The sequence below is a fragment of the Oreochromis aureus genome, unplaced genomic scaffold (genome assembly GCF_013358895.1).
Source record: "Oreochromis aureus strain Israel breed Guangdong unplaced genomic scaffold, ZZ_aureus HiC_scaffold_381, whole genome shotgun sequence".
Classification (NCBI taxonomy): Eukaryota; Metazoa; Chordata; class Actinopteri; order Cichliformes; family Cichlidae; genus Oreochromis; species Oreochromis aureus.
Genome location: NW_024108929.1, coordinates 1 through 65000, shown reverse-complemented (window position 1 = coordinate 65000; position 65000 = coordinate 1). Strand labels below are relative to the sequence as shown.

General features: G+C 39.0%; 3 protein-coding genes, 1 long non-coding RNA gene and 1 pseudogene across 5 annotated transcripts; 1 reads left to right on the top strand and 4 right to left on the bottom strand.

The window, feature by feature from the left end:
* Nucleotides 1–7473: 7473 nt before the first annotated feature.
* LOC116324127 lies at nucleotides 7474–14078 on the bottom strand (annotated as a pseudogene).
* Nucleotides 14079–16535: 2457 nt separating this feature from the next.
* LOC116330660 lies at nucleotides 16536–24886 on the bottom strand. The gene is made up of 8 exons (XM_039607778.1): nucleotides 24824–24886; nucleotides 24645–24680; nucleotides 24215–24559; nucleotides 22367–22642; nucleotides 21966–22259; nucleotides 21146–21469; nucleotides 17904–18029; nucleotides 16536–17810 (listed from the first exon to the last, which is right to left on the bottom strand). Exons 1-8 carry the CDS (start codon nucleotides 24864–24866, stop codon nucleotides 17542–17544), a joined length of 1713 nt encoding a protein of 570 aa, XP_039463712.1. The 5' UTR covers nucleotides 24867–24886; the 3' UTR covers nucleotides 16536–17541.
* A 4027-nt stretch (nucleotides 24887–28913) lies between these two features.
* On the bottom strand, nucleotides 28914–37170 carry LOC116330662 (deleted in malignant brain tumors 1 protein-like). Of its 2 annotated transcripts, XM_039607777.1 has the most exons (7): nucleotides 37139–37170; nucleotides 36960–36995; nucleotides 36530–36874; nucleotides 35433–35702; nucleotides 34161–34484; nucleotides 29823–29948; nucleotides 28914–29721 (listed from the first exon to the last, which is right to left on the bottom strand). In XM_039607777.1, the coding sequence occupies exons 3-7, from the start codon at nucleotides 36642–36644 to the stop codon at nucleotides 29663–29665; spliced, it is 894 nt and encodes a 297-aa protein (XP_039463711.1). In that variant the 5' UTR covers nucleotides 36645–36874; nucleotides 36960–36995; nucleotides 37139–37170; the 3' UTR covers nucleotides 28914–29662. The 2 variants fall into 2 exon arrangements, with proteins under 2 accessions (XP_039463711.1, XP_039463710.1); XM_039607776.1 differs by having other exon boundaries at nucleotides 28914–29948.
* Nucleotides 37171–54496: 17326 nt separating this feature from the next.
* On the top strand, nucleotides 54497–56119 carry LOC120437057. Its single transcript, XR_005610789.1, has 3 exons — nucleotides 54497–55053; nucleotides 55144–55207; nucleotides 55893–56119. It is a non-coding gene; the product is annotated as an uncharacterized LOC120437057 (long non-coding RNA).
* Nucleotides 56120–57649: 1530 nt separating this feature from the next.
* Nucleotides 57650–59612, bottom strand: LOC120437054 (transcription factor 7-like 1). The gene is made up of 7 exons (XM_039607775.1): nucleotides 59495–59612; nucleotides 59108–59166; nucleotides 58941–59003; nucleotides 58581–58737; nucleotides 58338–58445; nucleotides 58185–58218; nucleotides 57650–58071 (listed from the first exon to the last, which is right to left on the bottom strand). The coding sequence occupies exons 1-7, from the start codon at nucleotides 59558–59560 to the stop codon at nucleotides 57650–57652; spliced, it is 909 nt and encodes a 302-aa protein (XP_039463709.1). The 5' UTR covers nucleotides 59561–59612.
* Between the last annotated feature and the right edge of the window lie 5388 nt (nucleotides 59613–65000).

Genomic DNA, 65000 nt, shown 5'->3' with positions numbered 1-65000 from the left:
AAACCTTCTTCTTTGTCCAGATGAGCATTTGCAAAGGCCAAATGAGCTTTTGCATGCCTTAGAAGTGCCTGGAGAAGTGGCGTTTTCCTTGGTCTGCATCCGTGGAACCCAACAGTGTCCGTTGGACTGTCTGCCTTGAGACATTGCCACCAGCAGAGCCCAGATTCACCAGAATGGCCTTGGTGGTGATCCTTGGATTCTTTTCACCTCTCTCACTATTCTCCTGGCCAGCACAGGTGTCACTTTTGGCTTCCGACAACGTCCTCTGAGATTTTCCACAGTGCGGAACATCTTGTATTTTTTAATAATACTTTGCACTGTAGCCACTGGAACTTGAAAACATTTGGATATGGCCTTGTAGCCCATTCCTCACTTGTGAGCAGCCAGAATGCACAGCTGCAGGTCCTCACTGAGTTCCTTTGTCTTAGCCATGAATGTCCACAGACCACCTGCAGAGAGCTGCTGTTTTTCACCTGTTGAGTTGATCAAAACAGCTATTTCCAATTAATCAGGGTAATTAGGATGCTTTAGAACAGCTTTGACTATTTGGAATGGATGGAACTTTGGATTTTCCCAGAGACTGTGACAGTTTGTGAAGGGTATGAATAATTCTGGACATGATACTTTTTGCTCAAATGTAAATAAAAGCTGAGAAATATTTTTTCCACAATGATGCGTCTTGTACATCATCTTATTATCTTTTGTGAGACGCCTGTGTCATTTCCAGTCAAAAAATAACTTGCTAGTTGAATAAAAGTAACTTTAAGTCAAAATTTGCCAGGGGTATGAATAATTATGGGCTTAACTGTATATATATATATATATATATATATATGTATAGAGAGAGAGAGAGGGAGTGTCCGCCCAGGGCACGAAACAGGCTAGGACCGCCACTGTGTCTTCATGTGTGGTGTCTCTGTCCACGCCAAATTATAACAGAGGTGGTTCAGGCATCTAATCAATGCCTTCTGTACACCTCGCTAAAACGTAGTTCTATTCGATTACTCTGGAACCGGAACTGGATGTACATCCCAAAAAACTGAACTTAGGAACTGAAACTGAATGGTGAGAAGTGAAACTGAAATTATTCAAGAGCTACATTTTTAAAGGATAAAATAAAGTTTTAAAGCAAATGAATTCATTTTCAAAATATAAAATTCAATTTCACTTTAGTGACGATAATTTTCAAACCAATACATTGAACTTCAAATTAGGCTAATTCAAATTCAGTTCTAAAAAGCATTTATTCAAGTTACAATTCAGATTCAATCTGAACAATTCAAATTTGAATTTAACTTATACAAATTCAGTTTCTGACAGCACAAAGTTCTGCCCATAATCATTATTACTGGGACAGACTATCAATTTTCCTATTTAAATAAGAGTTGCCTGATTTGCATTCTGTTTTATTTAGATTTCACAAAGCATTGACACTTTTTTTTTCAAATGAGTTTGTAAATATTTGTAATTGGGAAGGTAGGAAATATAGTTAAAAAAAATCACTTCTTGAAATCAATTTAAGAGTAATCACGTATCATATAATATCGTAAGACATCATCTTCTCAGCAGACGTGTCCATAAATGGATGGATGGATTATCCTTTTGTCCAATTTTGACTTTTTGTGTTAGACATGCATAACCACTCAGTTATGTCATCTAAAAAGGGAGAATGCTCGTGACCTCTCTGGAGCGCTTGAAAACTGAAAAAGTGAAACACTCCTGACGTGCGACTTTGGAGCATTGTGTAGATCACTCTTAATGTATTTACTAATATGCTTCTTACTCTTCAGTATCACTAACAGCAGCTGACTGCCCATTACATTGTGCAACAGAGCAAGCTTAATTAAGATTTTTCTTCTTTTTGTCTACTGTCAAACAAACAGACACATAATGTAATATTTAGATTAACAATCCAAACATTTAAAACTTTATTGTACTGTATGCACTACAATTTAGTGGTGTTCAGTCAGAGCAAGGCAGGCAGGCAGTCCTTGAAATCTGAAAATCCAAAGCAATCTATCGCCTTTCATCTCAAACAGTGTTTTATCACAAAGCTTCACTCATGCCTGTTTAGATTCATCCTTTACAATCAGACCCAACCAAAATACACCCCACACAATAAAATTATGACTTATCTTGCATAAATAGGCTGTTGACTTTCTTCACTCGTTTCAGGTATTACCTGCAAAATAGTTGCATGTTTAATCATCTGGGAATTTACCCTGATTTATTTATTTATTTAGAAAGAGATCTTGACCCCCCCAATGTTTAGAGCTTAGTAAGCAGACAAGCACTCTCATTTATCAGTGTAACAGATAAGTTGTCTCTTAGTAACCTCCTCGACTAACCTGTGATGTAAGAAACTTTTAGTATGTTAATAATGAAAGTTTTAATGATGGAGAGGGGAAATCCTGCCATGTCCACTGTAATTAAACAGGCTAACTGAACAGCTGGAAACTCCACAAACACTTCTTCTGAAAAATCATTTAGTGGCTCAAATACAAATTGCAAAGTTTAACGAGCTGTTTTGTAATGACAAATTCTTAATTTTTAATTGATTTGCAATCCTCCTGATGATACATACGGTTAACTATGTAACACATCACAACTGACAATTTTGTAATGCAGAAAACCCAACTGTTCCTCTCCCTCTTGAGAAACTAGCTGACTGAAACATCAGTTGTTGCTCTCATGGATACACTTGTTCCTAAATAATATACACTCATAACTAAAACAAGATGTTTAATTCTTGAATAGTTATTTAGTTTTTCCTTTTGCCTCTGTATATTTGCCATGCCAAAATTACCAAAGAATCTTTTTTTGGTTTCCACAGGTAGTTCACAGGCATGAGGTGGTTTGTCTCACAGTGTAACTACTTGAGTATGCATATGAGGGCGCAAGTACATTGATGTAATTGTACTATCAGTTGCCAATGACATCAAAGCTTTACTCAGAGCTCACAAATGATATTAGAGAATGACTATGACAATGTCTGGCACTTCATGTACTGTAGTTTACAGTACAGTTTCAGAGTGTGAGAGTGAGACAAAGATAGAGTGAGAGAGAAACTAACATGACTGACTACACAAAGGGAACACAGGGGAGGACACACAGAGGAGACCTAGACAACCAGAACATGAAAGAGAACCAGCTAAATTAAACAAGTAACTAAAAATAATAAATGTAAATGATTAACCTAGAAAGTACAGGGGGAAAGGACAAAGGACAAGCTGGAGAAGAAATCAGAATAATCAGATATAAATCCAGCAAATCAAGAACCGTTTCCTCATACCTGAAGTCTCACAACATGCTCTATCATTATGTTCTGAGAATCTATCTATCATAGAGATAATTACTTATTTTTTTTCCATTTGAAGGAGGCAGGCCAGTGATGAATGAGAGTAAAATGCGAACAAAGTCTATAAGGAAGAAAGCAGTAATAAAAGACCAGAAGGTAGCTGAGAGCTGGTTTTACTACAGGCACAGATATAGTGCAGTCTGAAATATATTCTCAGGTTTCTTTTTCTAAAGATGTCAAATAAAAACAAAGCTCTAGGTTAGTTATTGTCCTGCTCACCTCAGGGTGGGCCTATTGAATGACTGACAGGTGAGGAGGGGACATTTATGCTGTTGGGGGGCTGTTTCCAGTGTCTGGCTCTGTCTCCAGCGCTTGTAGGATAGTGTTTTATCTCCCAGGAGAGGGCGCCAGCGGGAGGATGTTTTCAGGATCAATTGCCGCATCTTCGGAGGCAACCTGGCAGGACAGAGAATCTGACTGATCCTACTTTTTACAAACAAAATACAATACTTACTACAGTATTTTACAATTACTGATATCATATTGATAGAGTGATCAGAAGAAAAGTGTTTATAAGTTGTTTTTTTTTTTTGTACGTGTCTTTGTTTGTTTGTGTTTGTGTTTATGTTTGTGTGTGTGTGACAACTAGAACAGTCCAAAAAGGGGATCTAGCGGATTACTTGCGAGTAGAGCTGGCAAATGAGCAGCATAAAGACCTAAACTGATGAGGAATGTAGGACATTTGAAAAGAGTTGTGTCGTAACAGACCACAAGATAAACTGTCAAGAGAATGGAGCAGGCTGCATGTGCAGAATGACCTTCACCACAGAACGACTCCAGGTGGAAAGCAAGTTTTTCTCCCTGCCATTTGTAGTACAAACAAACTGTCCTCTCACACCTGCACAAGTATATGGGACATGTTGGGTGGAGAGAGTTCTTAGCCTAGTTAGAGAACATTTATACAGACCTTTTATGAAGAGAGAGGTTGAGGAGTAAATCAGCAGATGTTGGCTATTTCTACTGCATAAAGAAAAAAAAAAGTCAGCATCACATGACAGAGAACCTATAGAAAGTATTATATTGAGCTGACAAGCTGTATCCGTTAACAATGCTGATACACCAGAAAGCTTTTTAAGATGTATAACAAATCAGCCAGATATCAGAATTCAATCAGCCCGTTTTACAATAAATCTTTCAGTCAGACAGACATAAAAACAGACATAAGAGTGCTGGTAAGTCAAGAATATTTATCAGAAGAAAAATTAGAATAATTAAAAGTCATTCTGAATTTTTGAGAACCTCACTGCATTTTTTCCAGTAATGTCAGCTTGTTTTTATTTTGATGTTTTCCTTTAAAGAAAGAAATTTCCAACTACAAATCGGTCTTTTAAACAATGTAGGAAATAAAATGTTTGATGGTCAGGATTTATTGGGGAAGGATACACAGGAAACTGCCAATGTCCAAGAGCTAATCCAATATTTACCTCATGAGAGTCATACCTGGTGCAAACGTCGCTGATCAGGCATGTTTGTGACAAACACTAAACAGTAAAGGAGATTTTTGTGAGTTTAAAGAATGATGATTGGACTAAAAACTAGACTAATAAATTCACTAAATTAGTGAAATCCAGTGATGGCAAACAAAAAGCGAAGCAGTTTGTGACTCTGAGGCTGTAACTGTTGTTGGTATTACTGCTTATTAAAGAGCTGAGACCTGAACTTGGGCTTGGATTTTCCTCATAATGCCCCATTCGCCTCTTTACACTTGTCTTCTCTTTGTGGAGGAGCTGAAGCCTGACGTTGATGGAGAATCTTATTCTAACCTCTGAGACAGTAAAGATGGACGTTTATTGGACAGAGGTTTCACGCCAACCTCATGAACATTTCTGCTAAACTCTTCCATGCGTAATAATGGCCTAGTCATCCTCATCAACGGAATCCATTGAGAGGGTAGGAACAAATAAGTGAATACTTCTGCCTACTCCTTTTCAAACAAATAATGGAATGATATTTTGTAATGATTGTGAAGGCACACGTTTGAAATAAAAATGAACTGAACTGAATCCAGTTAACCCAGTCATTTTCTTCATCACTCTCTGCAATGACGTGCAAATGTCATAAACCCACATTTTCTTCACAATAGAACATAGAAATAAATGAGTTGTTAAAATGAGAAAATGGACCGTTTAAGAAAAAAATAATTTAATTAATAACAAGTATGTTTGAATACAGAGAGGTCTGTTAACACATAGTGAGTGAGAAAGGTGACTGAAGAAGAAATTCTAAATACATCATGGGAATCCCCCCCCCGCAGCCTACATGTACTGCAGCATAACTAAGGGAGGATTCAGGGTCACCTGATCCAGCCCTAATTACAGTGGCTTGCAAAAGTATTCGGCCCCCTTGAACTTTTCCACATTTTGTCACATTACAGCCACAAACATGAATCAAATTTATTGGAATTCCAGGTGAAAGACCAATACAAAGTGGTGTACACGTGAGAAGTGGAATGAAAATCATACATGATTCCAAACATTTTTTACAAATAAATAACTGCAAAGTGGGGTGTGCGTAATTATTCAGCCCCCTGAGTCAATACTTTGTAGAACCACCTTTTGCTGCAATTACAGCTGCCAGTCTTTTAGGGTATGTCTCTACCAGCTTTGCACATCTACAGACTGAAATCCTTGCCCATTCTTCTTTGCAAAACAGCTCCAGCTCAGTCAGATTAGATGGACAGCGTTTGTGAACAGCAGTTTTCAGATCTTGCCACAGATTCTCGATTGGATTTAGATCTGGACTTTGACTGGGCCATGCTAACACATGGATATGTTTTGTTTTAAACCAGAGTCACCATTGTTGCCCTGGCTTTATGTTTAGGATCGTTGTCCTGCTGGAAGGTGAACCTCCGCCCCAGTCTCAAGTCTTTTGCAGACTGCAAGAGGTTTTCTTCCAAGATTGTCCTGTATTTGGCTCCATCCATCTTCCCATCAACTCTGACCAGCTTCCCTGTCCCTGCTGAAGAGAAGCACCCCCAGAGCATGATGCTGCCACCACCATATTTGACAGTGGGGATGGTGTGTTCAGAGTGATGTGCAGTGTTAGTTTTCCGCCACACATAGCGTTTTGCATTTTGGCCAAAAGTTCGATTTTGGTCTCATCTGACCAGAGCACCTTCTTCCACATGTTTATGTGTCCCCACATGGCTTGTGGCAAACTGCAAACGGGACTTCTTATGGTTTTCTGTTAACAATGGCTTTCTTCTTGCAACTCTTCCATAAAGGCCAACTTTGTGCAGTGCACGACTAATAGTTGTCCTATGGACAGATTCCCCCACCTGAGCTGTAGATCTCTGCAGCTCGTCCAGAGTCACCATGGGCCTCTTGGCTGCATTTCTGATCAGTGCTCTCCTTGTTCGGCCTGTGAGTTTAGGTGGACGGCCTTGTCTTGGTAGGTTTACAGTTGTGCCATACTCCTTCCATTTCTGAATGATGGCTTGAACAGTGCTCCGTGGGATGTTCAAGGCTTGGGAAATCTTTTTGTAGCCTAAGGCTGCTTTAAATTTCTCAATAACTTTATCCCTGACCTGTCTGGTGTGTTCTTTGGACTTCATGGTGTTGTTGCTCCCAATATTCTCTTAGACAACTTCTGAGACCGTCACAGGGCAGTTGTGGAGCTGTTTTGCAAAGAAGAATGGGCAAGAATTTCAGTCTCTAGATGTGCAAAGCTGGTAGAGACATACCCTAAAAGACTGGCAGCTGTAATTGCAGCAAAAGGTGATTCTACAAAGTATTGACTCAGGGGGCTGAATAATTACGCACACCCCACTTTTCAGTTATTTATTTGTAAAAAATGTTTGGAATCATCTATGATTTTCGTTCCACTTCTCACGTGTACACCACTTTGTATTGGTCTTTCACCTGGAATTCCAATAAAATTGATTCATGTTTGTGGCTGTAATGTGACAAAATGTGGGAAAGTTCAAGGGGGCCGAATACTTTTGCAAGCCACTGTATATGCTTTAGCAAAAAGGAAAGTTCTAAGCCTAAAAACTGTACAAAGGAAGCAAGGAAGAGACAAGGAGAGAGTTTAACGTGACACATTATTTATTCAGAGCTGGTATTCTAAAGCCATGTCAATATCAGACATGACACAGCTTCATCGTGATCTCAGTTATTTGTGTTCATGACTTCTATATACTGAGGCCTAATTACTGTATACTGAAATTCACAACCTGCCACAATGAGATAAGAATATACAGATACCATCTCCTGGTCACCATCTAGTGCAGAACTGAGCATTGTATGTGCTGATTGTCCCGAACCGGCCAGTGTGGGGTCAATGAAAAAGATCAAACGTAAATTATACATCATGCAGTTTGTCTCATTTCAGCCACTAAACAGTCTTTGATAAATTTCTGATCAGAAGATGGGACATTTGACGAGTATGACATAATATGAACATATAACATTAAAGATGAGAACGTTTTGAAAATAGAAAATACAAAACAAAATATAACAAACAAACAAAAGACAAAAATTATAGTAGAGAGCTGTATATTAATATGAATACAGCGCTGTTGTGCAGTGATTTTTGAAAGGTTCTCCAACTAAACACTAAAGACTTCTGGTACTGAGCTGCTCTAAAGGACACAGAGCTCACACAGGGCAGCAGAACCGACCAGCAAACAGGATGTTCATGGTGGGGTTATGTCTGATGAAGAAGAGGAAGGGGTGGTCTGCGATGAAGGATTTTAAATGAAAATTGCCCCGCCTTATTTTGGCCGACTGAAGCTCAAGCCAACCCATTGTTTTAAAAGTAGCCTCAGTTGCCTTCTCGTGGACCTTCACAAAAGCCTTGTGGATGACTTTTGAAAGTACCAGATCTTTGTGCCCAGACATGCCTGTGAGAGAGAAGTGAAAGGAGAACATTTTAAATGAACATAATGCTGCATTTTCATTTTTTATCTGAAAGAATTTTTTCGAAATTAAAATCTGATAAGGCTAGGTGGTGATATAGATCACCTGGTTGAGCTGACAACCAAAATACCAAAGGTGCTGCAGGAGCCTGGGTTTGACTGTTTCCAGACCATTTCCTGCATGCCATTCAACTCATCCTCTGCCTTTCTTCCTCTCAACTATTCTGTCAAAGTGTAATATCTCCAAATTAACCATGAAAAAAAGGCCCCTTCATAATGTCACTTTAACAGCCTGTCATTAGTGATTAGTATCAGAGAGTACAGCTGGTTTAGGCAGGATGAACCAGAACACCTCCCTGACTGTCTGTCAGTATTATAGTATTAAAAGTATCAGGACTGTCATGTAAAAGTCCACCAGTCCATTCAAAACCCAGCATCAAAGCTTAGATCCTGCTTTCAAAATCTCACAACACACACCAACCCCTGAGTCCCCGTGTTTTTAACTCGGCGGGTGTGATTAGGGATGCCCTGCAGGTGTGTCCGCCCGCCCTGCATGGCACCGCAGACCACGCCCCACCACAAAGACAAACAATCTGCTGAAATAAGCAGCTCCATGGTCTTTTGGAGAACTCTTCACTGCTGGAGCATTGTTGCTCTACACTCTGTTCATAAACACCAACAAACTGCAAACGTATGTCTCACCAGAGAAGTCACACTTCGTGTGATCAAAGACGTCCACCATGCTCATGCTGCTCAGGACTGTGTTCAGGTCATACGTCTCCTCCAGTGTAAATCGAGGCAGCCTCACATCAAGACAACATGTACTCATCTGGCCTGGATGAGTCCAAGCTACAAATTTCTCATAGGTCAGCTCCTTCTCCAGCTGGGATGGAAACAATATCACTTATTAGAGATTGTGTGTGTGTGTGTGTGTTGTTTATGTGTATTGGTGGATGTGCACAACTAGTCAAGTAATCATTGCTATTGTCACTAGTTAGTATCAGATGTACTAGTAATTTAATCAGTTTTACTGTTTACATTTTATTGATAAAGTAAATTTACCAATAAATTGTACATTTTTGTGTCCTAAATGTTATGCAGCCATCTGCCGCCAAATAGAGCACTGTTGTTGAGAAATGCCATAAGTTCGTTATTCTTGGCCTGATCTTTTTGTTAACATTATTTTATTTAATTACCTATTATTGGTACTTAAAGATGAAAAAAATAGGACCTGCAACCGACGGAAAATCGCTTTCTCTAAAAGGAGTTCAGTTATTCAAAAAAGGCTCAGAGTAGAGCTGCTACTCTTTGAAAGGAGACAGCTGAGGGGGCACCTCCAGGGTAAGGTGTTCCCACCAGGCATACACTGTGACCTGCTGGAGAGAATATATCTACTGGCCGGACTGGGAACACCTTAACATTTCCCCAGATAAGATGAAAGAGAGAGAGAGGTTTGGGCTTCTCTGCTGTCTGTAATACCACACTTCAGATAAGCACAAGAAAATGGATGGATGATTTATTGTTTTGTTATTTTAAATTTAAACTTTTATTGAAGTGATTGTCATGAATTCTCAAACGACATCCGTCATACATAATGCATGGCACAATGTGCCACACTTTTCAGCCGCAGTTTATTCATTTTTCAGTTGTTACTTTTTCATATTTCAGTAATGAATGAGCATCTTTAGTAGAAACATGTTTTCATATCATAGTTAATATATTTGAAGTGTTTTTGTCTTTTGTCGTCCGTTTGAAGGATAACGTGTAGTGTAAATGTGCGATGCGAGATCCTGCACAGTTAAGCAGCATGATTCATTCAAGAATGTCATTAAAAGTTTCAAATCACTTTGTTTACACAGTTTTTGACGTCAAGCAGTTTTCAGATTTCACTTAATATCTGGGTGTTTGTCAGTTTTAGACTATTCGGTTAGTCTGAGTTTTTTTTCTTTATGTAGTTGACTAAGAAGTGAGTCACCAGGAACATCCCGAGTGTGTAAGTGTTCTATCTTCTCCAGTCCTGTTGTATCATCCTCGATCTCTGCAGGTAAAAAGATGAGCATGCTCACTTCCTCCCCGCTGTAAGGCATCTCTAGAATCTGTCCAGCAGAGGGTTTGAAACATTACTGCACATAAATCTACTGATACACATACATTACAATCACTCAGTCTCTCAGTGAAATCTGATTATTCCAGTGATTTATATAAATATAATAAATATAATGGTTACCTTGCAGTTTGCTTCTTCAATGAAGGTACACACAAAGTTTTCTTCCTGTTTCATCATCTTCACAGCCTTTGAGTCATTCTGAAGACAAACAAGAAATTACATTTGACCTAAAATAACATTTTTTATTCACTGAAATATGTTTTGTGGATTAAAGAGAATTAAATGACTCTCGAAACGAAAGGGATAAAATTTGGCTTTGAAGCTGTGTGTCATGAATACTCATTCCCAGTCACAGATGTATTCTCATGACTTTTATTAAAGTAGTTTTTATCTCACACTGGGCCTTAATGCCGTCTCACATTAATCATTTTAACTCCTCACCTTTAAAGCTCCCTCCTCTTGAGGCCATTTTGATTGGCTGTCCCTGTTTAACAAAAGAGGAGGGGCCAATTTCTGACATATCACGCAGAGGTAAGAGCAGAAAAACCGAAACGGATCCTTTAGAGAAGTCTGAAATCTGAGCTTTGGCTCACAGATATTACTTGTATATTTGCTCATGATTTGAAACTGTCCATGTTTAATATGACCAACCACAACTGCAATAGTATATAGACTTTACAAGGTTATAGTTTCATAGTCAGTGTTCTGTTTTTATGAGCACTTTTACCTTCTTGAGCCAAAATTGAGCATCATAAGTTTCAGACCACGAGAAATCTTTAATCCAGCTGCCTCTGAAGTGGGTGGCAGTGAACAACACCAGCCTGGTCAGTTCATTCAAATCATCTTCATCCACCACCTCTGTGATGTTACCTGGTGACCAAAGTAAAACCAAATGTAAACATTGAGAAGTAAAGCCTCAAAGGCTGCAGCAAAGTTTTCATCCACAAATCTATGAAAACATGATGGACCCCACACTCTTTCAGCCTTTGTTGGCCAGAGAAACATGATGAGTTTTACAAATGCTGTTTAATTGAAGTATATTCTCTGACTATTGGTGAAACCTGAAGATATTATTCATCAGCACAACATGTGAATATTTAGAACAAGTAAGGATGCACAGCCATTCTGGCTAATCACTACAGGACACGTGTAACAACTCATTATTGAGGTACTTAAGTTTTCTACCTGAGATAAGATGAATGAGGTAAGCAGGTAAAGTTACATTCATGTGCTGTTCCACAAGATGGCGATCCTCTCTATAAATTTCTTCATGCATACCCTCAATGCTCTGCATATACTTGAGCTTAGCTTTCAGTCAAGGTCAACACATCTGTATCTGGATGTAAACAAAGTATTCTGGTGCCTGGCAGCCACCTTGGAAGTGAATGAGACTGCCATTAATGCTATGCCAGCCCAAACAGGCAGGGAGCCAAAAACGCTTTTCATAGAAGGAAAGAGTTAATATTGAAATCTGATGGTATTTTAAGCTGTGCTGTAGTCTAACTTTCACAGAACTCATTAAACTCAACTGCCTGAACTCATATTGACCTAAGACATTGGGACAGGACGACTTTGAGATAAAATATCAAATGAAGATACATAAACAAGAAGATTAAAAATATATGAGAAGCAGCAGTGAGTGGGTTTGGCTGAAAAGAAACAAGTGAACAGAGGACTGTACAGACACTGAGGAAGGTGGTTCTGGGATCCAGAGATCACTGCTGAAACAGCTTGACCCACTGTGGGTTAAATCAGGAATAACGGTGGAAGGCAGCCCTTTGACAAACCCTGGTCATAGGTCTGTAAAGCTTCTTCACTCTTTAAAACTATCTTAAGTACATCTACCATCACTTCTGAGCACCAGAAGGGAAAAAAAACATGTATTCAGTATTTTCATGGTATCCTTACAGGTGCACACTCCTCACCTTAGAGGGACTTAGCAGGAGCAGTGAGTCCTGCTTATGAAAAACATGTGAACTTGAACTGGACATTAGATGAAGTGATTGTGTGTACATGTGTAAATGTGATCCACCTGGTGTTTGTTGCTGCACCCAGTTGTTGACATCAATCCTGACCTCTTCAGACCTGGTCTTGAAGTCCACAGACTCCAGCTCTGTGCTGTAATGTTTCTTGCTTTGTATTAAGAATTCCTGAAACCACAGACGACACATTTGTAAATTCACTCCAGCAAAGTCTCTGACATCACTGATTCTGATTTACTTCAGGCTGACATATTAAGAAAACACAGTTATATCCACATGATCACACATACCTCATATCATAAATACACTTACAGATTCTGATCAGTCATTCTGAGCAGCCAGAGGAGTACATGGAGAGTTTCTACTTTACTTGCTTATATGTTGACCTGCTGCTCTCATCATCCTTCTCTACAGAACTCACAGCATTTCTCTCTCTGCCTCTCATTTACTCCAAAACACACGAGCATATGAAGAATCACACTCTACATAAGAAGAAGAAACAGACCCGAGTAAAGGGGCAGGACTTCTCTCTGTACAGTCTGTTAGCAACACTGAAGGTAAATGGAGCATCTGGCCTGTTGAGTTCAGTGAGAAGTTTGGGAAAGCTGCTGTGAACATCACCCCAACAATCCTCGGTTTGCAAGCACTGTGGACAAAACACATTAGTGGATTCAAAGAAGGACACAGAAGAAAATAATGGAGTGGATCTAACAACAAAGAAAGAAAATCAAACTAACTGTTGATTTTCTTTCTTTGTTGTTAGATCATTTGTTAGCGTTTGTTTCCCCTGAGTGCCCAACTTGACACTTGTATGTCAAACTGATCCCTGCAGTATGAAGCTTCTTCAACATACCCAGGGAAACCTTATGTCGTCTGGATTCATTTAGCCTAACACTGGCAATAAGTGTTCACATGAACCCTGCGTTTCACAAAAAAAGGGTGTGTTGGCATCATCTAACCAAAAAGCGGTGTTTCATGGATCATATGATTTGTCTTCCACAAAAAATTAGTCCCTGTGAGTGAGTTTTCTTGGTGTGTGTTTCACTCTCCTAACCTCTGTGTAGTAACAGTACGTAACTGTAACTTTCTTTTAAAACTTTCTGAGTGTGTGAAAATAAAAAACAACTAACTGTAAGCTGCATTCAAGCTCACTTTGTGTCTTCATTATCAGGCTGGTCCCTACATGACTGTGGTAACTGAGCTTCCTACAGATGAACAGACAAAGACTGTATCCACACAATGGAGCTGTTATTATTTTGTGTATTTCTCAAAGCTAGTAGGAAGACTGTTTGTGCAGCATTGATCCCGTTGGAAAGATTTTTACTTTCGTTCAATAAATCTCAGAAAACTGCTTTGGTTTCAAACCTCATGTCTAACCAGCTCAGTCGCTCACATTAGGTTTCAGACTATAATAATATCACACTGATACACTGGAGACATGTCAGGGTCATTTATACAGTTATAATGGTCACAGTGGTTTCCAGCAGCTGCTCAGATTAACACCAGAGCATCCTGCAGTGTGTTAAATGAGTACCATTACAATAACTATTCTGCACTATAGTTTTAGTGTTTGTGTGTGAGCATGTGTACTTTACCTCTGACATCTGTGTGGCTGTGTTGCCTCTGGCCCCCAGCATCACCATAGCCAGGGCTGAAGAGATGCTGAACAGGGGAGAAAAAGATGTTTCCCGTCTTGTTGTTACTGCTCAGCTGTTTGAGCAAAGCCAGAGAGAAGGCACTGTTGGCCTCTGACAGAGAGATTGCAGATCCCATTGTTTCTGGTACAAAGAAAGGGGGGCAGAGAGTTGTTTAAAGCACCAAACAAGATTAGTTAAATCTACCTGAGGTTCACTTTACGTAAAAATTACAAAACAACAAAAACCACGGCAGCTGTTATTCAGGGTTTTGTTTAAAATGATATCCTTCATGGTGTGTATGCAGATTTAGTCACAAAGCTCCCAGAGAAGTCAGTGAGTTATAAACAGCTGAAAGGGTTAGCATTACTCTTTGAGTGCACATGGGAAAAAAATCTGCAACAGGATTACAGTTATACACACAAGATATAAACACCGTGTAGGGGTAATTTCTGAGTAGTAACCACGTAGACGTGATTTGTAAAAACTGAATAAAGTTACATGACTTACTGACACTCACTTCAGACGGTCAGGATTCTTTCTGGCTTCTGCTTGAAGCGTTTTTTGTTTGTTTGGGTTTCGCGTTGACCATAACCTCCCCGGCGCTGATTATGTTCTGGATTAGAGAAGTAACGGGAATGAACTCGTCACCTACTGACCAATCAGTTAACTGGAAAACAGCGTCACCATGCCCTCGGATCTCTCTGCCTGAGGAGTAGGAGGATAAAGTTTCTCGATAGTGTCGGACGTTTCCCAAATGATTAATAGGAAATTCTTAGATTTCTTAAACTTGATAACGGAACATTTTTGCACAGGTGTTTTATCCCTCTGAATAAGCACGAGGATAACGCATTAAAGGGGCATTTTTACTGTGCGCACACGAGGACACATGCTATAAATACACACAGAGGGAAACGAGGAAACAGCACACAGGGGGGAGATACAGCTGAACCTAATGAATCTGAGGAGACAAGGAGGACACAAGCTGAATACACTGACATCAGGAACGGACCTTCAAAGTAAAACAGGAAATACACAGAGACACGGTACAGACAGAGAACAGAGGGAGCACAGAACCAAAACCCAAAGAACTAAAAAAGTCTAAACCCAAATACATACACAGAGTAAACGGGAACATAAGATCATAATAATAAACACAAAACGCTGGGTCAAATGACCCAGGACCATGGCACTAAGCAGGGTTTAAACAGTAACTAATTTAATTCGTTTACCTCAGTTCTTCATCTATTTAAAGGGTGAACAAAAACGTTGTCATCTCTCCTAAATGTCTTTGGGAAGCATGTTAATTGTATATTCAATTATTTATTTACGCAGGTGTAAATTATATCTGTGAGGATGTCATAGGCATTGTGTAAATCTGGAAGTAATATTATTTGTGAATGTACCATTTATCCTCCTCTTCATGTTCAACAGGTGAGCGTGGTTTGTATTGAAGCATGCTGCTACAAGCCCAAAAGAGCATTTTGCACTCACTAAAAACTTACCTACAGACTTTTCATGTTTCTTTACAGCCACACAGACAAAATAATAATAATAATAATAATAATAATAATAATAATAATAATAATAATAATAATGATAATAAACTAATAAATAAATAAATAAATAAATAAATTAATTAATTAATTAATGCTCTACATGGTCAGTGTGCGATATCTCATCTTTGTGTTTTTACGAATGACAAATTTTAAAGCTCCAAAGCCACCTGTTCCACTTCTCTTTAAACGAGAAAAAAGATTAAAACCAACACCTGTTCCTACACACACGTTACACACTGATTACTAAAATAAGTATGATTTTTAAGAATTACAGCAAGTTAACTTTATTTATGTCTTCATATTTTTTTTGGGTAGGGGAGCTTCCACAAAGCTTTCCGCAGCAGGTTCACAGGTAAGAGGCGGTTAGTTGCTAAAAGTTTCACAGTGTATATCGCAATCATATGTGGCTGCATGCGTGAATATTTGTATGTATATCTAATGAAATATGAGCAAGCTGAATTTCTGTTGATTACAGATAGATACAGATATGTGTTGTGCATTCATACTTACAAACATTCATATCACAGTGATACATTAGTCTCCTAGTGCATGTATGTAACAGTCAAATTTCTCATTAATGCACCCTGAATAATAAAACAAACACAATTTTTAATTAAAGGGTTTTACATTTTATTTTTCTCTTATATAAAATGTAAAATAAAAAAGCAGCAGTTTGGGTTTCCACAGATGATTCACAGACAAATCTTGATCTGATTCCAGGAAATGAGAAGCTACTGCTTAAAAGGCTTCATAATGCAATTGCACAAGTCATCATGTGTGAATAGTTCTGTGTATATCTGTTGAAATATGTGGTTAATACTGAGTAAGAGCTCATGCTGAATAAGCTAAAGATACATTCTACAAAATGGTATAGGGAGACTGAGACTGCTAATGCATGTATGTATGTAACAGTCAGACAGGTCAGTGGCTTAAATAATTAATATAAGTGTGCGCTGTAGGTCACTGTTTTGGAGATAGTGGCAGTTATATTGTGTAATTAATTTCCAAACACTCCAAGAACAAGTTGTTTTTGTTTTTATTGCAAATTTATTTGCATTATATCATTTAAATAATCATCAGAAAGACAAAGATTAGCTAGGCTTCACGATAAAAAACTTGCCTAATGTATTCTCTTACTTTATACTTAAAAAGAATATATAAAATATACATACACCGCATCAATGGGGCTGCACTGAGTTTTAGCAAAACAGCCTTATACAACTAAAATAAATCGAATGAGCAGGAAATGAAATATTAACTTTACATTTTTCTTGACATTCAGCTCAATTTAGAGTAAAATCAGATGCAACCTTTAATTGATGTGATTCTGTGAGAAAATTCAACACATCACATTGGACAGGAAAACATGTTATTCCCTGTTGCTGGTATTTCAGGAAGGACACTTGTACATATTTGAATTGTACCTGAAACACTGTTTTACATTTCTACACACAACAAAATTAATAAGCTGCTTCAAAGATCTCCAAAGTGAAATTTCTATGATTTCAGAAACATCTTTTTTAAATGTTCACAGTCTTCAGTGCAAACAACAGCATAAACACACAGGTGCACCTCTACACCAGCTCCAAACTAATAAACTAACAACCAGTGTCCAGCACAAAAGTTATCGCTAAGCCATTTCATTTTGTACAAATCCAACTTTTCTGAGTTTGTGTCTGACCAGATGCAGCTTTCTGAACCATCTTTTCAACGTCCTTATACTTATCACCACACTGTGTTAATGTGCTTAAAAAGAAATTATTTTTAACTAAAACCAATTCTGAACTATAATTTCACCAACTCATCTACACGGACATTTTATAGAGGGTATTATTAAAAGACAGAAATTCAAAATGTGTAATCTGTGATAAACTAGTCGTCCCCCCCCCACACACACACACTCTCAATAATAACACTGATGACGAGCCAGAAAAGCTGCAATGTTCTGATCAATGATGGACCCTCTAGCTTCCAGTCTTAAAATGTATTATATATTATTCTGACTGTGTTAATCTGGATGGATCGATGTTAATCCTTATAAATCTAAAGGTTTTGATAAATATCCTCTTGTTCTCCATAAAGGTCGACAGTTTGTTCAGCAAACATCTGTGTTACGTATACATGATCATTTTCATCACCACTGCTTTGTTCTTCGTCTGCTTCCATTTTTCTGTCTTTCTCATATGTTTCCTCTTTCTTCGCTCTTCCTGTTTGCTTGGTAAAATTCCTGTAGGTGTTCAGTGTCTCAACATTCATATAGATCCTCTCCTCGTCACTGACGTCATCTTCTTCATTACAGTTTCTTAGAGTCACTGAAACACAGCAGAGCAGATTTTTCTGGACGTCATGATAAAAACAAAGCTGCTGTTTCATGTAATACATTGTTTGTTTTGGTGAACACTGACCTGTGGTGTGGATGTGGGCCTGCTGTGTTTGTCTCCTTCTCCTGAGCACCAGTAAGACCACCAACGAGACCAGCAGGAGCAGCAGGACCACAGGAACTACAGACGAGACCAGCAGCATCCAAGGAACTAAGAGAGAAAAGGTTTTTGTCAAATATGAACGATAGAAAGTGGTTCTGTATTATTTATTGACACTTCCTATTTCCATTGTAATCATGGTTTTACATAGTAAGGAGGCTCTTCTTTGGCAAATGTGTTCATCAAAAATGAGTTCAAGACACACTGCAGACAGGTCATTAGATGAATCTACAGTCGTATGGAGTCTTTTATTTATTGTTTAGAATGACATTTGTATCTAACATGCATGTTTGGACTGTTAGAGGGAGCTGGAGCACCCACAGAAAATGATACACAGGCACAAGGTGCTAAATGCAAACACAGTTAGCTCAGGTAACCAAAACACTCAAACCCCAAACCTTCTGTGAGACAACAGTGTTTATCATATCACCTGCCAGCATTTAATATGATCTTCATCAGTCTAATACTGCATTGGATTCATCTTGTAAGACTCCGATATTGAAATCAAATAAATAATTTTTAAAGCATTTATGAAGTCAGGTTTAATACTTTTACTTCAATATTCAAGATTCTTTATCTGTCACGTGCGTAGTTATACAAGTACAACACACAGTGAAATGTGACCTGATACGCTCCTCGACTGTGCAAAAAAGAGAGAGAACTTTATCTACAGTGAATGAGTACAGGGAGTGCAGAATTATTAGGCAAGTTGTATTTTTGAGGAATAATTTTATTATTGAACAACAACCATGTTCTCAATGAACCCAAAAACTCATTAATATCAAAGCTGAATGTTTTGGAAGTAGTTTTAGTTTGTTTTTAGTTTTAGCTATTTTAGGGGGATATCTGTGTGTGCAGGTGACTATTACTGTGCATAATTATTAGGCAACTTAACAAAAACAAATATATACCCATTTCAATTATTTATTTTTACCAGTGAAACCAATATAACATCTCCACATTCACAAATATACATTTCTGACATTCAAAAACAAAACAAAAAACAAATCAGCGACCAATATAGCCACCTTTCTTTGCAAGGACACTCAAAAGCCTGCCATCCATGGATTCTGTCAGTGTTTTGATCTGTTCACCATCAACATTGCGTGCAGCAGCAACCACAGCCTCCCAGACACTGTTCAGAGAGGTGTACTGTTTTCCCTCCTTGTAAATCTCACATTTGATGATGGACCACAGGTTCTCAATGGGGTTCAGATCAGGTGAACAAGGAGGCCATGTCATTAGTTTTTCTTCTTTTATACCCTTTCTCGCCAGCCACGCTGTGGAGTACTTGGACGCTGTGTGATGGAGCATTGTCCTGCATGAAAATCATGTTTTTCTTGAAGGATGCAGACTTCTTCCTGTACCACTGCTTGAAGAAGGTGTCTTCCAGAAACTGGCAGTAGGACTGGGAGTTGAGCTTGACTCCATCCTCAACCCGAAAAGGCCCCACAAGCTCATCTTTGATGATACCAGCCCAAACCAGTACTCCACCTCCACCTTGCTGGCGTCTGAGTGGGACTGGAGCTCTCTGCCCTTTACCAATCCAGCCACGGGCCCATCCATCTGGCCCATCAAGACTCACTCTCATTTCATCAGTCCATAAAACCTTAGAAAAATCAGTCTTGAGATATTTCTTGGCCCAGTCTTGACGTTTCAGCTTGTGTGTCTTGTTCAGTGGTGGTCGTCTTTCAGCCTTTCTTACCTTGGCCATGTCTCTGAGTATTGCACACCCTTGTGCTTTTGGGCACTCCAGTGATGTTGCAGCTCTGAAATATGGCCAAACTGGTGGCAAGTGGCATCTTGGCAGCTGCACGCTTGACTTTTCTCAGTTCATGGGCAGTTATTTTGCGCCTTGGTTTTTCCACACGCTTCTTGCGACCCTGTTGACTATTTTGAATGAAACGCTTGATTGTTCGATGATCACGCTTCAGAAGCTTTGCAATTTTAAGACTGCTGCATCCCTCTGCAAGATATCTCACTATTTTGACTTTTCTGAGCCTGTCAAGTCCTTCTTTTGACCCATTTTGCCAAAGGAAAGGAAGTTGCCTAATAATTATGCACACCTGATATAGGGTGTTGATGTCATTAGACTACACCCCTTCTCATTACAGAGATGCACATCACCTAATATGCTTAATTGGTAGTAGGCTTTCGAGCCTATACAGCTTGGAGTAAGACAACATGCATGAAGAGGATGATGTGGACAAAATGCTCATTTGCCTAATAATTCTGCACTCCCTGTATATAAAAAGAGGACATTATGTCCAAGTGGGTGAGTTATATACATTGTATAAATATAGATAAAATAGAAGAATCTGGAAATTTACAGCTAGTGTACATTGCGTGGTTAGGGTGTTAAAGTGTCTTGTGCTGTAGTCAAGCCAGAGGGATCAGGATGATATGAGAATGTGGTAATGAGATTTAAGCATGAACCTTTGCCGTAATGCAAAAGCAGTAAGGGATGAATGTGTCAAAAAGCCAGAAAAACATACAATGATCCTCAAAAATCTCTTCACAAGACTGGAAAGATATTTTGGTGTCCATCTACAATCCCTAATCTCCTCAGTGTGTTCAGCTGTTGCTAATTGGCCACACCGAAGCATACCGGCAGCATACTGGAGGCAGGCTTTCCGGAAGCTCACTAGTCTTTGTCTTGGTGGCACAAGCCATTTAAGCCAACCTGCTATGCCATTTTAAGATAGAACCTCCTCTCACTAACACTCTGGTATTCATCTCCTTTGTTATAATGCGTCTGGTGAGCCGGGTCGTAACACTTACTTACTATATATACTTTATTACTTTATTGATCCCCATGGGGAAATTATTCTCTGCATTTAACCCATTCAGTCAGTGAAGCAGTGGGCAGCCACCAGTCTAGCGCCCGGGGAGCAGGGTGTAGGGTCGGTACCTTGCTTCGGATCATGGGGCGACCACTCTACCTACTGAGCTATCCCTGCCACTTGCATAGTTATACAAGTATAACACGCAGTGAAATGTATCCGTATGTATGTGACTCACTTTTTTGTTGGGACAATAAAAATAGATACACTGTCACTAACTCGTTACACAGGTTAATTGTGTGCTGTGCACACTGTGGCCACTATATGCTGTGTGGGATATAAGTTGTTCTGCTTGTTAATACATAAATTTAATACTATACTTACATTTAATGATGACAGTAATGGGTGCTGTTGCAGTAGAACTGAATGTCTGTGTGGACACTGTGACTTCATACACACAGCTGTAGTTGCCTTGGTGTTCATACTCAGCTACAGGGAAACTAAAGGAGGCTGAGTTGTTGACTGCTGGCTTGCTGTCTGTGATGTTGGAGTCAGAGAAGATGAGGAAGAAACGTCCACTGGAAAAACTGGAGTTAATGGAGCAGGTGAAGACAAAACTGTAACCCCTGGTGATCTCTGCACCTTCAGGACCCCAGACCAGACCTGCACCAGGAGAGGTCAGGGAGATGTTGGGTGTCTGCAGTCTCACTGGGGAATAAAAGGTACCAGGATTAAGAAGGCAGCAGAATCAAACACAACACTTAGTTTCTTGTTTACACATTCAGCAGTTATGGTGCAGCATTAACATATTATTGTTGTTCTTCTTGTGATTTGATGAATGAATATTTACTCTTTTAGATCTTTGCAAACTCTAAATTTGATTCTTTGCTAAACGCTCCACAGTTTCCAATAACTAACCTCTAATACTGTCTGATTGCTCCTTGCTACAGTGGGCTTTGAGAGCACTTTTGATAATGGCCAAAAATAAAGAAAGCAGTAAAAATATTAGATAAATAAAGTGACTAAAATCTATACAGAATAACAGATTGTGTCTTTAATACATTGTTTTTCTATACAACAACAATTAACTAAGTTTAAAGCTACAGTTGAAAAACTCTTTCAGTAACTTTGTTATAGTTTATAAAAACCAAAGGATCTTGTTTTGTTCCAAGAGTTAGTCCATACTTGTTTTTGTTTTTCTTACCAGCAACAGAGAGTCTGATCGAATCACTTAATGGGGAGCTGAATTCACGACGTGAGCCTCTTTTCTTATACTGACACTGGTACAATCCCTCGTTATCAAAGTCCACGTTAGGAATATTAAAGGTAGCAGAGTTTGTGTTGGAGGTTTGGCTCCTCGTGAATGAACCCTGAATTTGACTCAGAGTGAACGATCCACCTAAAACCTGAGTTGAGACTGAACATGTGATTTCAACAGTCTGACCCCAGGTCACCTCACCAACAGGGCAAATGGAGATACGGGGTTTCGGAAAACTCACTGAAAACATATCAACATATGAAAGTATTATCTCACCAGGTTACTGAGTCTATTATTGAAAGAAGAGAATGAAACAAAGAACTTGGCAAAGTGGATTTTTTTCTTACCAGTAACAGAGAGTCTGACAGGGGAAGAGTTGAACCTTTGACTTGTTTTCATGTACTGACACTGGTACAGTCCATCATGATCAAAGTTCACATTGTGAAGATTGAATATAACAGAGCTCGTAGAGGATGGTTTAGTCTGACTGAATGAGCCCGAAGTCTTCTGGAGGATAAAAGTTCCACCTGAGAACTTGTATGAAACTGAGCAAGTGATTCTGATGCCCTGACCCCAGGTGACCTCATTACTGTACAAGGAGATAGTGGGCTGTGGGAGGGTTTCTAAAAAAAAAAAAAGAAAAAAAGAAAGATGTGGTATTAGATAAGACAGGACACAGTAAAGTTCACATCAGATCATATTAGTGCCTGTCTTATTGGCTGATGGCTTAGTTGATATCATTGCATGTATGGAAATGAAAAACTTCAGTAACTTCAGGGGCTTAGGTGGAAACTTCTTTTTGAGCCTGCAGCTCTTGAACAAAATAGTTTTAAGTTATTGCTGCTTTAAATGAAAGAGTTCACTTTTTTGGACAAGCACTGAAAATGCTGCCCTGCACATATTGTAATGCTGCCTATAAAGAAAAATGACTTTTTCGAAACATTGCATGAATTAAGAAATACTGTCAACAGTTACATTTTTAGGATCTTTACGATGACACGCTTTTTCAAGATGAAAAGTCTGTAAATTAGGCTTTAAGTGACATCTGAGCTCAAAGTTCTTCACAAGCCTTCAAAATAAATGTGGGAACATCTGAAAGTTTGGTGTCTAATTGCTGCTGAAGTGGAAATTTCTGTCTCTCGGTATCCTAATTAGATAAAAACCACCGTTAAAGATATGTATTTACATTTTTTATTGGAAAACACTGCTCAAATATTTTGTTTTAGTGAGAAACGGGTTAACATGGTATGTTTAAACTATGCAAATTAGTTGTCTCATTAAACATGCATTAAACTGCAGACATGTTCAACAGACAGATTGAGTGTAATGAAACAAACGTGTGTTTTAGACATTTGAACATCTTCTCTGGGAAAGTAAAATATGATGCAATGGGAACTAACTAGAATCTAAGTATTGACAAGTACATGAAAAAAACAGTTATTATAAAGCGATAAGACCATAAACATTATAGAAAACTTTTCCTACCTGAACAGACGACGCCAGCATCCCGACCATGGTGACAGTAATATCTAATAGGGCTGCTGTACCTACAATTATCTAGAGAAGTTTCACTTCCTGAACAGTCCACATTACTGCGCAAGATATTTCCTGTACCTTGACCAAAGTAAGCAGACCTACGGGCCTGCAGTGCTATCCCACAGCCCAGCTCTCTACAGACCACCTCAGCATCTTGTAAGTCCCAGCCGTAATCACAGACTGTTCCCAGGAATAGTAAGGGTAAGGGTTATAGATTTCAACTGTTCCAGAGCACCGAGTGAGATAAACACTCACTGAAACTGATCATGAGCTATAACAGTCTAGAGCAGGCTGGTAATGGTTTAAACTTCTCTGATTAGTTACTGGCACTAATTTTACAGACTTTAACTGCTCTTTTCATTCTCTCCTTTCATATGTCCTTTTTCTCACACTATCTCGAGGGGGTTAGGTAGAAACGTTTTTGACCTTGCTTCTATCTTATGAATGTTTCAGGTTATTGCTGCTAAAGGAGGTTTTTAAATTAGAGTTCATTTCAAGCAAATGTTGCAGTGCAAACATTGTAATGATGCTTGTAAAAAAAAAAAGTAAGATAAGCAAAATATGATGAAGTGAAAACAAAGTAGAATCTAAGTATTAACTAATACATGAAAAAACCCCAGTTGTGACACCACCACAGACTTTTGGAACAGTTTTCTTACCTGAACAGACCACACCAGCGTCTTCACTATGGCTACAGTCGTGTGTCCTAAGTCCTCTGTGACGACAATCATTTAGAGAAGTTTCACTTCCTGAACAGTCCACATCATCAAGCATGATAGTCTCTGTACCTTGACCAAAGTAAGCAGACCCAAGAGCCTCCAGTGCTATCCCACAGTTCAGCTCTCTACAGACCACCTCAGCATCTTTTAAGTCCCAGCCATCATCACACACTGTTCCCCAGGAGGAGTAACGGTAAGAGTAAGAGTTATAGTTATAGTAAGACTTATAGATTTCAACTCTTCCAGAGCACCGAGTGGATCCAGATCCAGCTAATCTGAGCAGACCTATCAGGAAAAAGACAATATGAACTATATTGCAAAAATGGCTTTAAATTGAAAATGTAAGTATGACAGGTTAGAACAGACTGACCTGCAGAAGGTGATGGTGAGACCACGAGATAAGCAACTATGGGAAAATTAAAACATGGCATATTATAAGGATATAAAGTTATTCAGGTGAAAAATAATGTAAGAAAAGTTGTTGTAAAGTTATCCAGACTGTCTCTGTGATAAATAAAAGTTTTGAATATTATGGAAAATCTGTTTTACCGAGGATCAAAAAGTGAAGCGCTCTCTTCTCTCTGCCCTCCATGACTGAGAAGAAAGGCTGCTGCTTCATGTCATTTATGAGAACAGACGACAGAAACCTGAACTAAAGCCTGTGGTGTACAAAAACACTTCACACTGGTCATCCTTCTGAAACACTTCTCCTTTTGATTTCTTTCTTTCTTTTTTTCTTACATGAAGTAACAGAGCACGAATACTGAACAACTCTGAACTTTAGAGCACCAAAAACCAACTGCAGCACTCAAACAACACATTTGTGTTGTCCAAGTCATGGACTTGAAAATACATCCAAACCTTTCCCTTTATATGGACCTGAATTTTTGTTATGTACATCAGTGTGAATGCATGTGCATCAAAACTTCTGAGGTATTATGTCTAAGAAAATTGAATGTTGGCATTACTATCTCTGCCTGAAAAAAAAGAAAAAAAGAAAATAAAAACATTACAAAAAAGACACAGTAACAGAGCTCTAATCTAAGGTACAATTAATCAATAGTTTCTAAAAACTAATAAGAACATTTTATCCTGGTGTTTTCTAGCAATTTTTGACCATTTTACTTCATTTTATTTTTCTATCCTCCACCAGCCTCCCAGGTCTGAGCTTTACATATTACAGCTGGTAATTTTGTAAAGTTGAAACCCAACTGTTCCTCTTCTCTTTAATAAACTAAGTGACCGAAAACAACACGTTTCCATATAATAAACACTCATAACTAAAACATGATCTTTAATTCATTAAAGGGTTAGATAACATTTTTGCTTCTGTATATTCAGGAAAATGGCAAAGAAGTAAAGACGATCAGTGTTGGTTTTTCACAGAAAGTTTCCAGACAGCAGGTGGTTTAGTGCCAAGAAAGGAGAAGCTAGTGGTTAAAGTTTCACAGTGCAGCTACTTTAGTGTGCACGTGTGTATATGAATGCGTATATACATTTATGTATGTGGCTAACGATGTTGCAAGATGACCAACTGAATTTCTGTTGACCATAGATGGACACATACATATCTGTACTCTAAGACACATTTATAGTAAATATGATGACACTTTACAAAAGTAAAGAAACAGTTCCTGAAATACAAGTCGACAACACGAGTTCCTCCATAGGGTAGCTGGGCAAAGCCCGGTGATGAACTCAGTTGAGCCAGCTCAGGTTGTCATGTCATGGGTCTTAGAAACAGAGTTTTGAGTTTTGTGGAATTATGGATTATTATTTTTTACTGTTATTGTAGTTTTATGATTTGTGCTTCTGGTTCCTCTTTATGAGTATTTAGCCTGTATTTGTCACGATCCTGCATCGTTTGACCCAGAGCTTTGAGTTTTCATATATTTTGAGGCTTTATGGTTCATGTTTAAGTTCATTTAGTTATCTTAAGCTCCTACATTGCCCAGTTATAGTTCATTGTTTATTAGATTCCCCTCGTGTGTTCACCCCCTGTGTTTAAGTCTCCCTCACTCTTCATCTGTTTCAGTGATGTCTTTGTCCCCTGTCCCCTCCTCTTGTTTACATGTTTCCCCTGTGACCTGTTCCATCTGTCATGTGTGTTTCCCCCCAAACATTACGTTCTGTTTGTGCTTAGTTATGTCCTTGTCTCATCTCCAGTCCCTTTTCCCCTCTGTGTGTAGTTACAGTGTGCGTGTTCCTCGTCGGTTCGTCATGTTAAGTCCTTGTGTTTTAGTCTGTCATGTGCTTCATGTCTGCGTTTCCTATGCTGTCAAGCTCATGTTGTCATGTCTGCTTCCCATTGTGTTTCCATGTTCAGTGTGTGTTTAATTTCACTTCCCCTGTGGCGTCACTATGTTCATTCGTATCAGCTGTTTCCTCATGTGTTTCCACTTCCCCTGATCACCTCCTGTGTGTATTTATCCTCTGTGTTTTCATTCATTCCATGTCCGAGTGTGTGCTACGTCATGATATGTTTCCAGGACTTCATGTATGCATGCCCAGTTGTCATGTTTAGGGTTTTTCGTGTTTAGGATATTTCATGTTTTCCTTCTTATTTTCCCAATTTTAGATTATTGAATTGAACTTTGAATTGATTTCACGCTTTTGTTTTGGACCTGACTTTAATAAACTGCTCGCTTTCTGTTAACATTAAATTTTGTTCTGCCCTTGGGTCCTACTCCTCACTCCACACAGTCAGCTTCCATTAACTGTGACAGTATTGTCCATATTTCTCTTTGTTTGTTGTTTAATATGACTCCCCTGTGTCCTCTGTATATGTTTAGTCTATCTTTTGGGTTTAGTATTACAGGCTGTCTCTTGGTTTGGGTTTTTAATTTTTCTTTAGTTAGTTCCTTAGTTAAGTACCTTGTGTTTTTTGAGGTTTAGATGTCTTTATTTTCTTTCTTCTTTAATTGTTTTTTTGTTTGTTTGTTTTACTGAGTTTGTTCTCTTTTGTATTCCTTGAAATACTGAGTCTTCAATTTTTTGTTGGTTTCAGTTATTGATGACTTGTAAAGTTGTGTTAGTTAGTTCCCTCTGTGTTCACTTTCTCCCTCTTTCACTGTTTTCTTGTCTCTGTCTTTATGTGTGGTGTCTCTGTGCACTCCACATCAGTGCCTCCTGTACACCTCCCTATAAGTTTGCTGAAATGGGAGGAGACCATTGGACTGACTTGAATCACTCCATTATACTCATTTCCATGTTACACAGCCCAATAACATTTTGTCTTACTTTACTCCAGTTCACAGGTGTTAATCTCCAGTCCTCGAGGGCCAGTGTCCAGAAACGTTTCCATGTGTCCCCCTTGCAACACACCTGAATACAATTAGTATGTCATTAGCAAGACTCTATAGAACTTGGCTGCATGCTGAGGTGGCATTTCAGCCATTTGAATAATGTTACAGCAGCTCATGAGTGAATGAACATGGTGCAATAAAAGTAGATTTAGAAGTACTTCTTTTTTTTTGTAAACTTACACTTTTATTTAAATTTAGTTGAGTAGGGTTAGGGGTTGCCACCTTGGCATCCAGTAAAGTTTTGCTAATGACCTACAGATTTTATGCAGGTGTGTTGCAGCAGGGACACATGGAAAGGTTTCAGGACAGCGGCCCTCGAGGACTGGAGTTAGAGACCCATGCTCTAGTTCACAGGCGTCGAACTGCGGTCCTCGAGGGCCGGTGTCCTGCAGGTTTTAGATGTGTCCTTGATCCAACACAGCTGATTTAAATGACTAAATGACCTCCTCAACATGTCTTGAAGTTCTCCTGAGGCCTAGTAATGAACTGAATGATTCAGGTGTGTTGACCCAGGGTGAGATTTAAAACCTGCAGCACACCGGCCCTCGAGTTCAAGACCCCTGCTCTCGTTAGACAGCTGTCATTGCACGTTAACTTTCATTGTTTAGGAATGCAAAATTTTAAATAGGTTTCGTTAACACTGTAAACAGAACAAACTTTTTTTTTATTAACTCACTATTACTGGGACAGACTATCAATTTTCACTACATTTCACAAAGCATTGACACTTTTTTTTCAAAATTAGTTTGGAAATATTAGAAATAGGTCAGGTAGGAAAATAGTTTAAAAAAATACTTATTAAATCAATCTAAGAGTAACACATATATAATATCGTTAGACATCATCTTCTCAGCAGAGCTGCCCATGATTGGATGAATGGCTTGTCTTTTTGTCCATATTGAATTTTTGTGTTACAATTACAAACCCACTCAGTTATATAATCTAAAAAACGAGAATGCTTGTGACCTCTCTGGAGCGCTTGAAGACTGAACAAGTGAAACACTCCTGACACATGACTTTGGAGTTAGATCACACTTAATGTATTTATCACTAGCAGGGTTCAGTTTCTTTAGCCACACCCAGGACTGATTACTGCCACATCTGCTCTCAATCAAGAAATCACTTAAATAGGACCTGCCTGACAAAGTGGAGCAGACATCATTCCATGATCCAAGGAAATTCAGGAACAAATGAGAAATAAAGTAATTGAGATCTCACAGTCTGGAGTCCAGCGAGCCACTGTGGTTTTGTTTTTTGTTTTTTTCTAGTTTCTAAACAGAAGTCTTTCCAACTCAGGATGACTTGGCCTGAAAAAAAAAACGGTGTGCCGTCACTCAGTTTGGGAGAGCAATCTTTATTATGAGATTTGAAGATTGTTGTTGTCACTTGTTACTTGCTCAAAAGGGCTGTAGACAGAATAATTTCCAAATCCATTTTATTGGATGTGATGTGATTCTTCTTCACCATGTGACTCTTTATGAATTTGACACACCTGGTTAAAAGTATCATACAAATTGCTAATAATCGCATTTCACTGTCATTGTACGCAAAAGTCAATCACAAAACATACGATATTGGATGACTGAGGCTTATAATGCAGTATTATTATAAAACAGAAACAGAATTTATAATCTGTCTAATAGGTTAGAACATAATTGTGTTTTTTTTGTTTTTATAACTGGTTAAAAGTGTAACAGAAATGACAATTTATGACAATAATACGGTAAGCCAAGAAAAGTAGAAAAGCTTAAATGATCAGTTAATGGACACTGTAGCTACTAATCTTAACCTATATGAAATATTTGACCACGTGGTAGTCTCATTGTAGAAAGATACGAGAGTTTTAGTTTCTTCTGGCTGATATTCTGTGTTAAACTGAATGGATCAATGTTAATCAATATTAACCTAAAGATTTTGATAAACATCTTTTTGTTCTCTACAAAGGTCCACAGTTTGTTCACCAAATGACCGAGTTGCAAATACATGATCATTTTCATCACTACTGCTTTGATCTTCATCTGCTTTTCTTCTCTTTCTCTGCTCTTCCTGTTTGTTCAGTGTGATTTCTTTGGTGTTCAGTCTCTCAGAATCCATATCTTTTTTCACTGACGTCATCATCTTCATCACAGATTGTTAGAGTCACTGAAAGACAACAGAGCAGATTTCTGTCATGTGGACATCATATTCAAAACAAAGCTGTTGTTTTTTCATGTAATATATTGTTTGTTCTGGTGAGCACAGACTTCTGGTGTGGCTGTAGCCCAGCTGTGTTTGTCTCCTTCTCCTGAGCACCAGGAAGACCACCAAAAAGACCAGCAGGAGCAACAGGACCACAGCAACTACAGACGAGACCAGCAGCATCCGAGGAACTAAGAGAGAAAAGGTTTTTGTCAAATATGCAAGAGAGAAAGTGGTTCTGCATGAGTTATTGTTGTCCCTGCATCTTTGACCCAGGGTTTTGAGTTTTGGGGATGTTTTGGTTTTCTTTACTTTTGTATTTTTGATTATCTTTGAATCATGCTTATTGATGTATGTATGTATGCTGTACTCCTGTTTAGAGTAGTCATCTGTTCTTTCCTAGTGTTTTGGGGTCTTTATTTCCCTAAACCTGATCCAGGATTAGGGTTACGGTTTACATTCAAGCTCCATTACCTTCTATTTATGGTATTATGTTTACTTTCCCTGTGCTTATGAATTTCTTGTTATCTGTGCCTTAAGTTCCCCATTTTAGGTAATGCTTTAGTTTATTAACCCCTGTTTACGTTCCTGTTCTGGTCCTTCTATCTTGTCTTCTAATGTTATAATCTTTGTTTTAGCTATTTTTCCAATTCAGTAAAAGGACTAGATGTTACAATCTCTGATAATGCATTGCTTTAAATGAAGAGAATCTTGAGGGATGGCTGTTATGAGGAAAGGCAGCCCAGGAACTGCGATGCTGCAATGATGCAGCGTTTGTGCAATTTGCAACAAATTGTGTGATGCAGACTTTTTAATTCACATTTGTGCAATTCATTTAAATCTTCTGCTCCTGAAAGTGAAACTCTTACAACTACATATCCCTTTAGCTAACCCACCAAGAAAAAAAGCAATGGAAAGTTTTTTTGTTTGCATTTCTTTTTTGTTTGTTTGTTTGGTTTTTTGCCTGTCCTGTTTGGTTTTGTTTGTCTGAAGGCCAACAAAGATACCCAACGGATTTACTTTAGTGGATCATCATGGCTTTGCCATATTGGTCCATTTGGTCGACTTTTGTTGTTATTGTTATTTATTTTATTTTATTTTTATTTTCAGTTGTTACAGATGGGACAGACGTGGCTGGGGGATAGGAAAAGGAGAAAGAAAGATGAAGGAAAAGAAAAACAGAGGGGAAGAGGGACAGTGAGAACACTGAGGACACTTAAAAAAAAAAAAAATCTCCCGGATCACCTGTTGAGAGAAAAATAAGAGAAAACAAGCAAAAAAACAGAGAGCAGCATAGTAAACACAACACCATCTCATTAATCCAGCTAAGTGTAAATAACAGTAAATACTAAATAATGAGTGTTGTTGTGCATCACGCAGGACCAACAGCGCACAATGTGCTTTGAGGTAGCAGCCAAGGAAGATGTGGTTTGTGTCTATGAACAGTTAACACCCGTGTGTACACCTGTGTGCACACCCTATAGTTTTTAAAATATTGATCTCTACCAAATAGTTGAGATGTCACTTAATGGTTTACCTATGAAATGTAATGTTAATACAAGTACAGTAGAAAATACAGTTGAAAAAAGTCAATTCTGTCCATATGCTACTTATTTGCAGGGATGAGTGATGAGCATGGAATGGTGAACTTTGCGTTGGACTCTTTGCTACATCCTTAGACAGATGAAAGAGGCATGAACCCACAGGCATTGCTTAGAAGGCTGACATATTTGTTGTCAAACCTTTTTACTGCAATCAGACCTTCATCAGACCTCCATGGCCCTTCTTCATTAGGTCTTTGCCTGCCATCAGGGGAGCTCCACCCAGTGCAGTTTGGTCATAGAGTACCAATGCACCTGACACCCAAGGAGGAGTGCAACTTCTGGACCAAGCTGAAACTTGTGAAGAGCTAAGGTTCTTTTATGGGTTTGCACAGTGTTTTTTACAACTTTGGCTTCTAGAGGTAGCTTCTGTTCCTCTACACTGAGGGGAGCATTGAAGAGTGTGGATCTGCCTTACAGTAGCAAGTTATCGATAATCCAGATGAACTTGGCAGAACAATTTAAAACCCCACTCAACCAGTTTGTTGGCAATATATTGGCGGAGAGTGCCAGCCCTTGTGGCTTCATGTGAGACCATGACCTCAAACACACTGTGCTTGAAAGTGGATGGTATCAGGAGACACCACTCACGAATCCACCACAGGAGCATGTGGTTATGAGCCATTCAACTGCTCAGCGCCCATCTAGTACTTGTAAAGTATGAAATGATAATTTTGACAACTTAGTAATATTAATTTACCAGCTAGTGTAATTTAGTTAAAAGGTAATTAGTTGTGATATTTGTAATTTTCACATGTTACTCTTGATTTTTACCATATTATTCTTTTTAATTTTTGTAACTTTCTGAGTTTTCTATATTAACTCAGAAAGTTACAAAAATTACTTACCGTGGAAATTCTTTCAGCATATTCTTGCTATGCTAACACTTAATGTGATTTATCAACAGCAATGGATAAACAAAATGGGTCCAGTGGGTTTATTTTATGGCAAATAATACATTTAATAACATTTAGGTTAATGTTGGCATTAGCACCATAAAGTGACATCAACCGTTTGAGCACAAAAAATGATTACACATTTAAATTTCTTTTTATGTTATCAAGCCACATAAATCTGTTCAGTAAGTCCTCTAACACTATCACATATCAAAAACTTATACCTTCCTACCTTAGTTTAATCAAAAACACTCAAAATATGTTAGGTGGTTTTTTGGTTTCTCACTTCCTGGTTGGGAGAGGGATAAGAAGAACCAACCATTCACCATTCACAGTGACATCTGGTGGATTATTTCAGCACTGCATACCTTAACTAAGTAGTAGAGATGGCTCAGTTAGTTGGAGTGAAGTTAGGCACTCTTCTTATTTAAAATATAAATGTGCTCGACCATTTGGTTGAGCAGGTTGTTAAAGTGATGTGCCATAAAGCCAGCTGCAAAAATACTCCTGTTCACAATTTTCAGTTACAAAACACTGAGCCTCTTTAGTAAGTCCACCAGCTTATTAGGCTTTGCGCTGCTGCAGACATTAATAAATCTGACCCCAAATGTTCCTTCTTCTTTAAATGTAATGAAGGGATATTTTTCACGGGCTGTTCTCATTTATATGACCTTGATAAAACAACAGGGATAGAACACATTGTGTAGTCATTTTATGTATTCATTTTGTAGTCCGTCTTCTGGTATTTGTAGATTCAATACAGGGACATCGTCACATTGTTAAGGACAGACTGGTGTAAAATTGTTCCAATTCTCAGCGCTCTTCTCTTTTCCCATGTTGTGCGATCTACTTAGCCAGAGATTGTTTGGTTTCCCTGATGTATAACTCATGGAACTCCTCCTAGCACTTAATGCGATACACAATATTACTTTTTTGTGTCTGTTGTTATAGTTCACTTAAACTAAATAATAAAACTTGATGTGAAAAATGAAAATTTCATTTCAAAAGACTACCTGACAGAAGCCTTGATAAGAGCTGTACCATCTAATTGCAATGTAATGCAGGTAAATAAAACTTTTTTGTTTTTTTTTACTTATTGTTATTGTTTCTTCAAAAAGCTCTATAGTTGACAGTTATTGTATAGATTAATAACTACGTTTTTGAATTGTCTGCTACAGGTTTTTGACTGAGCTTCTTGGAAAGTAAAAGAGAGCTGCCTTCAGCTCTGAAAATGTGAACAGGCTAGTTTGTAACTGGCTGAAAGAGATGGACAGTAAATGAGCATGGCGGTACTGTGAGTCCAGAGGATTTGTTATTTTTGCACTAAAATGTTCGATGATCACACTATTTTAGCCTAATGTACAAAATAATTTTGGCTAAGGTTACTCAGAGTTTAAAGGTGAAGCTGGTCAAATAACCTTTTATGTTTCTGCCTTATTTTTTTAAGAGGAAAAACTGCACCTTATGTTAAAACTTCATTATTATTATTATTATTATTATTATTATTATTATTTAAAGACAATACCATTTTGAAAATGTACTTAAAGGACTTTATTTTTAGGTCTGCCCAATTCTGGCCAGAGATTTTTTTTCTTTTCTTTTTTTCTGTGATTTGAATTGAAATGCAGTTTAAAGACTTTTTTCAGGAATTAAAAGAGCTCGAGTTTACAATGTTCATGTCCATGTCTATTATTTAATTCTGTCTCCCACTATTAAAAATAAAAGACTAAGCTCTTGAAATAAATCAAAAATAACTGAAATTAAAAGACCCGATTTTTTTTTTTGGTATTGTTTGTTTGGTATACTTTCAAACAGAGAAAATCCATAAGGGAAAAATAGGGAATAGAGTGGCCAGTGTGCACAGTATGTTCTAATTTTTAATACATAAATTCAATAGTATACTTACATTTAATGATGACAGTAATGGGTGCTGTTGCAGTAGAACTGAATGTCCGTGTGGACACTGTGACTTCATACACACAGCTGTAGTTGCCTTGGTGTTCATACTCAGCTACAGGGAAACTAAAGGAGGCTGAGTTGTTGACTGCTGGCTTGCTGTCTGTGATGTTGGACTCAGAGAAGATGAGAAAGAAACGTCCACTGGAAAATCTGGAGTTAACGGAGCAGGTGAAGACAAAACCGTAACCCCTGGTGATCTCTGCACCTTCAGGACCCCAGACCAGACCTGCACTAGGAGAGGTCAGGGAGATGCTGGGTGTCTGCAGTCTCACTGGGGAATAAAAGGTACCAGGATTAAGTAAGGAGCAGAATCAAACACAACACTTAGTTTCTTGTTTACACATTCAGCAGTTATGGTGCAGCATTAACATTTTTTGTTATGGTTCTTGTGATTTGATGAATGAATATTCACTCTTATAGATCTTTGCAAACTCTAGATTTGATTCTTTCGTTGCTAAACGCTCCACAGTCTCCAATAACTAACCTCTAATACTGTCTGATTGCTCCTTGCTACAGTGGGCTTTGAGAGCATTTTTGATAATGGCCAAAAATAAAGAAAGCAGTAAAAATATCGGATAAATAAAATGACTAAAAACTATAAAGAAAAACATTTTTGTTTTTAATACATTTTTCTATACAACAATTAACTAAGTTTAAAGCTATGATTGAAAAACTCTTTCAGTAACTTTGTTACATTTTTAAAACAATCAAAGGACCAATGATAAAAATGAAAATGCAGTAATCTCTTATTTTACGTCACTATTATTCGTGTCCGCTTTGTTCCAAGAGTTAGTCCATACTTGTATTTGTTATTTTTAACCAGCAACAGAGTCTGACCGAATCACTTAATGGGGAGCTAAATTCACGACTTGAGCCTCTTTTCTTATACTGACACTGGTACAATCCCTCGTTATCAAAGTCCACGTTAGGAATACTGAAGGTAGCAGAGTTTGTGTTGGAGGTTTGGCTCCTTCTGAATGAACCCTGAATTTGACTCAGAGTGAACGATCCACCTAAAACCTGAGTTGAGACTGAACATGTGTTTTCAACAGTCTGACCCCAGGTCACCTCACCAACAGGGCAAATGGAGATACGGGGTTTCGGAAAACTCACTGAAAAAATATCAACATATGAAAGCATTATCTCACCAGGTTACTGATTCTATTATTGAAAGAAGAGAATGAAACAAAGAACTTGGCAAAGTGGATTTTTTTCTTACCAGTGAGTCTGACAGAGGAAGAGCTGAACCTTCGACTTATTTTCATATACTGACACTGGTACAGTCCATCATGATCAAAGTTCACATTGCGAAGATTGAATATAACAGAGCTCGTAGAGGATGGTTTAGTCTGACTGAATGAGCTTGAAGTCTTCTGGAGGATAAAAGTTCCACCTGAGAACTTTTCTGAGACTGAGCAATTGATTTTGACGCCCTGACCCCAGGTGACCTCATTACTGTACAAGGAGAGGGTGGGCTCTGGGAGGATTTCTAAAAAATAAAAAAAAAGATACAGTATTAGATAAAACAGGACACAGTCAAGTTCAGATCAGATAATATTAGTGGCTATGATATTGGCTGATGGCTTAGCTGATACCGTTTTGTGTCTGCAAATGACAAATCTCTGCAGCTGACTACCAGCTCACTTTTTTTTCATGCTGTATCTGATTTATCATCTGCTGGCAGTTATGTGCAGCACTGTTACTGCTGGTTACACTATCTCCAGCCTCTCGTATACACACAGAAAAATGAGGCAGGTGTGCTCTCCCCTGAATACCACAATAATTTGTACTGCCTCCTTCTCTTCTCCAATACACTGCTACTTCTTGGTTTCTCTCCCTGGACATCTGGGACATATGATCAATGACCATTAAGTCAAATTATGAAGAAAAAACATCAGATAAACACTCACTGAAACTGATCATGAGCTATAACAGTGTAGAGCAGGCTGGTAATGGTTTAAACTTCTCTGATTAGTTACTGGCACTAATTTTACAGACTTTAACTGCTCTTTTCATTCTCTCATCTCATATTTCCTTTTTCTCACACTATCTCGAGGGGGTTAGGCAGAAACTTTTTTTGACCTTGCTTCTATCTTATGAATGTTTCAGGTTATTGCTGCTAAAGGAGGTTTTTAAATTAGAGTTCATTTCAAGCAAATGTTGCAGTGCACACATTGTAATGATGCTTGTAAAAAAAAAAAAGTAAGATAAGCAAAATATGATGGAGTGAAAACAAACTAGAATCTAAGTATTAACTAATACATGAAAAAAACCCAGTTGTGACACCACCACAGACTTTTGGAACAGTTTTCTTACCTGAACAGACCACACCAGCGTCTTCACTATGGCCACAGTTGTGTGTCCTAAGTCCTCTGTGACGACAATCATTTAGAGAAGTTTCACTTCCTGAACAGTCCACATCATCAAGCATGATAGTCCCTGTACCTTGACCAAAGTATGCAGACCCAAGAGCCTCCAGTGCTATCCCACAGTTCAGCTCTCTACAGACCACCTCAGCATCTTTTAAGTCCCAGCCATCATCACACACTGTTCCCCAGGAGGCGTAACGGTAAGAGTAAGAGTTATAGTCATAGTAAGACTTATAGATTTCAACCCTTCCAGAGCACCGAGTGGACCCATTTCCAGCTAATCTGAGCAGACCTATCAGGAAAAAGACAATATGAACTATAGTGCAAAAATGGCTTTAAATTGAAAATGTAAGTATGACAGGTTAGAACAGACTGACCTGCAGAAGGTGAAGGTGAGACCACGAGATAAGCAACTATGGGAAAATTAAAACATAGAATATTATAAGGACATAAAGTTATTCAGGTGAAAAATATTGTAAGAAAAGTTGTTGTAAAATTATCCAGACTGTCTCTGTGATAAAGAAAAGTATTAAACATTATGGAAAATCTGTTTTACCGAAGATCAATTAGTCAAGTGCTCTCTTCTCTCTGCCCTCCATGACTAAGAAGAAAGGCTGCTGCTTCATGTCATTTATGAGAACAGATGACAGAAAACTGAACTAAAACCTGTGGTTTACAAAAACACTTCACATTGGTTATCCTTCTGAAACACTTCTCCTTTTGATTTGGTTTTTTTTTCTTACGTGAAGTAACAGAGCACTAATTATGAACAACTCTGAAATTTAGAGCACCAAAAACAAACTGCAGCACTCAAACAACACATTTACCAAGGTTTATATTCATCTGGGCTTAAAAATAAATATAAAAATGTCCTTTTATATGGATCTGAGTACTTAATTGCAAGTAATGGTCTAACATCCAAGAAAGCAGGCAGATAATGGATTACAGATCTTCCTTATAAAACCAACGCATAAGCTTATTTTGACGAGTCTCTTTTTCAGGATCCGTACAAAAAGCAAAATTAACAAAACAAAACAAGAAGGAAACAGGACTAGATTAAAAAAAAACAAGTAAAATACATAGTAGGTGCTAAACATACACATGACACAAACACATGAACAAATCAGACAGACTCAAATGCCAGTGGGAAATAAGTTTTGAGTCTGGTTTTAAATGACTCAGTGGAGGGAGCACATTTGACAATGAGGGGAATGCTCTTCCACAGGTCAGGGACAACCACAAGAATGCAGGTCTCTTTGACTTTAAATACAGAGCAGAGAACAGTCAGAAGCATCTGCTCAGCTGATCAGAGGGACCTGGAAGCTGAACAGGGCTGTAAGTGGTCAAAGATGTAGAAAGCAGCCAAACCATGAAGGGTTTTGTAGACAAACAGGAGAAACTTGAAAGTGATTGTAAAACTAACTGGAGAGAAGTCAAAACAGCTGTAATATGATCTCTTTTGGGGGTGTCTGTGAGAAGCCTAGCAGCAACATTTTGGACAAACTGGAGACGGGACAGGACGGTCTGACAGAGACCAGTATAAAGTGAACTGCAGTATTCCGAGTAGGGGGAAATGAGAGATATAAAAATCACAGTTTTAATGTTAAAAAAAGAAAAAGGAAAATACAAAAACTAAGCAGGGCAGGAACAGACAAACAGACAGACACTACTTCCACAAAGGGGGAGAAAAGAACAGAGTGAGATGCAGACAATATATATGCAATAGGGAATTGGCACAGAGTGGATACACCTGGGAAACACAGTTAGGGAACATAACCTGGCTGACCAGACAAAGGAAGCAAAACTGAACATCTCACACACGACTATAGAGCTTTAATTATCTGCAGCAGTAACACTGATCCATAGAACACTGATGGGGAACATTTCTTTTTACACTTTTAAGTGTAGTGAAGTGTTTTCAAAATATTTTACTAGCTTGTCTTGTCAAAAACTAAAAGTCATAATCACTGCTTGCCTTGTCTAGCAATTGTTCTGCATCAATAAATTGACACTAGTGAAAAAAACATCTTGAGATTTGGACCCTTTTTTAATCATTAGGTAGGTAAAAACCCAAAATTTTATCTGCAAATGTCATCCTACCCACTTATAACTAAAGCAAACAATATTTTCTAATTCTTAAAGAAATCAAAGATAGTTTTGATTTTCCACAGACATTTGACAGACAGGAGGTGGTTTGGTGGCAGGAAAGGAGAAGCTAGTGGTTAAAAGTTTCACAGTGCAATTATGTGATTTTGCATGCGTGGATATGGGAACTGCAAGTAAGTAAATTAGGTGGAAATGAAAAAAAATTTTCTTGATATGACCTATGTGAACTATCACAAAAAGATTGCTGATAGCTATCTTTAAATGTACTACAGTCAGAAAATCCCATAAATCCTCATCGTAAAATGCTGCTAAAGTGCTGCACCTGGGCAACCAGCCTGTTTTATGAGCACGGTCGGAGCTGCTGTCCTCTCCTGCTAAACCCCACTCCTGCTAAACAGGTTAAAATAGACGTAAGAGCGACAGGACTTAGTGTCGCGGAACTGAAGAAGCTCGTTGCAGGCTATATCGTCGAGGACATGTTGCCGATTTCCACTGTAGACTCTGAGTCATTCTGACGCATCGTAACTAAAAGTGGTGTCAAGCTGCCCCAGAGAAAGTCATTTGTAGGATACCTTGAGAGAGAATATAACAAAATGAACTCTATCTTGAAGGCTACACTCAAAGAGGTAGAGTTTGTTTCCACCAACGCTGACATCTGGACAGTAAATAATAAATGTTTTATGGGGGTAATAGTTCAGCCCTGTGATTTGGAGTCTGAATCTGAAAATTAAAAAGGTGATGACGAGGAACTGACCTTTACTGATGTCATAGAAGCTTTTTCAACCGCATCTGGTGATGCACAGTTTAGCCTCCCTCCACACTACAGATGTGCATCACACACAATTAACTTGATTTCAGATTTCGATGTTGATAAACGTCTAAATTCCTGTGCAGACACCAAGGCTGTATATAGGAGTAGCATTGCAAAATGTTCTGCTCTTTGGACTAGAACAAGTCGATCAACATTAGCCTCTGAACAGGTGGAGGTGAAGGAAACTAATGGTACCAACATCCACAAGTTGGAATTCCCTGTATGAGGCCATTTCCAGAATCATCACAATTTCCTTGAATGAACTTAATCCCCTGTGTTTAAAACTGTTTTTCTGCCTTGTTTTTCTGTTGTGGTATTCAGCCTAATAAATGGCTCGTCTTTTGTTAACCTTCAGTTTTTCCCTCCTGTGTCTGCATCTGGGTCCACTCCACAAACACACTGGCTGATCAGCTGTGACAAAATATACTGGCTAAACTATGTATTGGCTAAACTAAAAAAGTACATAAATATAGCAAACTGTAAATAAATAAGCCATTATTATTGCTATTCCCCCTGGTGAAAACATATGTACAGTTTGACTTTTTGTTGACTTAAAAAATGAAAAGTCAAACAGTGCTGGTTTTGACTGAAGTGACTTGGCTACATCTTTGTCAATCAACTATAGCACATTGTTAGTAGATAACCCTACAATTCAGGCATCCCAATAATTTGCCCCACTTAGTAAATATGTCTAATAACTTATAAAATTAAATACATCTTAATTTGCTGTGATCCAGTGTAAACAGTTTTACTACAAGTCTATCAATCTATAATATGATCATTAAGCAGTACTCTTTAAGCTTTAAGCAGCATAGATTCTGCAGCTGAAAGAATAAAAACTAAACCTATAAGGACAGGTTGAACTACTGAGGGACTATCTTTCACTTTACTGACTTGTGCCATTTCTAGGATACTAGTTTACTAGGGCCATTGTAAGGGCCAACATGTCATTGCACAATAAATTAAATATCTGCATCTGTGTCTTTGGAATAAATTCAAATGTGTTTTCAATCAGTGTTAGTCTGCTTATGGTTTCTCAGTCTCCAAGACTGAGGCTATGGCTATGGAGTGTGTAATAGACAGGCAGATCAGTGCACAGCCCAGAATAATGCTTATGTTATGTTAAAGATGAAGCTTTTAATTTATCAATCAGCCAAGGTTCAAATCCCCAGCTGTAGTTGCTTGGTCGCAAATACAAGTTGAAAATACAAGTTTCTCCAAAGTGTACCTGGGGACTAAGAGATGGAGTGAGCAACCTGGATATGGGGAGGAAACTCAGCATAACTAGCTGAGGTTGTTGTGGCTCTGGCTCTTAGAACCAAGGTTTGGAGTTTTGTGGAATTATGGATCCTGTTTTGTTTTTGTTTTGGTTTTTTTGTTGTTTTTTTTGTTTTATAATTTGTGCTTCATGTGCTTTTGGTTCCTGTTTATATTCAAATTTTATTCCAACCTCTGAAATGTCTTTAACCTGTAGTGCTTTTTATGTTTTGTTTATTATACCTCCCATGTGTCCTCTCTATTTGCTCAAGCTGTGTTTTGAGTTTTGTATTATAGTCCAGCATTTGGACTGGGTTTTTATGTATCTGTTTCTTAGTTAACCTCTGCGTTACTATAGTTAAGATGTGTTACCTTAGTTTAGTTCCTTGAGTGTTTTCAAGTTTAGATGTCTTATTTTTCTTATACTCAGTTTGGCTCTGTGAATTTTTTTGTCGATTTTATTCTTTAAAATGCTGAGTCTAGATTTTTTGCTGGTTTCCCTTACTGATGATTTATGGAGTGCTTAGTTCCCTCTGCGTTCCCTTTCATTTCCTCCATCTGTCTCATCTTGCTGTTTGTCTTTGTCTTCCACTGTTTCCTTGTATCTATGTTCACATGTGCAGACTCTACATTATGAATCAGGCAGCTAATCAGTGGCTCATGTGCGCTTGTCTTTGGAGGGTTTCTGGTTTTGATTACAGCCACTGCTCACTGGAGAAACTATAGTAATGCAACTCATGCATTTCAAAAACTATAGTATTGGCATGACTAGATTGACGGCATTATGCTTATTTCGATTTTACACAGCCTCCTAAATTGGAAATAAGGTTGCCTTACTTTCCTCTGATTAAAAAGATAACTTGTTTTATTTTAATTTTGATAAATTTCAGTGTTTAAAAAATTTAAATGGATTTAGTCATGCACAGAAACACAACAATCTCTTTGTCACTAAATCATAATTAGTAAGCCTGACTATGACTCTTTTTATCTGACAGTTTGCTGCCTATTATAGCCTGGTTTTAACAGATAGCAATCTTGTATTTAGCTCACCCAATTACAGTCAAAGCGCCACAAACATGTTCAGCAGTTATATTACATTAAAAAAAACTGTGAATACTGTGTGTTTGAGATAATTTTAGAAGTTTGTTCTCCTTCCAGGCTTGAGTCTTGGAGCCATTTTTCATTCATTTGATGGGTAAAAACTCTCAAAGCTGTAATATTTTATTTGTAAATGTAAATGTCATCTTACTCACTCGTGATTTAAATAACACCATGTTTAATTCTTAAAGGGTTAGATCATGTTTTGTCTCTGTCTCTGGGCAAAGAAGTAAAGACAAACAGTTTTGATTTTCCAGAGAAAGTTAATAAAGAGAAGATGGTTTGGTTCCAGGAAAGTGGAAGTTAGCAGTGTATATACTGACGTTTGTGGCTAGTGGTGTTGAGCAACATAACTAACTGAATTTCTGTTCTTTCTGTGTCCATCCTTTACATTACTGCAATCTTGTGAATGCAGAGGCCAGCAGCTTTTCCTGGTGGTTTGGGCATTCACATGGTGGACTGGTCTCTCACAGTAAAGTCAAGCTGCCCTTGCTCTGTTTTCACAGATCTGAGATCAGTTACAATCTGCGATTTGTGTGGAACTACAGCTAGCATTAGCAAATAAACAAATTTCAGTGATTTATCATTATAACACAGTAGTTTCCTCTTGCTAACTAGCTTGGCCAACATGTGTGATGTACAGAAGAAACAAAGTTGTTAGCAAGTCCACCCCAGGGCTATACTAAAACTTATGTAAAAGATGTTTTATGGTGTTTTTATTACAACATGCTAACATCAGCATGCTTTTATTACTTTATGCTGACATTAGCCTGCTTTACAGTATAAAACCAACATCTGACCTTTGGCCTATGACCGTGAAGCGTTATATATTAAAATGGTGTCTTTTATCATCTTTACCCACAGGATTGGAGCAGGATTGGCTGAAATCTGTGACTTCTATAAGCTGTAGAAACTTGAGATTTTAAGATCATGAGGTGTGTTTTTGCAAAACTTATTGGCATCATTGTGATGTTGAACAGCATCATATTGAAAAAATAAAAACTGATTTGCACAGCTCTCTCAATGCCCCCTTATATATTACTTGACATGGTTTCTTGAAAATTTACTTCATTGTCAGCTTTAACATTTGGCGCTAACAATAAAGGTCAATAAAGGTCACCTTGAACCTGACCTGAACCTGACACATAAATTAAATCACCTCAAGCTGTTATTAGTATTTACAATAACACAAAATTGGAACATGACATCTTTAAATCTGTGGAATCTCAGGAATGATTGAAAAATTCCTCCACAAGGGGAAAGTGCCAATGGGTAAGTTGTGCCACCCCTTGTTTCTAGGGAATCATAGAAGAAATTGGTCTGTCACCCCACATTCTTGAAGAGTCAACAATTTTCAGTCTTTCTTGGCTCTTGACGGAGGCGGTCGCATTTTCTCCTTCTCCCTCTCCCTTGTCTTTCCTGCTTGGCTTCTCATGTCTTTTGTATAGTCTCGCCTATCTCTAACCCTCAGAGAGTCTCCCAGACTTGTTCTCTAAAAATTTAAAGAAGAATTATGGATTTGACCAACTGGTCCCTTAACGAAATTGATAACTTCTTCTCGATGAGAAGCCGATGATAGACCCATCGTCTATCATGTCGGCCAGCCGTGTGGGATTTTGAACAGCTGTAGCCGCTTCTTGTTCTTCGATAAGCCAGGTCCGAGCCAGCTCCAATCAGCCAGAACTCTTTTATCGTGGCTCCGAATTTGTAGATGTCGTTCAATGTCCTCCATCGAGAGTGTCGCCAGACACGCGACGCAACCCACCATTGAGTATCCGGCAGCAAACGTCTCAGCAGGACAATCGGGCTCTCCCAAACCCAGGCTTCTCGTCAAGAAGAAGTTGTCAATTTCGTACTGAGACTGTGTTTATTTAACGCAATATGCATAAGATCTTGGAGAAGCTCATGGCTCTGCAATGGGAATTGAGAGACCTGGTGACCAGTGACGGACATTAGACCAACTGTAAAACTGGATGCAGTTTGTTCGCACTAACCAAAACAACTATCATCTTCATCTCATGCAGCCCCGCCTGGCGCCAGCTGGATGCTCAAGGCAAAAGCTGACGGGAATAACAAAATTCTCTAGTGTGTCTGCGTCGTCCCCTGCTCGTTGTTGCGTCGTCCCTCATTCTACTCTGTGTGTTCTGTTTGCCCATTTGCCTGCCTGTTAGTTTATTTGCTTTCCCCGTTTTGGTAGTTTTCTGTTCATTCCTGCCTGCCTACACTATGACATTTTCACTGTGACATTTTTAATTTCAGACCAAAAATATAGCAACAAAGCTATAATAGAGAGGACAGGCAGGGCTTTCACTCCTTTAGATGACATGGTTGCAAGGAAGATGGACATATTCAGAATGACATTAAAGTGATACATAAAGAAGAAATAGATAGACAGAAAAGAAATAAGCCTATAAACGGATATAAAAGAACTGGACTTGCTAATCAAGTCTTTGATAAACATACGGAGAAAGAGCTGGCAGATCATTTAAAGGCATTAGCAGCCTTTGTATGTTTATTTCTTTGTGCATACTCAAAAGCTGGTTCATGGTATTTGAGTATGCAGTTGGTACCGCACCAAAGAAAACAAAGAATCCCAGTGGCATGCAAAAGAAGGAGAGGAACTGAATTCAGGAGATGAACACTATTGATATGCAAATGTTTCCTCTGTGTGGAGTTTTTCGATCTCGGCATTAAAACTGGAAACACTGGAAACACAGGAAACTCAAAACATGCGAAGACACAGGCCAAGAAACACGGACTTTACACAGAACAGAGGGGGCACAGAGAAACATGAGGGGCAAGGGATCAAAACTAGAAACCAGAGAATAAATCACATGAGAACTCGACAGAATATAAAAATCACAAAGAACTAAAAATGCTGGGTCAGGAGACCCAGGACCCTGACAGTTCCAGCATATAAAATAAAATATTTTTTGTGTTTACACTCACTCTTTCAAATAGATGCAAGTAAAACACAGCAGAAAATAAATAAAGTCAAAGACTCAGCGGTCCTGTTGCTCTGTTTTCACCTGTATAACAGGAGTGGGGCAGGCAGAGGTTTGCCCTGGTGCAGGTGATCCAGCCTTTTTAATCAGTTTGTTCAGCCTGTTGGCATCAGCTGTCCTCTTCCCACTTCCCCAGCACACAGCTGCAAAGAACACGACGTTCTCCAACACCGAGTGATAGAACATGGTCAGCATTTTCCTACCAACATTGAAGGACCTGAGTCGCCTCAGTAGGAAAAGCCGACTCTGCCCTTTTTTGAAGATAGCATTGGTGTTCTTGGTCCAGTCCAGTTTACAGTCCAAATGTACCCCCAGGTACCGGTAGTCCTCAACGATCTCCACATCAGCCCCTCTGATGGTGACAGGGTTAGGAGGAGGAGCCTGCTTCCTAAAGTCCATAATCAGTTCTTTTGTCTTTGTGATGTTAAGTTGTAGGTGATTTAGCTCACACCACACAAAGCTGTCCACCACACTCCTGTACTCCTCCTCCTCCTGTCCATCCCTGATACAGCCCACGATGGCAGAGTCATCCGAGAATTTCTGCAGATGACATGACTGAGACTTGTACCTGAAATCAGATGTGTAGAGGTTGAAGAGGAAGGGTGATAGGACCGTCCCCTGCGGTGCCCCTGTGCTGCTCAGGATGTCATCTGAGCGGCAGCTCAAATGTAAGAAATACAAATATATGTAAGTATATACAATATTATGTTTGCACATCAAATTGATCTTATAAAAAGAACAACTCAGTAAGTCATGACAGATTAGCAGTTTGAATGACAATTCATCGAGCAGGCAGTCTGTCAGGTAATGGCTGGACAAAGACGCCACACCAGGCATGTGGGTCTTCATAAGACCTGAACTCCTGTGGTTTATTTTCTTTACTCAGGCATTGCCCAATGGTCCTCTGTCCATGTGCTCCTGCCTCAGAATCCCAGACTGATTCTATGGCATGGAGGTATGCCAGGGGAGCTCGCTCGTTCTTGAGGTGCATGAGTTCATTTATTTGGTTTGCCATGTCTGCTGGAGATTTACCTGTCCACCTGAGGCCATCCATAACACACTTGCAGATGGCCTTTTAGTACGTCAGAAAAGCAGGGAGAAGGTTGGTAAACCTTTTGGGCAGTTTCTTCAGCCACCGTGGATTGTCAGCAAACCAGTTCCTGCGACAAGCCCCGCAGCAGAGTTGTGAGGAGAGGATGTAATACTGACCACTGGTGCCAACAATTACTCATGGCCTGCCCACACCAGCAGAAACCACTTGTGGAAGAAAGCCACCATGGAGACATGGCAAGATATAATTGTTTCTTAACCTGACCATGATAGCACTCTCAGGTTTCCAAATAAAGAAGGGGGGGAGCTGGAAGAAATTTGGCGATGGTAGGTCAGCCACTGTATCTATGAGCTCAGGTTGTGGAGGGAGACACCAGAGTGAAATTGCGTTCCCTGGGTGACGCTCTGGTCGAGACCCAGGCCACAGTCCAAGATCCTGAAGCTCAGTCTTCATCCACAGCTTCTGATGTGGAGAACAATTCCAGCTGCTGAGGTCGTGCTCATAATCAGGCACTGGAACTGAGCTGAAGGAGCTAGGATTTAAACATAAATATTTGACAAAGCAGTGTTACTCTTACATTGTTACTGTTGGTATACATAGGAAAAAAGACATACTGTATGCATGCTGTATGCATGCTGTATACACTCACCATCTCCACTGCTGTCGTCAAAAATAAGCACTTTGCGCACAGATGTGCAAGCAGCATCTGAACTGGGTCCTAGGAAAATGAACACAGTCATTTTGTAATTCATTTGTGCAAATTCTGAGCAAGATGAAAAGAAGACAAAATGTAAAGTGATTGTAATTAATATGCTATCATTAATGATCTATGCATTATGCAGATGTCTAACTGAACATCAACTGTAAATGAAAGTAGAGAGGGACCAGGATTTGACTCAGGCCTTTCTGTTTGACTGACCTGTGGTCTCCTTTGGTAGAAATGCCAGCTCCTGTGGGAGGGGCACAGGTGACTTCATCTTCACACCTGAGGCTGCACCTACAGGTATAGTAATAGAAAAGAGTAATAGAAACTTTTTTTTTACTCTAGACACAATAAACAGAACATTTAATTATATGAAAAGCATTATAGTTGTTTTTTACCATCAGCTGCTGATGCCTGAGGTTCAGCAGTTGTACTGGACGGTAAATGGCCTGTATTTGTATAGCGCTTTACTAGTCCCTAAGGACCCCAAAGCACTTTACACATCCAGTCATCCACCCATTCACACACTGTACGGTGGTATGGACAGCACCACAGATGGAACTACAACAGAAAAACTTGTCAGCCACTTCATAATTTACAATGTATGTGAGTGTTGCTGTTAGTAGGAACTCACACACTCGTACTCTTACTTCTCCTGTTTCTTATTGCAAAACAAAAATATTTATATGCAAGAGAGATGGCAAACCAAATCAATTTTAACTTCTTCTCATTGAAGCAGGAGGAGCGGTATAAGTCAGTGAAGAACATGCATTCAGGTGTTAGTAACTACTGCTAATTAATTTGTTTTTAATACATTCATAGAGAACCAAAACACATACTAACCCTTTGTGCTTGGTATCAATTCATGATGGTAGGTATCAATTCATAGTCCTTAGGACAGTTAGCATAATGCCAGCATACAACTATACTATTGGAGGAACATCGCCAGAACGTGGCCAGAACACACAAAAACAAGAACAAGATAAGATTACCAAGGGGTTGTTTAGTTGGAGCGTTTGTGGAAGCAGACGCAGACTGCTGCTTCTTCTGCAGGTACTGCTGCAGCTTATGCATCCATGTTCCTCGACTGCAGCTCTTCTTCATGATAAAGTCTGCATAGCCATCACCTCTGCCAACCCAAATCTCCTTCCAGGTGCTCTTGGCTTGTGAGCCAAAGCCAACCAGCCGGTCATCCTCAGAGGCTTCAGCAGCAACACTCACTCTGCTGGCCTTGTAGTCCAGAAGAGTTTTTATATACTGTACAAATGAATGCAAGCTCTCCTTGCTATGCCCTTCTTCCACAGAGGTCCCTGCAGCCTCCTCCTTCTGGAGATCTTTGATCAGGTATATGGTGTACCCGACATCATTCTCCAGAAGCCACCGGAAAGATTTTCCTTTATATTTTCCAAACTGCAGGATGTACTCTCCCTGCACTTCCTTCATGTCGGAGGCATCCCCTCATCTCTGATAGATGACAGTCAGAGTATTGTGACATACAATGTCCTCCCTCACGGGTGCAGACTTGTCCTGAGGCTTGGGGTCATTTTTAATCCATCTAGCTCCTTTCGACAGGTCCTGGAGAAGATATCCAAATGGCCCCTTGGGGAACACCATAGAGATTTTCCCTGCGTAGGACACAACTTTCTATGACGTGCCGTAAGGGACATTATTACTGAAACGCTCTCAAACACACTACTTAAATTTTATCTTTCACACACACTACTGAAACACTCTAACACACTCCACTGAAACCAAGGCATTTCAGTAGAACAGGAAGGCATTTAAGATGAACAAAAAGTTGTGTCCTGACCAGGAAAGTGAAGGAAAAAGTGGTACATTTCTAACCACTACACAGATGTCTACTCAGCAACCTGCTAGTAGCCTAAGTAAAGCAGCTGCATTACTTAACAATATATTAGCCTCAGCAGAAACAATCAGAACTTTTATCTTGTAAGTTCAGTCTGACTGTTTGGAACAAGTCTGCTCATTAAATTGTGTTAGCATGTTAGCACTTCTACTGCTCCGAAGAGTAGCTCTGAGCCATTATTCAGATTTTCATTTCATTTAAGTGTAAGTCAGATGTTACTGTAATATTAAATAAGTATTACTGTAGTATTACGGTGGTAGTATTGTACTTATTGTAGCCCAGTAAACTGAGTGTGTTAATCGAAACAGTAAAATGTAATTGGACGTCTGCAGAGATGCTCTTTATTTCAGGCGATGTTCAGGATAAAAGTGTTGAAGGACTGACTTACCCTGTCTTTGTGTCCTTGTTTAGAAGCAGAGCGACACAGATGGATCCACTTCTCAACCCTGTCATCGCTGTGGTGGTGGGAAAGACTTTCATTGTGACATCTGTGGAAAAACTTTGAGTCAGCAAGACAGCCTAAAAATACATCAACGTAAACACACTGGAGACAAACTGAAATACTGCAAAGAATGTGGGCGAAGCTTCCCCACATCAGGTGAATTAAAACGACATGAACTCTTTCACAGTGGGGTCAAAAAGCACCTCTGTGATCAGTGTGGGTCATCCTTCACCACTGCAGGTGACCTTAAAACACACAAACGAGTCCACACAGGAGAGAAACCATACAAGTGCAGACACTGTGACAAAAGCTTCTCACAGTCAGGTAGTCGTAACAAGCATGAACGTACACACATGGAAGGAAACTACAGCTGTGAGCAGTGTGACAAGAGCTTCAGTAATCTCAGTTCATACTCCGCACACAAACGATCCCACGTTACTAATAAACTGTTTCACTGTTACCAATGTGTTAAAACATTCACTTCATTATCTGCTCTGTGCAAACATCAGCGTGATCACGCAGGGCTGAAATCGTTCCCATCACAGGATGACAGCGAATCTGAAGAGAGAGAAACATTTTCTTCTGGTTTCAGAATCGAACTTAAAACCCTGGAGATCAGGCTCCACAGAGTTCAGATCGGCTCTCCTTAAAGATCTAATGAGGCTATGAATCAAACTGTTCATGTAGTTCAATTTTAATCTTTATAAACTGTTCTTCTGTAGTGTTTGTGTTCAGTGGTTACCTTTTTTTTTCAGTGGTTGGATGAAAAATCAGTTTCCTGTTATCACGTTTTGTATTTTGTTAAATAAAGTTCTTAAATAAAGTTAAAAAAAAATGTTAAATAAAGATTTTGAGCCATGATGTCATTTCCTGTATTTCAGAGTAAAGACTGAAGTGACAAATGGAAACATGTTTACAGTCATGGAATAAACACTGATGGGTCACATGTAGGAAGTACTATTGCTGACCTGATAGACTCGACCTTGTTTACAAAGAAAGAAAGGAACTGATTACATGTGTCAGCAGAGGCTTCAGGGTTGTTTAGAGTAGAGCTGATAGTCTTAAAGAGAACGGGGATTATGACAATTTAACACAATGATCTGAGAAAAATATGTGTTTCTTTTATTTTTACTGTATTCTGATCAAATTTCCAACATTCTTTTAACATTTCAAAAGAAACCTACAAATTGTCTTTCTTCCACTTTCACACCTGGCCCTAAAAACACCACCATCTGTGCATCACCCTTGTGACAGACTAATTAACCTAACATGTAAGTGACACATAACACACATTCACACTGGCTGCATATATCAGCCCGGGGGGCAGAGCAGAACTCTGTATGAATCAGACGCGCTCACATATTCAGGCTTTCCAGAGGCGTTTACCATCAGAAGAAGCAGAACAATGAATCATCAGCACCCCCAGAAGAGCACAGCAAGCAACAACTCTAACAATAAAGACGTGCTGGAGCCAAAAGGTGCAGATAGCAAGTTTTAAACGATAACGCACAGGACCAAAGGGGGAGAGGGTAAAAACCCACTGCCTCCTGAGATAAAGATCAGCAAGTCAAACTGGTAGCAGACGACACAAAATTCTCTCTGGAGGAGGCGGCGACTGTGGAGCAGGCCGACGGAGAGGCGGTCTGCAGACAGGAAGCTCCCGGGGTCCCACAACAAGATATTGCGCGTCAGACTGGAGCAGGATATCCCCATGTCGGTGACACTGCCCATCGAGGTACAGCCCAACTTGGCAAACCAACCCTTCCCTTTCTTGGACACCACACTGGCTGATCTGGGCATCCAAGACTGAGTCTCACTCCGTGTGGGGACGTTTTTTTTGTTTTTGTTTGTTTTTGTTTGTTTTTTAAGAAGCAATCATGTGTATATATTCAGGTCAGAGGTGAAGGAGAGGGTGGTTTGGGTTGACACCAAGAAGACCCAGGTGAAGAACAAAGCAGGAAAGCTGGAGGAGAAAGAGATCACCATCCTAGAGGTACGGCTGTGAGATCCAACTGCAGGGATGTGGTCAGATGCCAGTCTGTGGAAATCAGGTGACAGTGAGAGCAACTTGATTTTCCTATTTTATCCTTCAGATACGAGTGAAAGCCCAGAAGCCAGGAGACAAACAGCTCCAGGAGGTCCTGTACAGCACCGAGGCCCACACTGACCGCTCCTTCTGCTGTACTGGAATGGATATCCTGCCCTGGAAACAGACGTGTGCAGGTCTAGAAGCAGTTTAAACCCCATACTTTTTTGATCTGTGAGGCTCTTAATGTCACGTCTGCTGCCATTAGAGTCAGCTCAGGGTTTCTTGATTCTGATTTTTCTTTGCTGTATCACTGTTAGCTCTGCATCGCCATGCCCTCCAAAAAAGCCACTCTCCCTGCAGTGCGCAGCGACCTCTCAGAAAACAGGTGACTTGTGTTAAGGTTCAAAAATATAGGGAAGGAAACACAGGAGGAATGCAAGTAACCACACTGGTCCAAAGGGTAAAGACGATGATTTTAATGAAATGACACGCGTGGGAGAATGAGCGGACTCCGTAAGCAGACAGCCCCACAATCTCATCCTCCTAACATCAAAATACAGTTTTATATGCATCAGAGTATATTTAGTGACGCCCCCTCATTGCGTCATCACATACATCAGCTTCAAAACCACAAATGTTCTATTCGACAACCTAAGGCACAATTAAAAGTACACTGGCTTCCATCTTCTCCCGGTGGTTTCGTAAGCCAGCTCAGCTCTCGCGATCGTGCATCTACTGCTTCATCAGTCAACTCTCACCTACACCCTAACAGTGTGTGTGTATGTCTCTGCGCGTGCACAGAGTGTGCATCTGCTCTCTGCACCTTAGTTGACCTCACTTAGGCAACCAGGCTAAGGCCATCCTGTGTTGTGATGATCTTAACTTCTATGTAAAATGTATAAAACAAATATTTCAATCTACTACAACTACTTAAAACTTAATCAAAGCTTAATCAGACGTATAAATGCATAAAAGATGATAATAGCATCATCAAAACTCTGGTTTTGGTTTCACTTCCTGCAAAAGCATGTAACTTCAAAGACATATAACTTCCTGTCTTCTTTTAGCACAGAGTTACTCTTTCACCCTGCAGTCTGCATAAACATTAAAATTATACATTCCAAAGCACTTCGGGTTATAGATTCAACTCAACAGTTTAAAGTGGTTTTTTTTACTGGACCTGTAATAAAGGCTATAACCATATATATTACATGATTATGATGCAACAGTAATGACAGTAATAACAGAAATAACAAAATAATAAAAATAGAATTAACAAAAATAAAATAATAAATGGAAATAACAAAATGACAAAAATAATACTTGTTCCCAACAATTCCTCTCTTGACCTCTGGATGTTATCCAGAGGTCACCAAAACAAATAAAAGCATGACCGAAACTAATAATTCACAGAGTAGATCCTAGCCTAAGACTAGATTCACCTTAACTGTGAGGGATAAAAGAACCTTCTCCCTACTATGCTCTTCCCTCACTTATGTCCATCAATTGTTCTCTTTATTCAAACTTGGCTCAACCTATTATGTTTGGGAGTCTTTAATCAAAAGCATAAACCTAATTATATTCTGACTTTCTGATTTTTGTTCCTATATAATCTTAGACATCACTCATCTCAATCTACAGCATTTTAACAGTCTTACAGCACTGCTGTCATATGTTTCCTGTTGTTCACTCTATTCAACATCCTGTACTGTCACAGCTCTGGCCTAAAATCACCTTTCACAAGAAAAATCATCATAACCACTTATTCTACACAAGGATCAAAGAAAAAACAACCATTTTAATCAACTAAGTATAAACATATGATCAATAGCTCCTAAATAAATTTCATCATAGCTAAAAGCTGAACTCTAACTGTATTTTAGAACTCACATTTCCTGTGTTATAACCTGTTTTAATATATCATTTTATTTCATTTTGCTGCTCTTAATGTAATGGTACATTCTAATTATATTTTATCAGTCATTATATTTTATCAGTCTTAACCAAAATACATAAGCTTTCCCCCCTTTGGACCTGGTTTAAAGCAAAAAAGAAACCTCGGTCACTTCGACAAGCGTTCGTTATTCTGTAGCTGCATTTTATATAATAAGACTCATTTGGAGCTGCATGTGTTATCTCAATATTTTACATGTCACCCAATTTAGTTACCAGCGAAACTCCTATTCAGTTAAATGCTAAATGGATTTCAGGCCTTTTGCCTGGAATCAATACTATCAGGTGTGTTGATGAACTCTATATGTCTGTAAGCGTGCGCAGCCTTCAATGCTCTGTCATCTTGTACAATAAATTGCTCGGACCTCGCCCCGAACAAAGCTTCTGACCTTCAGTTATGGACTTGAGCAACATTTCTTTAATAAGCACAAAATGCAATGTGTATGAAATCATTCCTGTGTATGATCTATTCCTTTTGGGGCAGCGGCACCTTTAACATTCTCATAAAAGCTCTCCTCTACCCTAGAAATAAATCTATTTACTATCTGTTTCTAAAGCCTACATTATAACAACTTATCCTAAAAGTCAAAAGAAAAAATCACACATTTTCTACTAGTAAAATCTTCACTAATCTTCCCCAAAGCATATCCTTTATTCCCACAGTTTCCCTTTAAGTTTGGTGCACCACTTCTTATTAACACCAGCAATTCATCTTCTAAACCTAATTCAGTTCATTTTAATCCTCTCTTTAAAGAATTTAAAGAATTTTACCATATTTAAATTATCAAAAAACCCCAATCGTCATAAAATCATACTAAAACCCATTTCAAATTAAACAAATTAAACCTTAATAAGGTCACTCGGTCTGCATATTTTCAATTGCGCAACATTAATCGTCTCCGTCCTTTTCTCACCCCACATGCCACTGCCATTCTTGTCCACAGCCTTGTTACTTCCCGGATTGATTATTGTAATTCACTTCTTTTTGGTCTTACTCAAAAATCCATCCATAAGCTTCAACGCATCCAGAATTCTGCTGCCCGTATCATCACCAGGACCCCTTCTGTCCATCACATCACTCCTGTTCTGCAGCAGCTTCATTGGCTCCCGGTCAAGTATCGTATCAATTTCAAAATACTCTTGTATGCATTTAAAGCTATTCATCATCTCTCTCCTCCATATCTCTCTGATCTGGTTAACACCACCGCCCCATCTCGTTGTTTCAGATCTTCTTCTTCCCTTTCACTCTCCGTCCCCTCCCCCCGTCTTGTCACCATGGGGAGCAGGGCTTTCAGCTGCTCTGCTCCACGACTCTGGAATTCCCTACCTCCTGATTTAAGAAATATCTCTACCTTCTCTCTCTTTAAGTCCCAACTCAAAACCCACTTGTTCAAAATAGCTTATCCCACATAACCTCTACACTTTGCTATTTTAAATTTGTTTATGTTTTATGATTGTGTAAACTCTTTGCTTTTATGTTGCTTTTTACTCTACTGTGTACAGCGACCTTGAGTGTTTTGAAAGGCGCTTTCAAATAAAATGTATTATTATTATTATTATTATTATTATTATTATTATTATTAAGTGGAAAAGAAGCGAATCTCAGTTTCTCTAAGTCCAGGTGGGAAGGCTCGCCATCTATTTCACCGGAGGAATCCACCTCAGGAACAATTCAGCATACAAAAAAACCCCCTGACCTGTCAACAGACTGGGCCAGAAGAGCAATTCAAATTCAGACAGCCTGCCCAACCAATCGAAATGCACAGGTCCCAGTACGCTTTGGCCAATGGGAAAGCAGCCTGCCGCTGTATGTCCCACCCACCTGCTCTGTTTTCACTGCTACGTGTGTGTAGTCGCGTGCTGGCAGGAGAAAAAGAGAGCTGCGCTGCAAAACTTTGATCCCTGAGAAACTGAAATTTTGAGCTAGAAAAAGTATTAGATATAAGTTGCTACCAACTGTGCTGCACATAAGTTCACTGGTTATCAGCTGCCTTTCATGTTAAAAGTAGCCAGAGTGAGTAAACAGGCGAATGCTGCAGTTTTCTGGCGACTTTAGAAAGTACCTCGTGGAGCTAAACTGTTAGCCTTCATTAGCTCTAGTTGTTATCAACTGCCTGAAAGTTCATCTCAATCTGCTCCCAGAAGTAAGGTAACACTTGAAGCGCAACTTATGTTTATTTTTCTTCACGTCGTATTACTGTCATTAAAGAAAAAACCCATACCCTGTTACGTTATTTAGAGCCCTGCATGTTCCGACCGAGAGACACCATACCATTGTCTTCGGCCGTGATGCACTGACATCGGTGAGCACATATTGGATGCCTCAGTTTAAGTCTGTTTTGCACTTTATTGTTCAGTAACTAAATTTATCTGAATTGTTTGATTAATAATTGTTGCATATGCAATACCTTTACTTAGTTTGGTTATAAGTTGTAATGTTTTCATATTCTATTTGAAGAATACAGACTGTACAATCAGAACTGCTCCCAACAATCATAGATGTTTACATCTGCGCTGTAACTGCAATAAGTTAATCAACCGATTAGCACTACAACCTGGTTTGCCTCTTATCTGTAGTTATTTATATTTAATTTAATAACTGTACAGTACTCTGTTTATAGTAACCATTGTCCTTAATGTAAATATGTAAGAAAAATTGTGTATGTTTCTGTTCTGTGTCCTGTGTACTGTTTGTTTGTATATGTGTCTTTCTGGCTGCTGTTACAACCAAATTTCCCCTTGTGGGACAATTAAAGGATTATTCTATTCTATTCTAAGAAGTGTTTTGCAATGTACAAATAAGAATATTGACAATATATTGCAGTAATGCATAGTTTGTGTAAGAGAGATGTTTTATTTTTGCAAATTTGAGTATTTTAATTGCAAATTGATGTCGAATATGATGTCAACAAAATTCTAAGTTGTGAATTATAGCTAGAACAGCATAATTAATATTTGAATTGCTCTTCTGACCCTGTCTGTTGACAGGTCAGGTTTTTTTGTATGCTGAATTGTTCCTGAGGTGGATTCCTCCGGTGAAATAGATGGCGAGCCTTCCCACCTGGACTTAGAGAGACTGAGATTCGCTTCTTTTCCACTAGATGATCTGCTGTACCTTGCGGTGTGGTAGGACTGTATCACTGACACTTTCACACACAGCTGGTTATACATGAGACCACTGACTGACATTCTCTCACCCCTATTTTCTTTCACACCCTGGGAATTTTGGGACTATACCCTTGGACATTTTTATTTGGGACTTTGTTCTACACAACAGCTTATTATTCATTCTCCACATGTGAAAAGTGTGAGATTTTCATTTGAATGTACATTGGAGTTGTGTAATCTGTTTCTATAAAAGTTAAGGAGTCAGGTTACTAGGGTGCACCCAGCATTGAAACCCGAGCATTGAAACCCAACATTGAAAACCAAAAGTAACACTTGGCCAAGTCATTGTTTTAGTGGTTTATGTGTTTTACTTTTCTTTCATTTTTGTAAGTTTCCTTTATACCATTGTAAAGTGTCTTTAACCTGTGCTTGTCAAACTTATGGTTTATTTCACTAAAGTCGTCTGGTTCTTTTGAGGTACATTCTTGTCTCTGTGTCTCATTTAAACACATCCCTGTGCTCCTATAGTCGAACCTATTGGCCCATTGATATATTCTTTTCAACAATTCCCCTTACTGTGTTACATTATTAAAACAAAAAGTGCCTTGCTGTTTATTATTTCAGTGTCCCACAGTAGCACATTTCCTGCTAGGAAAACGTCAGAAGTCACATCATTTCTGTAAATTGGAAAGTAACTGTAATATATCAAGTCACCTCTGTCTCTTGTTACCAGGACTTTTTAAAATGAATGGTTTTCAGACATCTGCACAAATACAAATGGTACAACATGGAAAGTGGCACTACACAAGAGTTTAGGTTTGAGCTCAATGTGCGATGATCCTTTCAGCCATGACATTTCTGACATGGGAAACCAGGGAATTTGATTAGAAAATGGTAAAGGATTTCCTTTTCAGTCAGAAACTGGATTTGTGTAACATAGTGGTGAAAAAAACCCTAAAGAAACCAGCATATGATCAGTCAATATATTGCATTTAATACAAACATCCTTCGTGTATCTTTTGAATACAGAACAGATCATTTCTGATATCTATGAGTAAACCCAATGAGCACGTGTCCCAAAAGGCCCCACAGTGTTTTTATTTGGCTTTTCCTGACAGTTAGTGGACACTGACAGATGTGTGCTGAACATGAAAGGAAACAAAAGAACTAAAAAGGTTTGCAGTGTTAAAAACATAAACTACATGAAGGTTATTTCATCCTGCTGTAACTTATGACAGAAGCATCTTTTTTTTTTTTTTTTTTTTTTTATTTACACAAAAAGAGATGTTGAAATAACAGGAGTAACAGTTTAATTCAGTTGGAATCAGCCCAATAGTCTATAGTGAAATCATATTTTTCATAAGTTCGCAAAAGATGGGGGTGTTGACTGCAATTCAGTGAATGCAACAGGGGAGGACGCCAATCTGGATGGAGGGGAATCAGCAGGACAGATGAGATTTCGTTTAGGAGTCGAGTAGTTGTGTGAATCAGGAGAGGAGAGCACATTAGCCTGCTGAGAGACGGGAGGTAGTCAAGCACTGACCACATGTCTTCTTGAATTTCAGCAAAACAGATGGGCTCATCTCTGTCTTGAAATAAATCAACTTGGGGTCGAACTGATGCAGTTTGAGAGGCATCTACAGGAGAAGCAGGCGTGGGTGAGGGCTGTTGAGACTGTGCAGTGATGGGAGGGGGTCAAGCGCTTCCAGCATTGACAGCAGTTCTTCCTCTCTGTCTGTGACAAAGGCCTCCTGTGTCTGGAACTGAAGGGGTGCAACAGGGGAGTCCAATGAGGTGTCCTCAGGGAAATTCATGTGAGAGGCAGGGGAGACCTGATTTTCTTGACAGAGAGGTGTATAGGGTGATGCCTGTGTGTTTGGCAGTTGCACACACACTGGCTGCTGGCGAGGCAGGCTGCTATCATCTGGCTTTGTCTGTGGCAGCTCATGTGGCTCTGTCAGAAATGAATGAGAAGAAGAAGATGGCTGTGACTCAGTTGGCCTCATACGCAAGTGGTTGGCTTGTTGAGCTTCTTCTTCTTCATGTACACATGCAGATTCTGCAACACAAACAAAAATACATTAAGTCTTCTTCTTTTTCCAACACATTTTTGTCTCGTTTTCATTACATTTCTTATGTAAAATGCTGTGATACCAAGAAATCTTCTTTCACCGTTTCTAAGTCGGATTCTCTTCCTCTTTTTGCCCTGAAAACAAACACAGTAGAATTTTCATTAGCTGATACAAACTCTGTGCAGTGACTGTTTCATCATTCAGTGCAGTGATGCACACATGTATGAACTGCATGTTGGCACTTTGGACATACATAGTTTTCTTTGGTCGACCAGGCTGGATGCTCTTTGGCATGATTCCGTCTTTCTGTTTCAGCCTGGTCGAAATATCTGGCTTTCTGGTCGTTTGAAAGCGACTTCCACTGTGGACAGAAGACCATAAGAACACACTGTGAGCACTGCTACTACACATAACTACAGGACAGCTGGGACACATGCAAAAACATGAGCAGACAACATTAACAGATGCATAAATGTATGCAGAGTTACACACTTACCCTCTGTCCCACCACTGCATTTACGGCTGCACTTCCAGGGATATTGAGTTCAGCAGTGACCTTTGGCCTCTGCTCTTTGAGATAGAGCATGAAGGCATTTGGCGGCTTCTTGACGTATGGCCGATCTTCATCCTGCTGGGCTCGGCACTTTCTTTTTCTACAGGAATAAAACACAGAGTAAGAGCACATGTTACCACTGTGTACAACTGTGAGGAAAGCAGTTCAAAAACATGAGACAAGCTGTAAAACCGAATGAAATCAGGCACCATTAATGGATAATTACAATAATTCCTGCAGACATCTGCAAAGAAATGACAGAAACTTGTAGATCAGTGAACAAAAGCAGCAGAGCAAACTTACTTTGGAGCGGAGGTGTTAGGTGGAGGAGCAGGAGTGGCATAATCATACATCGGTACACCGTTCCTACACAAATGAAGGGAGACAGATATGAGATAACAGAAAGAAGTTATGAATATAGAGATGTTCAGCAGCTGTGTTCACTGAAAGTGTTTGTGTGTTTTACGTACAGTACTCCAACAGGACGCAGGTTCTGGAGCACGTTATCGGGAATTGTGAGCACATTAGTCTTGAAACACACAAAACACACAACAGGTGATGAGACAAGCTGCAACACTATCATCTATCCACTAGGTGGAAGAATTGATCAGTAGAAAGAGGAGATGTGCTTAAAACCACATTCATACATAGATTGACTGAGTTACTCTTAAGAATTATGATTCACTAACAGTGAAGAAGTTTACTGGTCAGCAAAGTTATATGAGGGTAAAATACAAGAAAGGTGACAGCAGACTGATTTTACATTCAAACAAAACAGTTTTTCCTTCATTTGGCCTGAAGCATGCAAAAGTTTTAAGCACTTTTATCAATGAAACTCTAATGACACCTGCCACTACCTCTGGTTGTCTCAGCTGTCCCTGGTTATCTGTCCCTGGCTCTCTGTACATGTAAGCTGGCCTCATAATGGTGGGAGCAACTGTGAGTGGACCTTGCTGCTGAGATGCAGGAAGACAAGATCCCGGGGAAGGTGTTGTTAACAAACCACCCAGTCTCTGCTGCTGGCCAAGGCAGGACAGGTGTTCCAGTGGGCAAAAGAGGAGGAGGTGGAGGGTTGGGTGTTTGCCCAAACATTACATTGTCAAAAGTGCAAGGCACGTTATGTTCCAGATCTTCCCTGTTGTCCATTTTCGTGCTGTTTGGGTCTGAACTCATCCAGAAGAATGTCGAACCGATTCTGTCTGGGCTCCTGTGGCACAAAAGGAAGGTTTGATCCTCTTAGACTGGGACTGACATCTTATATAATACAGAACTAAACAAAGGACAAGTACTATGAGGGAACAAGGTGTAACTTATCAGTGAAAAAACTGGTACGTCACACTTGAAAATATGATATTTATTTTACAAAGAAGTTAAAAAAACATTTAAAGTGCTGCATTTGCAAACTAATTGAAACCAAACTCAAAACTATGAAAAATCAAAAGTAATTAATACCCCAAACTATGAATTCTGTTAGCTCAAGACTTTACTGCATTTATATTGTAATTGTTCAAATGCAGAAATTCCTGTGATAAACTAGTACAATATGATGAATTGTTAGAGATTAAAGCATCCCAAAATTTGATTAATCTGTACCAACAGTGTGTTGTGTGAAGGAAGTTACAGCTTAAAGATTTATTCAAATATTTCAGATATATTTGAAAGTACATTTTGCCACTGCAATTTTTCTTTCTTGTTTCTTGATTCTTGTGTTTTTACATGATGTGAATTTCCTGGTTCACTACTCCATCACACAACATTGAAGGACAAATTGTGGGGTTGAAAGAGTTAAGTGTATTATTTAGATGTTCCATGAAATCAACTGAAATGACCTTTAAATATCTCTGTAAGTACTCACCAATGATATTCAGTGATGGTTCAGTTCTATGTTATAAAATCCAGTTTAAAAGTGAAGTTTCAAGATTTTCTTCCGCTGCTCTGAAGAGTATGTGTTCACTCAGTGACGTTTAAAGGTGAAGAAAATGTTGCCTAAAGACTGTTGTTATGTGTCAGGTTCTATAAGAATGTTACCATTGAACTCCATTGTGTTGCCAGGTAACATAAACATTCCACTGCACTCCTGTTTGTTTCCAGCATCTCTTCATCAACAGTCATCATCATGGCTGGATCAACCACCTCAGGGAGCCCGGGGCAGAACTTTTTTCTTGGGCCCCCACTGAGCCCACAGTGCAGGTCAGGGTCCCTATTCCCTTAGTAACTAAATCATAAGTACAGACACAAAACAATCCACAGAAAGGTTCATGTTTGTCTCTGTTTTGAGCTTGTGGGTTGAATGTATTTAATATTTCTGATACAATTTGCAATAAAATCCTTCAGTTATTGAAGAAAACAACTGTCAGTTGTTGCTTTACTGTTCTTTTATAAAGTCCTACAGTTGCTATACACATCAAACACATAATGATACTTAATTAATCAAACCTTACAAGAAATAACATCTAAAGAAAAAAGTAGTTAAATTGGATTATGACTCAAATTATGGAGCGCATAAAGTCGCAGCTATTTTTTACATACAGCCTGCTACAGCTTTCAATAAAAAAGAGTAAACATGCTTGTTTAGAAGTGTTTCAGAAGAGCCCTACAGTACCCTATGAACATTTTCTAATATTTTATTTTATCCAGTTGTTTGAACTGACAGGACTCACTGCCTTCTTGAGCTGTAGCTTGCTCATGTTTTTGTGTTTTTATGCCTTGTAGCTTGTAAATTATTCTTTTTAAATTGATACTTTTTTGTGTTTGTCAGGTTTCCTCTTTTATTATTTTCAAATTGTTTAAAAATGTGTCAGTGTCCAATTACAGTTAACTGTATGAATATAATAATGTACGTCTACCTGAGAGTTTTTGGTTGAGTGCAGAATATGTACATGCATGCCTTTTCTAATCTGCTGAATACTTTCATTACAATATTTACCATAGAGGAGAGGTGAAATGTGTGCCCCTAATCCTCCATATTTAACCTCAAATTTGAGACTTTTGTTATGTGAATTAGTTTTTCATATCTCAAAGGGAAGCAGGTCAGCACAGAATGTCTGCTCAAACATATTTATATCCAACTAACATGTGTAATACAAGTATGCATTCACATATTCACACACAGAAATACAGAAGATATTTGCAGCAGAAACTACAGATGCACTTCTGAAAGAGTGCGTGCACGTGACAGCTAATTTAATGTTTAAAAAAAAAATTAAAGCAAACAGAAAACATTTAAAGCTGACCTCATGAGGGGCCTACAGAGTCTCTTTTTGATGCCTACCTCGGGGGTCTAAAGGTATTTTGTAAGTGTCCATAATCCTCCATATTTAACCTTAAATTTGAGACTTTTTGTTATGTGGATTTATTGTTTTATTTCCAAAAGGGAAGCAGGTCAGCACAGAATGTCTGCTCAAACATATTTATATCCAACTAACATGTGTAATACAAGTATGCATTCACATATTCACACACAGAAATACAGAAGATATTTGCAGCAGAAACTACAGATGCACTTCTGAAAGAGTGCGTGAACGTGACAGCTAATTTAATGTTTAAAAAAAAAAATTAAAGCAAACAGAAAACATTTAAAGCTGACCTCATGAGGGCCTACAGAGTCTCTTTTGATGCCTACCTCGGGGTCTAAAAGGTATTTTGTAAGTGTCCATAATCCTCCATATTTAACCTTAAATTTGAGACTTTTTGTTATGTGGATTTATTTTTTTTATTTCCAAAAGGGAAGCAGGTCAGCACAGAATGTCTGCTCAAACATATTTATATCCAACTAACATGTGTAATACAAGTATGCATTCACATATTCACACACAGAAATACAGAAGATATTTGCAGCAGAAACTACAGATGCACTTCTGAAAGAGTGCGTGAACGTGACAGCTAATTTAATGTTTAAAAAAAAAAATTAAAGCAAACAGAAAACATTTAAAGCTGACCTCATGAGGGGCCTACAGAGTCTCTTTTTGATGCCTACCTCGGGGGTCTAAAAGTATTTTGTAAGTGTCCATAATCCTCCATATTTAACCTTAAATTTGAGACATTTTGTTATGTGGATTTACTTTTTATTTCCAAAAGGAAGCAGGTCAGCACAGAATGTCTGCTCAAACATATTTATATCCAACTAACATGTGTAATACAAGTATGTATTCACATATTCACAAACTATGAAAATGTCAACAGTGATTCCTGTGTTCAACCCAAATAAAACTTCCTCCATCACAGGTCCTCGGCTTTACTGAGGTTGAAAAACCAAAGCTGGCAGAAGAGAAACCGACACAAACACAGTCAGAAATGTCATCGTTAATAGTTTTCAGAAATTCTTTTTACCAGATAAAATCAAGGACTTGCTAAGCCAGGATGCAGTGGATAGCCTGACGAAGCTGGTTGTCGTGAATGCCATTTACTTCAAGGGCAGCTGGAACACGCAGTTTAAGGAGGAGATGACTGCTGATGCGCAGTTTCGACTGAACAAGGTAACAATGCAGAAAGGCAGCATAGGATGGTGCAGTTATACTTTGTAAATGGACTGATTCTTATATAGCGCTTTTCTACTCTCCCGGAGTACTCAGTGCTCTATACAACATGGCTCATTCACCCATTCACACAAGCACTTCTAAACACAAGTGCAAACTAATCTACATTCACACTCCAATGAATTGACTATGTGCACGTTAGCATATGCTACTTCCGGTGCAAAAACTCCTGTGTGGAGCTTTGTTTCCGGTGTCCTATTCGCGCCTTGTTTACGGTCCAAAACAAGTTAAGCAAATGAATGAATCAAGCAGCGATTTACATTTCTATAGATGTCTTGGGCATTTACATAATATACCTGTAAATGATGTTCATGGACTTGTCGATATTTTTCCCCACGCCTCAGAGCAAAAGAGAAAAGGGATTCAAATGTTATATTTCTCAGCTGTCCCTCGTTTATTGCGGGTGTTATGTTCTAAAAATAACCAGCGATAGGTGAAATCAAGTAGCCAATCTTATTTTTTGATGCGTGGACATCGTGGACATCCAGTACTGCACTTCAGAGTCACACTGCTAGCAATCGATGCAGCGATTCTGTACTGTACAGGAGAGACGTCACGGAGGAGATCGTCTGCAGCGATCAGGAAGCAGGACACAATGTGACGTAAAAATTAGCATGAAAACTTGCATTAAAAAATCCGCAAAACAGCGAGGTGAAAGGTGAACCACGTTATAATGAGGAACCACTGTAATTTTGAAGGTAAGTCACAACATACCCTTCATACATACTAATGTATAGAAACCCTCACCAGCAATCGTTCATTTTTTGTGTGGCTTTTTTCACGGTTTGTTAACATGCTGTGTAGGTGTGGACATAACGGGAAACATCTGTGACTGTTGTTCATCTGTAGTTTGAATGCTGAACATTTGCCTGTTTAAAGAATAAGACCAGTCACTATACAGAGATGTGCTTTTGAATGTGGACGATGTGTCTTATGCTGCAGTGATGCAGTTCTGCTTGTGTTGAGTGATGCAAACAACCGATCGATCTAAACTCTTTAAACGTCAATCACGTGGTTACCGGCTACCGGCGAAAATAATGGAGGAAATCGGGACGGTAAGCCAATTTCTGTCTTAGGGCATTTGCGCCGCTGTGTATTTTTGTGGTCTTCTTTTGCGGCTAATTCAGTGAATTTTGGTCTGATCGTGGTGAAACTTGGTGTGTGGAGTCAGTGATAGCTCTGGGAGCTAACCAGCCTATCTTTAACCGGTTACATGAAGTCTGAAGAATTTCTGGTTCGGTTTTATTTGTTTAGCGGACTTCTGTGCATTTACGTAACTGCTCGCTTAATCGCGGCTTATTTTCGGTGTGTTTGGTGGTTGTAGAAATGGTTTATATGACATTTTAGCTGAGATTCTGAGGTTTCTGTGGATACCACACATGTCTGGACTTATATATATAATCGTAAGTGGTTAAACGTCAAAATCTATCATTAGATTTTTGTGACACAACAGTGGTGAGTGTTCCCACCTTCTGCTCTTTGGAACTTAACGCAATCTTTCCGTTTTCAAGTTTTGGACATGATTTTGGAGTATATCTTCGCAGTAGCGATTTACCGCAAAGTAAAGCTACCGGAAATGTACAACCCCACATCCGGCCTCAAACCAGGAAGTTAGCATTTTCTCGTGCACATAGTCAATAGGGCAATATGGAGTTAGTATCTTGCCCAAGATACTTGGGGATACTTGGGGACTCTTGCTGACTGGGGAAGCCAAGGATCGAACCACCAACCTTCCGATCAGTAGCTAATCTGCTTTACCACCAGAGCCACAGCCACCCCTGTTGATCTGTAATACTACAAACAAGTTGTGGATTTTTGCTGAATGAGA

What these genes read in the sequence shown, in the direction of transcription:
- LOC116330660 (XM_039607778.1), bottom strand. Translation starts at nt 24,866, where the DNA reads ATGGAGGGCAGAGAGAAGAGAGCGCTTCACTTTTTGATCCTCG. An exon ending in TGTCAGACTCTCTGTTACTG is followed by an intron (nt 22,260 to 22,366) that starts GTAAGAAAAAAA and finishes ATATGTTTTCAG; the next exon opens with TGAGTTTTCCGAAACCCCGT. An exon ending in CATTACTGTCATCATTAAAT is followed by an intron (nt 18,030 to 21,145) that starts GTAAGTATAGTA and finishes TTTCTCTCTTAG; the next exon opens with TTCCTTGGATGCTGCTGGTC.
- LOC116330662 (XM_039607776.1), bottom strand. Translation starts at nt 36,644, where the DNA reads ATGCTTGATGATGTGGACTGTTCAGGAAGTGAAACTTCTCTAAATGAT. An exon ending in CGCTGGTGTGGTCTGTTCAG is followed by an intron (nt 35,703 to 36,529) that starts GTAAGAAAACTG and finishes TTTATTTTTTAG; the next exon opens with AAATCCTCCCAGAGCCCACC. An exon ending in TTCCTCTGTCAGACTCACTG is followed by an intron (nt 34,485 to 35,432) that starts GTAAGAAAAAAA and finishes TTTATTCCCCAG; the next exon opens with TGAGACTGCAGACACCCAGC.
- LOC120437054 (XM_039607775.1), bottom strand. Translation starts at nt 59,560, where the DNA reads ATGAGGCCAGCTTACATGTACAGAGAGCCAGGGACAGATAACCAGGGA. An exon ending in CCTAACACCTCCGCTCCAAA is followed by an intron (nt 58,738 to 58,940) that starts GTAAGTTTGCTC and finishes TTATTCCTGTAG; the next exon opens with AAAAAGAAAGTGCCGAGCCC. An exon ending in ATGCAGTGGTGGGACAGAGG is followed by an intron (nt 58,446 to 58,580) that starts GTAAGTGTGTAA and finishes TTCTGTCCACAG; the next exon opens with TGGAAGTCGCTTTCAAACGA.